The 72,089-nt window shown below is 36.0% G+C and overlaps 3 protein-coding genes and 2 pseudogenes across 5 annotated transcripts; 2 read left to right on the forward strand and 3 right to left on the reverse strand.

Moving 5' to 3' along the window:
• The first annotated feature begins 8,240 nt into the window (after positions 1–8,240).
• LOC147504187 (cysteine-rich receptor-like protein kinase 43) lies at positions 8,241–28,794 on the forward strand (annotated as a pseudogene). Its single transcript, XR_015220989.1, has 7 exons — positions 8,241–8,622; positions 8,706–8,904; positions 10,820–10,963; positions 27,346–27,404; positions 27,561–27,798; positions 27,900–28,049; positions 28,479–28,794. The product of XR_015220989.1 is annotated as a cysteine-rich receptor-like protein kinase 43 (transcript).
• Positions 28,795–33,017: 4,223 nt separating this feature from the next.
• LOC147504188 (uncharacterized) lies at positions 33,018–33,626 on the reverse strand. The gene has a single exon (XM_086605088.1). It carries the CDS (start codon positions 33,624–33,626, stop codon positions 33,018–33,020), a length of 609 nt encoding a protein of 202 aa, XP_086461214.1.
• A 750-nt stretch (positions 33,627–34,376) lies between these two features.
• Positions 34,377–44,624, reverse strand: LOC147504189 (glutamine--tRNA ligase, cytoplasmic-like; annotated as a pseudogene). The gene is made up of 14 exons (XR_015220990.1): positions 44,565–44,624; positions 44,245–44,316; positions 44,054–44,152; positions 43,856–43,951; positions 43,292–43,445; positions 43,157–43,212; positions 42,915–43,005; positions 42,751–42,837; positions 42,236–42,433; positions 40,849–40,980; positions 40,593–40,729; positions 40,239–40,338; positions 39,374–39,469; positions 34,377–38,557 (listed from the first exon to the last, which is right to left on the reverse strand). The product of XR_015220990.1 is annotated as a glutamine--tRNA ligase, cytoplasmic-like (transcript).
• On the reverse strand, positions 44,444–49,820 carry LOC147504190 (mannose-6-phosphate isomerase 1-like). The gene is made up of 7 exons (XM_086605089.1): positions 49,499–49,820; positions 49,055–49,324; positions 48,708–48,726; positions 47,960–48,145; positions 46,071–46,265; positions 45,045–45,311; positions 44,444–44,934 (listed from the first exon to the last, which is right to left on the reverse strand). The coding sequence occupies exons 2-7, from the start codon at positions 49,300–49,302 to the stop codon at positions 44,626–44,628; spliced, it is 1,224 nt and encodes a 407-aa protein (XP_086461215.1). The 5' UTR covers positions 49,303–49,324; positions 49,499–49,820; the 3' UTR covers positions 44,444–44,625.
• Positions 49,821–54,988: 5,168 nt separating this feature from the next.
• On the forward strand, positions 54,989–56,312 carry LOC147504191 (uncharacterized). The gene is made up of 3 exons (XM_086604035.1): positions 54,989–55,022; positions 55,432–55,955; positions 56,049–56,312. Exons 2-3 carry the CDS (start codon positions 55,434–55,436, stop codon positions 56,271–56,273), a joined length of 747 nt encoding a protein of 248 aa, XP_086460161.1. The 5' UTR covers positions 54,989–55,022; positions 55,432–55,433; the 3' UTR covers positions 56,274–56,312.
• Positions 56,313–72,089: the final 15,777 nt, after the last annotated feature.

Here is a 72,089-nt window from a genome sequence, read left to right on the forward strand (position 1 = left end):
ACGGTTGAAATAGCAAAGACAAAGTAAACCTCACCAACCTGTTGATTCAAGCATGAAGCCTACACCCAAAAGGAGAGTGAAAAAGTTGCCCGCAGTAGAATGGAAAAACTCAATCTGTAGCAGATTGCAAAGTGTATTGTAGGTCTTTTAGCTAATAAGTTTTGAGTAAATAGTATAACTCAAAACTTGATCTTTGATTTAGTAATGGATCTTAGTTAGTGAAATATTTTTGACAATGAATATGGGTGTTGAAATTGAGAAGTAGCCAGAGATTTTGAAGAAGAAAAAAGTACATTGGGTTTAGATTAATGTTTAGATTTAGAGGAAGGGCTTTTTCTTTTTCAATAAACAGAGGAAGGGTTTTAGAATAGACGAATTTAGTGTTTTGTGAAAGTTTGATTTCCTATTTAGTCTCCTGATTTCTCGGAATCCCATGGGATGGGAGAGGAAGAAAGACGAAGGGTTTTGGGAAGGAAGAGGTACGGTGGGTTATTTCTAAATGAAACTGTTTTTTACTTTCTATTTAGTTTTTTTCTCACAGTTCGTTTTTCTTTTTTCTCGTCAGTTTTTTTTCTCCTGAGTTTTGGTAATCCCCTGTTGACGTGGACACCCTCAGAGCTCTCAGGGACTGCTATTATATATACAAGGTTTTAGACTCGGCTGTATAGCCGGAATCATTTCTAAAATTCACATCCCTTAAATTTTTGTGAGGAATTCAATGACTGATAATTATTAACATAAGTTTTTGGAGTTGATTTAGTAATGTTTTCGTATTGGAGTCGTATAAAATTTCATTGTCAGATGTTGATTGACTTATTAGAATTAGAGGTGCCAACAGGTCGGTTTTGGGTCGGGTTTTAACGGTTTCGGTTTGGGTTTTACTACTTGCGATTCTATTAGTTTCGGTTCTCAACGGTTTTAGTATAAGAATTATAGAACCCAACCCAAACCCATCAAAACCCACGGTTTTTTTTATTAGTTTTGGTTCTAATTCGGGTCTTTATTATTTATTATGATTATTAAACAATTTCAATCATTTAAACACTAAAACTTGTTTTTCTTTTTCTTTTTCTTTTTTTCTTTTCCTCCATGATAATATTTTATATATAATTAGTGATGTATCAACAATTATATTTACATCAATCTATGAACATATATCAATCATACACGTTAAAACATTTACCATTCATGCATGTGATAATTTCAAGCTTTGATATAGAAATTAAAATAATCAAATATCTAACCCCAAAAATTTGATTTTTTTTTTACGTGCATACACATATATTTGTTTCCTCTCGATCGTGTACACGTGCAATTACATATATTTGTTACCTTGATAAATTTTATGTGCATACACATATATTAAATTTGTACACGCGTATTAACTCGCATTATATTTTAAATCAAACATGCGAGTATATGCGTCTTACAATTACATCTCATCACTAATTTTTAACATGAACACTACATATTGGTTTATAATAAGTGTGTGTACTACAATATATCAAGCATGTATATCATATTTAAATATACATGTACATAAGTTAATAAATATAAAATGTGGTTCTATCAGTTTCGGTTCTCAACGGTTTTAGTATGAGAATTATAGAACCCGACCCAAAACCATCAATTCACACGGTTTTTTATCGGTTTCGGTTCTAATTCGGGTCTTTATTATTTATTATGATTATTAAACAATTTCAATCATTTAAACACTAAAACTTATTTTTCTTTTTCTTTTTTTCTTTTCCTACATGATAATATTTTATGCATAATTAGTGATGTATCAACAATCATATTTACATCAATCTATGAACATATATCAATCATACATGTTAAAACATTTATCATTCATGCATGTGATAATTTCAAGCTTTGATATAGAAATTAAAATAATCAAATATCTAACCCCAAAAATTTGATTTTTTTTTTTACGTGCATACACATATATTTGTTTTCTTGTATTAACTCGATCGTGTACACATACAATCACATATATTTGTTATCTTGATATATTTTACGTGCATACACATATATTTGTACACACGTATTAACTCGCATTATATTTTAAATCGAACATGCAAGTACATGCGTCTTACAATTACATCTTATCACTAATTTTTAATATGAACACTACATATTGGTTTATAATAAGTGTGTGTACCCAATTAGTGATAAGATGTAATTGTAAGACGCATGTACTTGCATGTTCGATTTAAAATATAATGCGAGTTAATACGCGTGTACAAATATATGTGTATGCACGTAAAATATATCAAGATAACAAATATATGTGATTGTCTTGTACACGATCGAGTTAATACAAGAAAACAAATACATGTGCATAAGTTAATAAATATAAAATGCGGTTCTATTGGTTTCGATTCTCAACGGTTTTAGTATGAGAATTACATAACCCAACCCAAAACCATCAAAACCTACGATTTTTTATCGATTTCGGTTCTAATTCAGGTCTTTATTATTTATTATGATTATTAAACAATTTCAATCATTTAAATACTAAAACTTGTTTTTATTTTTATTTTTATTTTTTTCTTTTCCTACATGATAATATTTTATGTATAATTAGTGATGTATCAACAATCATATTTACATCAATCTATGAACATATATAAATTATACACGTTAAAACATTTACCATTCATGCATGTGATAATTTCAAGCTTTGATATAGAAATTAAAATAATCAAATATCTAACCCCAAAAATTTTTTTTTTTTTACGTGTATACACATATATTTATTTTCTTGTATTAACTCGATCGTGTACACATGCAATCACATATATTTGTTACCTTGATATATTTTACGTACATACACATATATTTGTACACGTGTATTAACTCACATTATATTTTAAATTGAACATGAGAGTAGATGCATCTTACAATTACATCTCATCACTAATTTTTAACATAAACACTACATATTGGTTTATAATAAGTGCGTGTAGAACAATATATCAAGCATGTGTATCGTATTTAAGTATACATGTGCATAAGTTAATAAATATAAAATGTATTAGTTAGTTCAGAATATACACGATGACATTATTATTAACATCTATGATACACTTGTTTAACGTACTGTTATAAAATGTATATTTAACAACACACATTCACTATTATGATATATATATTTAATAAACTTTTACACGTAAAAAATATATTTTATATTATAATGTATTAGTTTGATTATCTTAAATGTAATATAATACTAAATTTTATATATTGAAATCATACTAATCGGTTCCGGTTTTGGTTCGGGTAGCCACGGGTGTTTTACTATTCGGTTATTTATCGGTTCGGTTCTATTACCTGTTTTAAATGAGTCTAACTTTTTAAGACCCAGAACCCGAATATTCGGTTTCATTTTCGAGTAATCGGGTACCCATTGGCACTCCAAATTAGAGTTGTGTTGTATTAGGAAATTTCTTAAGATTAAGAGTTCATGTTGTATTAGGAAACTTCTTATGGTTAATTAAGAGTGTCCACGTGGCAGAACTCTCTATCAAGAATGTGCCACCTAGGAAAGAGATTTTCCACATAAGATGTACTCAGCTTTAATATAGGGAGAGGTGATATAAAGAAACAACCCAATTAAAATCGGCCACATCACTCAAAACTGTGAACTATCAAACCGGTTTCAATTAATAAAAAACCCAAACACAAAAATATTAAAAACCAATATAAATTCAATCTTCTATACCAAAAGGGAAAAGGTGAGGTGATAATATAATTTAAACAAGCGAAGATTGATTCAAATATCATTGTATCAGGTGGAAGGTGGATTAACATATTACCATTAGTCGAGACTCACTCTCCCCATTCTTAAATTTGAGATGGTTTTATCCAGGTGATGATTCAAAATTTTCAACTTAATTTTATAAACAATTGGAATCAAAAGTTTGTTCAGTAAATTATTCCTAACTATTCCAATCTGATTTCATCTTAATCCCGAATTTAACCAATATATAATTGAAAACCTTGATTTCATTAAATTCTAGAGCTGCTTCAATCAGATTTCTGTTGAAGTATGTAGTGTCGGTCTCACACATTCTATAAGTGTGAGACCGTACCTTATTTAGCTTGTTGCTATTTAGGTTATTCCATCTCTAGTATAAATATATGAATTATAGGTTAGGGTAAAGATACTCAAAACCCTACCTTCTTCTTGTGCTTCCATCCTTTCTTCTTCTTTTTCTGCACACTCAATCCCTTTAACCTAACAAGCTAACCACCATATGTATCTCCTAGCATAAATAACATGGTATTGGAGCCGACTCTGTTTAGAGAATGCTAGGAGAGAGATCCTCAGTTTCAAGGTTCCAGTGTTAGTATTAGTTGGTGTCTTAGTATTGTTTCGCTTCCACAATCTCGGTATTGATAAAGAGGCGAGACGTCTCATGAGTTTTGCAGCTTTGCGCCAGTATTCTTTTTCATCAAGTGAGTTTTTCTTCTCTTTACAATGACTGATGTTGTTCCAAAATCCGATGAATTCGGTAATACATCTGTTTTCTCTGTTGGTATGACCTCTATCAAATTGGAGGGTGTTGCCAATTACCTTCAATAGGCAGAGGCAGTTACTATTTATCTTACTGGAAAAGGTAAGGAAAATCATCTGACAGATCCCCCAGATGATAAAGGAAAGACAACCTGGACAAAAGATGACGCCTTGGTTAAGAATTTCCTGTGGAATACTATGGAGAAAGATGTTTGTAATACTGTGCGGTTTTTTAAAACCTCGAAGGAGATTTGGGAGTATCTACAAGAATCATACTCTCAATCTCAGAATACTTCTCGTATCTTTCAGTTGTATGAGAACATCTTTGATCTCACTCAAGGAGATATGTCTATCTCTGAATATTACAGTTCTCTTCGTAGCAAGTGGGAAGAACTGAATATATATCACCCACTTACTACAGACATAAATCAGTTGAAGAAACAAAGAGAGGAATTTTGAGTCTCCAAATTCCTATCTGGGCTACGTCCCAAGTTTTCTAATGTGAAAGCCCAAGTTCAAGGTGAATCTAAGCTCCCTACTATGTCTGAGGCTTACTCTCGTTTGTCTCGTATTACTGCACCTCCTCCAAGGCACAATGACAGTGCGGCTTTATTGATCCCTCTAAGCAGTAATAACAACCCCTCTTCTGGTCGTGGTAATGGCAGTAGAGGAGGTCGTGGCCGTGGGGGTGGTCGTACCTAAGGGAGTGGTCGTGGTCGTGGTATTGGCAGTTTTTAGCCTTGTGAGCATTGTGGGAGCACAAATCATAGTGCTGATTTTTGTTGGGATATAACAGGACGCCCACCTTTGCACAAAGCCAACAATGCCACAGTAGTTGATCAGAAAGTGACTAATTTTCAACGAGTTCAAGAAGACTTTGCAGCCCTGATGAAGCAGATACAAGCTATTCCCAGTTCATCGAGTTTGTCCGACTACCCCACTGCGACCCTAGCCGATTTAGGTAAAACATGTCTTCATACAAGTGGTAACAACTCTTGGGTTATTGACTCAGGAGCTTCTGATCATATGACAGGTAATCCCCAGTTGTTTTCTAGTCTTGTGTATACTCACACACCATCATATGTCACATTAGCAAATGGGGCTAAGGCTAGTATTCTTGGTCGGGGTACTATTCAGTTAACTCGTAATATATCACTTGTCTCAGTCTTGTTTATTCGAAATTTCCCCTTTAATCTATTGTCTATTCATCGTCTCACCCAATCTCTTCACTGTAATGTCATGTTTTCTTCCACTCATGTTGTGTTTTAGGATCTACATACAAAGACACTAGTTGGTGGGGGGTATGAGCACGGGGGCATCTATTACTTTCAAGATGATTATGGGCACTCTCACCAGAAGCAGGCTCTTACAGTCTCAGTCTCTCCTGTTCAATGGCATAGACGTCTTGGTCATCTTCCTCTGGCTAGTTTGCGAAGTTTAGTTCCCAGTATTTCTTCTAGTATTCAGTCTTTAGGTTGTGAGGTTTGTGAGTTAGCTAAACATCGTCGTGCTACTTACAAAAATAGGTTAAATAAGTGTTCTAGTGCTCCTTTTCAGTTAGTCCATTCAGATGTCTGGGGTCTTTGTAGAACCACTGGCCTTTTTGGAGCCAAGTATTTTATTACATTTATAGATGATTTTTCTCGTGTTTGTTGGGTCTATATTATGGAAAATCGTTCTTAAGTATTCTCTGTTTTTCAAAAATTCTATGCTGAGATTACTAATCGGTATTCTGCACACATGCATGTTTTTCGAACTGATAATGCCAAAGACTATACCTCTACAATATTCCAGAGTTTTTTAGATTACCATGGCATTACATATTTAAACATACTTAAATGATCAGTATTCTATGTCTAAGTATGTTTCCACTGATCATTTACCACCATCTGTCAAGTCTTTTGCTACGTCCTTATTGTCTATCTCTGTCCTGTCTAACTACAGGGATGCTCTATCTCATCCTGGCTGGAAGCAAGCAATGGACGAGGAGTTGAGTGCCTTGTATTCTAATGACACTTGGGTTCTTACAGATCTTCCTTCTCGGAAGAAAGCAGTTGCTTGTAAGTGGGTTTTCACTATTAAGCATAATCCGGATGGTACTATTTCTCGTTTAAAGGCTCGTCTGGTTGCAAAAGGCTTTACCCAGACATATGGTATTGATTACTCCGAGACATGTTCTTCGGTTGCAAAGCTCGCCTCTGTGCGTATTGTGATTTCTCTTGTTGTTCATCATCACTGGCCTTTGTTTCAGTTGGATGTGAAGAATGCCTTTTTACATGGCGATCTTCTGGAGGAAATCTATATGGTTCAATCTCCTCGTTTTGTTGCTCAAGGGGGGAAAGTCTATCGATTAAAGAAGTCTCTTTATGGGCTCAAGCAGTCTCCTAGAGCTTGGTTTGCGAAGTTTAGTCAGGTTTTGATGGCTAATGGAATGACTAGGTGTGAATATGATCATTACGTGTTTTACCGAAATACCCAACAAGGGATTATTGTCTTAGTTGTGTATGTTGATGATATCATTGTCACAGGGTCTGACAAACAGGGTATTGATCGACTTAAAGTCAATCTCTCAAGACAGATCCAGACCAAAGATCTAGCAGAACTGAAGTATTTCTTAGGCATTGAAGTTACCAGGTTCCCTGGTGAAATTCATCTCTCACATAGAAAGTATGTATTAGAGACCTTTCGATTGAGGGTAATTTTAGAGCTTCGCCCAATAGAGACTCCTATGGATTCGAACGACAAACTCTAGTCGGATGTTGGAGAGATGTATGCCGATATTGAGGGATACCGTAGATTGGTGGGAAAGGCGATCTATGCTACTATTACTGCATACGATATCTCCTTTGCAATCGGTGTAGTACCTCGGTATATATGCATGCATCATGGATTCCTCACTACCGGCGATTATTCGTGATTCGAGGTATTTGAAAGGTTCTCCGGTCGTGGATTGGTCTATCGTTCTAATGGAAATTTTGATGTTGTTGGATATTCGGATCTCGATTATGCGGGGATCGGTTTCAGATAGACGTTCCACCGGCGGGTATTGTACTTTCCTTTGTGGAAATTTGGTGACATGGAAGAGTAAAAAGCAAAAAGCGGTTGTGTCAAAGTCTAGTCAGAGGGTCGAGTATAGAGCTATGGCTCAAAGGGAATTTGAGTGAGTTAATGTGGATTAAGTAATCCGCTACATGAGTTAGGTTTCGAGGTACGACTCATCGATCCCTCTTCATTGTGACAATCGGTGACCATTCATATCGCGTCTAATCCAGTATTTCATGAGAGAACTAAGCACATAGAGGTAGATTGTCATTATGTCAGACATAAAGTTGAAACAAAGGAGATAAGTACTCCTTATGTGGCTTCTCGAGATCAGTTAGCTGATATCTTCACCAAACCAGTGATTCGTCCAATTCTGAGTTATATTGGTAACAAGCTAGGCATGAGCGATATCTATGCTCCAGCTTGAAGGGGGGGTGTTGAAGTATGTAGTGTCGGTCTCACACATTCTATAAGTGTGAGACCGTACTTTATTTAGCTTGTTGCTATTTAGGTTATTCCATCTCTAGTATAAATATATGAATTGTAGGTTAGTAAAGATACTCAAAACCCTACCTTCTTCTTGTGTCTCCATCCTTTCTTCTTCTTCTTCTACACACTCAATCCCTTTAACCTAACAAGCTAACCACCATATGTATCTCCTAGCATAAATAACAATTTCTATCGATTTTATTTTTAAAAAAAAATTGCCGAAATCGAAGAGAAGAAGAAAAAACAGAAAAACAAAGAAAAAAGAAGAAGAAGAAGGAAATACTTGGTGGTTTTTGGTTTTTCTTTGGTGAAGCGAAAAACCTGGGTAAAACTTTGTATATTGACCGTATTTAAAAAAAAAAAAAAACAACAACAAAACCGGAGAGCTGCTAAGCCTGATTTGTGGCACCCGCTCAGACTTGTATGTTTTTTCTTGATCGGATCGCGCAGATTAATCGAGGATTAATAGGCGCTTAAACTGCCCAGTTTTAGAGTGGCATAGATGTTGGTGTTACAATTTCATCCCTTCATTTCATAAACTAAAGACTGATGGGGCAGACAATAGACAGGTAGACAACAATAACAAACCTTTTTTTTTCTTCTTTCTTGTTCCTCAAGATTCTTGATCGTTAGTACATTGTTTTCTGTCTAGTTTATATGGATGCTTGAAACTGAAGAGAAAAGTAAATAAAGGTGCTGTTAAAGGTGAAGAGGAAGAGGAAGAGGAAGAGGAAGAGGAAGGATTCTCGACGTGGGATTTGTTTTTCGAGTTTAAAACTTTGCAAATTGCTACCAACTTTTTCTCTGAGTTGAATCAACTCAGACGGGGTGGGTTCGGACCTGTTTTTAAGGTTCTCATCTGCTTTATTATAACATTTTCTGCTGCGGTTCTGCGCTGTTTATCTTCCTGAAAATAGCTTATACTGTTGTTATACATCACTTTGGTAATAAAAACTTGAAAGTGACTATATGCACTTGTTTTTGTTAACAAATTCAATCCGCTAAATATTTGATGCTGAGCTTTGAAAATCGGCGTACGTATGTCCTGATATTTCAGGACATCATATATTTTACTACGTTGAACACTATGTGAGCACGGATTATGTTGAATGAGTAATAAAGTAACAATGGCACTTGTGATGGAGAAGTGTGTTTTATATCAATTCTCTACCAATGGCGGTGTTGGCAAAACGTGTACATATGTCATAAGTTTGGAGCATCCAACACAAAACCAATTGTTTTAGGGTGGGAATGCCCCAGAGTGACTTATCTTGTTTTATGTGGGACTATGTATATCCAAACACACCTTCATCATGTGTGGTATGACTTAAGGCATAGGCGTGGATTATATTTAGGGGTAGATGGCCGAAACGAAGTCTGTGTCCGCCATTTGACCCAGGAAATACAAAGTGTTGAAATCAAATGACGTGAGCGAGCAATGTTGTCTAGTGACAAAACGAGAGGGCAGGGGTACAGTATCTACTCCTTAAACTCAGACGATCCAACCTCAAAACTGACATTTCTACCAGTTTTGAGTTATAACTTATAAGTATAGGATATGTTTGGGTGAGAACTCACGCAAACACACTAATGATTTTGTTAGAGAGGTTGATATGAAGTGAGAGCTAGAGACTGTACCACCAATGGCTGCCTACGTATTCAAATCGTTCTCTGGAATCAAGTCTCAAAAATGCACGTAGTTCTTTGTTTGAAATGATTGTTGGGTATTTATAGAAAAATAAATATGTTACCCTTTCTTTAGTTGATGAGATATTTTTCTCTTTGTACGAAATTTTTCCAAAAGCTTTTATATGGAAAAAATCCCTTGACATATATCCGGACTTGCTATATATAACTTGGGTGCTATATATCCGGACTTGCACGCTCATGTTACCCTCATTGCTCCAAGCCTCCAATAGAGGGCATGCCAGCGGAAATGCCACAGTAACGGGCAAACAAGCATGCCTCACTAGTAGGCAAGCGGAAATGCTACAATAGTGGGCAAGCAAGCACGCATCACTAGTAGGCAAACGGAAATGCCACAGTAGCAGGCAAACAAGCACGCCTCATTAGTGAGTTGCTCTTATAGTAGTGCCCAATGATGATCGTTCGTGGGGGTACGAGTACACTGGTACATACAGAATATTTCCAATTCGAGGAACTAGTTTGTGCTAGACTCTGAAGATAGTAAAACACAACCATAACTTGCAAATAATAATATAAGGTAATAGTGTAATACAGTAATACACACAAGATAAAATTTTCGCGTGTTTGGGCATGCTGGCCTACGTCTATGGACATCGAGCATTCAAAAATATTTGACTATATGTTAGAAATGTGTACAAGATTAAATATTCTCACCTTACCTCTCTTTTAAGTCTCGCTCAATCTATGTTCTTTTCTTACGAACCCTTGGCTTATCAGCATGACTCTCTGTTCTCTCAATACTTGCATAATGAAAGAGAGACACGTAACTTTCATAATATACCATAGGAGTTAGAGCAACTGAATATATGCAAAATTCCAATAACACTGCGGTAGGAATATAAAAATTAAGCTCAATTGAGTAGTGCCAAACGTTGTCTTCCAGACTGTCTAACATCCTTTTGTGAGCCAAATTAAGACAACAAGCATCTGGTGTAGTGGTGTTTATGGATATAGCGCTATACATTAATACATATGTACTTCAATATTTCTTCCATTTTTGGATCTTGTCGAAACTCTGTTTTGTTAAGCAATTAAGCATTTTTTCCATTTCCCTTATAGGGACTTCTACCAAATGGTCAAGAAGTAAGTAGCAGTCAAGAAGCCATCTAATGTTTCAAAACAGGGGGTGAGAGAATTTACAAACGAGGTGAATAAGTTACAAAGGGTTCAGCACAGGAACTTGGTCACACTACTGGGATGCTGTGTTGTGTTGGTGTTATCTCTCACATGAGGAAGAAGGAAAAAACAGGTATTGTTCGTGTGAAGAAGTCAGAGCGCATGCACGCTCATATTGGTCGTGCCCAAAGCGCGCCCACGCCCTTGCCATGAAAAAAAAGATAGTTTTTTTTCAGCCTCTCACGAAACATGTCTACTGGAGTTTGGGAAACTTAAAATATAAGAGGGTGCGTGCGCGCTCAGATTGGCCTTGCCAAGAGCGTGTCCACGCTCATGCCTAAACATGCCAGGTTCTGATTTTTCTACAGTAAACACGAAATTTTACAGACGCGCTAAAATTTCAGATTACTATAAAAACAAAAGTGAGGTCCTGGAAAACCAAGTCTTAAATAGAAACCCAATTTAATGAGAAACCAAAATTAAGATGAACCTTGCAAAGAGAAAAAGCTTGTAAGGAGAGAGGAGTAATCTAGTAACTTTGGAGAGACTTGAAAGGAATGATTTTAATCTTCCTTCCCACACTTATAAAAGGATTTGCTCTTGTGAAAGTAGACATTATTGGCCGATCCACGTTATATCTTGTGTTGTGGTATGTTTTACTTTCTTTGCTTTATTATTACTGTTTGTGAGAGTTGTTGATTACTTAGGAAGTTGGGTTGGTTGTTGGTTATAGTGAAAGTTTAGATTTTGATTGGAGTAGGAGATTGTCCAAGTGCAAGCTATCGTAGTGGGGATCGATTGGTATCGTTTTTCCTAACAAGTGATATCAGAGTCGTGATTAGATTAATCACAAAGGAGGTTATCCATATCTTGCTCGGAAGGTGTTTGATAAAAATCCTGAGAGAAGGTTTGAGTTGAAATAGTTTGTTAAGATGGGTCATTCTATAAACACTCGCATGACTAGTCTGAATAGAGCTAACTATACTATTTGGAAAGCCAAGATGGAAGACTTACTTTATTGCAAAGACTTGGCACAACCTATTAGGTATAGAGGAGTAAAACCAGATACAATAGCCGCGCCTGAGTGGAGCAAGCTTAACAGAAAAACAATTGGGTATATTCGATAGTGGATTGACGATAGTGTCTTCCACCATGTATCCCAAGAGACTACCGCTTTTGGCTTGTGAAAGAAACTCAAAGACCTCTATGAGAGGAAGTCGGCCGGAAACAAGGTACATACTACTCATTAAGAAGTTTGCTAACACGAGGTACAAAAAAGGTTATTCAATGTCTGAGCATCTTAATGAAGTACAAAATACCATCAATCAGTCACTTCAAATATGAGTGTATAACACTGAAGAGGGATGAGAAGAATAATTGTGTACTTAAAGACATGGTAAAGAGGAACGGAAGCACAGGCCGAGATACTACCGCACTAGTAAACGATGGTCTAGTGGGAATTGTGTCAGATTGTGGTGAATGGTCTGTTAGTACCTCATGCCAGGATACAGAGTGGGTGATAGATACATGAGCGTCCTATTACGTCATTCCGCACAGGAATTTCTTCACTACATACAAATGTGGTAAATTTGGTGAAGTGAAGATAGGTAACAGTGGAGTCTCGAAGATTATAGGAATTGGGGATGTCCATATAGAAACCAATGTCGGCTACACCTTGACACTCAAGGATGTAAGACATGTCCCTGACATTCTGCTAAGCCTAATTTCTGCTGGAAAGTTAGATGATGATGGCTTTCAAAACTCGTTTGGTAACGGGGTATGGAAACTGAGCAGAGGTTCCATTGTAGTAGCCAAAGGGAAGAAAACTTGTTGGTTATACAAGACACAAGCTAGTTTGTGTAAAGCAAAGTTAAATGCAGCACAAGAAGAAGCTTTCTCCGAACTATGGCATAAGAGACTGTGTCATATGGGAGAAAAAGGCATGGAAGTTCTTGCCAAGTAAAAGGCCTTGCCAAACATAAAAGGTACGCATTTAAATAGATGTACTCATTGTTTGGTTGGAAAGCAACACAGGGTGTCTTTCCAAAGATTCCCCTCTCACAGAAAGGAAAATATCCTTGAGCTAGTACACACAAATTTATGTGGTCCTATGAAAGTGAAGTCCCACGGGGGAGCTTTGTACTTCTTGACTTTCATTGATGATGCGTCAAGAAAGATATGGGCATATAGTCTGAGGACCAAGGATTAAGTTCTTGGCATGTTCAATACTTTTCATAGCATGGTGGAAAAAGAGATAGGGAAGCCTTTAAAGTGTATTCACTCAGATAATAGGGGAGAGTACATTAGGTCGTTTGAAGAGTATTGCAAGACCGTTCCTAAGACACCGCAACACAATAGTATAGCCGAAAGGATGAACCGGACCATTGTAGAGAAGATGAGATGCATGTTGTCTCACTCTAAGTTATCAAGGAGGTACTGGGTAGAAGCAATGCGCACAGCCATACATGTGATCAACCTATCACCTTCGAAGCCTCTGAATAGTGATTATCCAGAGAGAGTATGATCAGGCAGAGATGTTGATTATGGATAGTTGAGGGCATTTGTTCATATTCTCAAGGATGAGAGATCCAAGCTTGATGACAAACTTTATGATCCGATCAACAAGAAGGTAATCCGAAGTCGAGATGTTGTGTTTTTGGAAGACGAAACAATATCAGACTTTGAGAATAGTAAGAAGCTAGAAGCTTTCATTAATGATCTTGTTGACTTAGAACCAGAAGTTTCTACTGTGGAACGTGCAGAAGGAATTGAGAATACAGAAAACTATGGGTTTGAGGCTTATGATGATGATCCTATTGCTCATGATGGGATAGAACCTATTGATATAGAAGATGCAGATGAAGTGCATGAACCACTACCTGAGCAAGCAGAGTGCATCCTCTTGAGCCACAAGAAGATGGAGTAAGGAGATCCGAGAGAGAAAGACAAGCTTCAACCAAGTATCCACCACATACGTATGTTTTATTATCTTATGGTGGAGAACCCATGTACTATCAAGAGGCTCTTGAATGTACAGATAAGGAGAAGTGGTTGAAGGTCATGCAAGATGAGATGGGTTATTTGCATAAGAATCATACTTATGACTTAGTTGAGAAACCGAAAAGAAGAAAAGTTCTCAAGAATAAGTGGATCTTCAAAGTCAAACATGAGGAGAATAATCCATATCCAAGGCACAAAGCTCGCATTGTTGTGAAGGAATCCGGTCAAAGGAAAGGTATTGACTTTGATGAAATTTTCTCTCCTGTAGTTAAGATGACTTCTATCAAGGTGGTATTGGGTCTGACCGCAAGTATGAACCTAGAAGTTGAGCAACTAGATGTCAAAATAGCTTTTCTTCATGGAGATCTTGAGGAAGATGTCTACATGAACTAGCCAAAGGGGTTTGAGGTCAAAGGCAAGGAGCACTTGGTATGCAAGCTGAGAAAAAGCTTGTATAGGTTGAAGCAAGCACCGAGACAGTGGTACATAAAGTTTGAGTCCTTTATGGTGAAGCATGGATACAAGAAGTCTGCTTCGGATCATTGTGTGTCTGTTCAAAAAAATTCAGATGGGGATTTCATAGTGCTCTTGTTGTATGTGGATGATATGTTGATAGTTGGCCAAAACATCAACAAGATATCCAAGTTGAAGAAAGACTTGAGTAAGTCCTTTGAGATGAAAGATTTCGGTTAAGCAAAGCAAATACTTGGGATGCGGATCACTCGTGACAGAAAGAGTGGGAAGTTGTGGCTTTCTCAAAAAAACTACATTGAGAAGGTGTTGAAGAGATTCAACATGGATTAAGCGAAGCCAGTCAGTTGTCTGCTTGGTGGCCAGTTCCTCGTGACCAAAGATATATGTCCAAAGGGTGAGCATGAGAAGAGTCAAATGAAAAAGATTCATTATGCATCCGTAGTGGGCAGTTTAATGTATGTAATGGTGTGTACAAGACCGAATATTGCTTTCGTCTTTGGTGTTATAAGCCGATTTCTGTCAAATCTGGATAAAGAGCATTGGGAAGGTGTGATAAGCACCCAAAATTGTAGTTTTGAACCCTTAATAGTATTCTATTTAGACCAATTATATTTATAATAAAGAAAAGTTAGTAATGTTTACGTGTTTTTGTGTATTTCAGGTCTTGAAGTTGTTTATGTGCTTAAAGACGTCATTTTGCATGAAAAACGAGTCAAGATGATTGTTGATGAAGTTTTATGTTTAAAGCCCAAGAATCATGAAGAAAAACCTTTTTCAAGCCCAGTCAAAGCTGGAAAGTCAAAGTCAATTCGGTAGAAAAATAACAAAAAAATCAATAGAAATTCAAATGCGTGTATCTTTGGACTCGGGCCTCAAAATTGGGCCTACTTTATGTCAAAACGACCGGCCCGGAATAAGCTTTCTAATGGACCTAGTATTGCCCCAATCAGAGCTATAAAAGTAGATGAAAAGGGTACTAAAATAAATGTTAGCAACTTTGGCCTATTTAGACTTAACCTAATGGACTTTGGGCTCACATTAGAGGCCCAAAGTCCCCATTTTTTGCCCATGCACAAAAATATAACCCTAACTCTCTCCTATATAAAAAGGGTTAAGGCTAAACAAAACTTAGGTCCTCCCTCATTATTTTAGTAGTAATTAGGGTTCTCTCTCTCCCTCCCTCCTTAGTTTAGTTAGGTTTAGTTAATTAAGTAGTTTGTAGTGTAGCCTCCATTAGAACCTATCAATAAAAAGTTTTAGTTTTATATATTCAATTCTTATCTATACATTATGTCTTTACATTATTGTCTTAGTTTAATTAATCCAATGATATTAGGTTAATCCCCCGCCATTAGAGGTGATCTCTACACTTTGTGGCAATAAGATTGATTCTCGATTCCGTTTGGTGTAGATTCAAGTCCTTACTCACATCTTCGTGTGTCTAATTCGAGAAAGGATTCAAACCAACCTAAATACTAAGACAGCGTACAACTTTATTGTGCTCTAAGTAGGGAACTAGTGAGTAAGATTCAATTTTAGATTGCTAACTAGGTTTAGTTATGTCATGTAAATCCTAACGAACATTTAAACACGCGGAATACAAAAGATGGTAAAAACTAAGATGTTTCCTAAGATATTCAAAGAGAAAGAAGGGGTGGAGAATCATGCTGCTCATGCAAGGTCATATTATCCTATCTTAGTATCGGATTATCACCATCTATAAGCTGTTTGGGGTTCATTATCAAACCCGAACCGGCTTGAGCGTCGATCCCTAGCGAAATGGACTCATCTCTAAGTCCATTTCCCTAGCTTAAGAAGTTGAACTAGGGTTTCATCTCTGAAATCCCATCTCAACTCCTGACTCATAGAACTTATTCCTGTCAAATCTAGAAACAAGAAGCTAACTAAGACCAGCGCGCGTGGCTAGCCCAGGCATAGAAAGGGAGGCGCACGCAAGTCTTCCTTCACTTCCAGGCCTCAAGTTTGGCCGGACACTACCATTTTGGGGTAGTGTGTTAGATGCGTCCTTAAGTCTAGGCAATGAATCCTACTACTAAGAAATCTATATAAACCCTCACGTGAGCATCATTAACCCTCCACCTTGGAGAGTTTTAGCTCATGATCCTTGGGATTAAGATGAAAATTACATAATAGATATATAAAAGAGAGAGAGAGAGAGAGAGAGAGAGAGAGAGAGAGAGAGAAGAGAGAGAAAAGATAAACAAGATATAACAACCTGTTTTTTTAACTAAGGAAGAAAGAAATTTTATTTCAAGACTAAGAAGGTGTTGTCCACCATTAACATATTACAATCTTTCTTTCTCTAAAACCAAAAACTAAAAAAACAAACTAAAAATTAAAGACTAAGTATTAAAATGGAACAAGAGTCAAGGGAGTTAATGTAGTGCATCCCCCCTTGTTTGTTTTCTTCTCCATTTGAGAGAAATCTCCTTTCCTCCCACGTAAAACAAAAAATCTCATTTACTTCCTTCTTACCCACACAATCCAAAAACTTGACACCTTACTTCCTTTTGATTATTAGCACCTAATCTCATTAATTACATGCAAGGTGTCACCTTGGCCCCAATTATTTGCATCTTTGTCTTGACTTGCATAATGACTCATCAACTCTCACGGGCCCGCATGATGGGTCTATGTGCTGTGTCTAGTGGTGTTCCGATCTTTTGGCATTTTTGCAACTTTCTGCCACTGCGTAGAGTTCGCCACACTGATTGTCTGAGCAGCTCACTTGTCGCATTCAGAGTCCTAGATCAAGAGATATGAGCTTCGGCAGTTTGATGCTTCTATGCACGTAATCCCGTTTCTGACTGGATTCTGTAATATTTGAGTCTTTGGGCTTTAGTCCGGATTTGTTGGGCTTCACATGGGCTTGATCGGAAGGCTTATGTATACTCCCTATTCCGTGCTTAAATGCTGGCTTTATCATCATTTTTACATTAGTTGCTCCAACCTACAAAGAGCACAAAGATGCGATTATTTCATGATTATTAAACACAAAATTGACCGAAATATTACGTCTCTACGGGGTTTTATAATATAGTTTTGGGTGCTTATCAAGAGGGAGTGATTATGAAGCCTAATGAGGAATAGATTGATAAGTAGAATTATTTAATTGTGTATGTGTTTTTAATGAGTTTGGTTTATTGTATGACTTCCAAAATAAGCATATAGTAAATTAAACTAGGGATTGTTATGATTAAGTCGAGAGATTTGGTTGTAATAATCCTACATGCTAGTAATAATGACTATAGAGATGTAGGTTATTGTTAGGGATGATAAAGTTTGAGGCTTTAGGTTGGATCATTGCGTGAAAACCTAAAGATGATATCTTTTCAATGAATAATTTGATTTGCATGAAACTAATCATTAGGTGAATTCATTACTTTCTCTATATCTTTCTCATCATTAATTCTACTGTTTCTTCATCTTCTCATTAATGTATTGGTTGTATATTTTTCTTAGTTATCAAATGGTGTCATTGTTATCTTGTTTTGTTACGTATAACAAAATTGTTTTCACTATTCACAAAACACCTAACATGTTTTACTGTTCGTATTTTTTCGAATTATTTCTGCTACTATTTAAGTGCATACGAGTTGTGATTCCAACTCCATGTATTCCCGTGACCTGACCCTATAAAAGCCAACCCTCGTTATTTACTTGAGAGCCCTCATTTTGCCCTTACATAGCGCGCCCCGCGCATTACACCCTAAGCGACCCGTGCCCAATTTGACCTATTCTAAAGCGCGCCCCGTGATCCTTTAAAAAAAAATACCAAAGTGCCACCCGCGCCCAATTTAGCCTATTTTTTAGTACGCCCGTGCCCTAGGTTAATTAGATTAAATTAATTTTTTTTATACTAACTGCAATATTACGTCACGTGTACAGTGCAGTACTCGTATGCCCAACCGCTCCAGTAATTGCATAAATTTTTTTTCATACTTTATGATGTCTAGAAAACTCAAAGAATTGAGGTTATCTAATTAAGGAACGTATGCACGGACAACCTCCCTCAATTCTTAAGTGAACTGGCTGTTTGTTTGAAAAGTTTTTAGTAAAGACGTGCTTCAGGGTTGTTGAAGGTGTTATTTATACGCGTAGCAAGGATGCTCCAAGTAACACCTCTATACATCCTCGAATCTACTGTTAAAGGATTCTATTTCTAGTAATAATCAGGCTAATTTTTGCATGCTCATTAGGAATTGCCTATTAAACTTAAAACTTGCATGAGATTAAGATCTAGAACGTATAAACCTGCCATATTAGTTTGTCGTAGACGCAAAAATAATCGCCTATCTAGAAATTTTATAGTTATAATTTTTGTATATTAATTAACATAAAATATATCTTTAAAACCAATATGGCTTATCAATATGTAGACCAACAATCATGTGGTTATTATGCAAACCCTTCACCATGTTCATGCTGTGGTAGTCCTTACCAGTGGGCTTCTCAATGCCCATCATACCAAGAGTTTGGGCCTACTATAGGATATAATTATAATTATGAGCCTCAATGTTCAAACTTTCATAGTAACCCATACAATCAAGAGTTTTCTAGTCATCCAAACTATTCATGGAGTTCCACCACAAACAATCAACCAACCATTCAGCCTCAACCTAACCCAACACAATACGAAATCAACCAGAGTCACTCAAACGCCAATAACTATACTATGACTATCAAACACCATACCAACTATAACCACACCACCAAGCTTCCCCTCCGCTAACAACATTTGAGAAAATCATGGCCCAAAACAAAATAATACTTCAGAACCTAGAACGGACAAGATTGATGGTAACCTCACCTACGCTAGACCTTTCCACCATGCCAAAAATCAACCACCCATCTAGTTCGCCACCCTTTCCAGACCAAATTTAATTTCCCAACTAGTAGCCGACTCAACAAACATATTTAGGGAACAAAAGACTGACTCAGAACAAACATTTAATGAACAAATAGCCGACTCAATTAAGGAACAAAATGTCATTAATTATCCAAACTATGCTTCAGAACATAGAACAGATGATTTCCATGATCCCCTCACCTAACACAGAACTTTCAACCTTGCCAAAGATCGACACACAAGTAGAACAACCTATTCCCATAACCAAACCATTCGACCTAGTTGAGACCTACCCTAAATTTCATGAACTATTACCTTCCAATGACCCTCCCATTAACCATTGTATTGACTCCACACCATACCTGGATGAGGAAATTCTTGAAGATGACTCTTTAGGATTTGTTTTGGATGACCACTCAATAAATTCGAATGATACTATTGAGGACACTCTTGAAGTTCTAGATGAAGAGAACAAAGAAATAAACAAGATAGAACTTGATGAAACTATGATAGAGGAAGAATTTCTCAACCTATTTTGTGATGCAAATGCTCAATCTTCTGAACCACCAACCGACCACCATCCACCTGTTACCACCTCCTAAAATCCAACCATCTACCACTATTGCTCCACTCCATCATCCATTTCAACGAAACCTTAAATTTGCACTTGAGCCTTTTGCCTCAGAGATCCTCTATAATTTTTTCAACCTTCACGGTGAAGATTTTTTGCCTAGCACACAATCCCATGAGTATACCATTCCTATAATTGAGAGCCAAGCTTTGACTGAGTGTCGTGAGAAACCTAGTTTGTCTTATTTTTCATCATTTGAGCCTCATAAAAGACATCAGGATCCATACTTTATTCCTTTCTCACCTAAAGTATCACTAGTTCATCTTTTGGGTCATTCTAACTCTTTAAAATAGCTACAACATGATGGTCTACATATGTTCTTTGATGGGTTGTATAAGTTTTCATTCATTCTTCTACATGATTACTTCTGATCTAGTTATACCACTTCATTCTGTTTGGGGGTGCATTTAGTATCATGCTTTTTATGGCTCGACCCCCAACTCTTTTCGACTATTAGTTTATAGTTGACCCGCATCATCTATATTGTGTCACCCCGGTTTCTTGCTTGTTTGAGGGGTGTGCAGTCTTGGGGAATTTAACTTAAAACGACCCCACATTAAGTCTAGGGAATCTAACATTAAAAGACACATATAATTTTTTGTAACATACCACCTTAATGGAGTATAGGCCACAAATTTTTTTCTAACTTAAAAAAAGTTTTCAAATTTTGTTTGGGGATAACATATTTTGGTCTTTTATTTCAAAACTTTTTGCCACCCTTTGCCTTTTATGTTTACTCCAGTCGAGTCTATTAAATTATGCTATCGAATTCTAGGTTAGTTAGTTACGTAATTTAATTGTGTTTTTGAATTACTTTATGAACCCCCTTCTCCCAAATTGTTTGGGGGTGGTATATTTAATTTTAGCACATTGTACGTTCACGTATTAAAATTGCATGTATAAATATTAAAATATAGAAACTATGGGACTTGTTGATTTAATAATGTAATTAGGCACCTTAATTTCATGAAATTCTACTATTTCGCCGAATTTCATAAGCTAATCCTATAGGAGCCACGATATGCGCATGCTAGATTTGTGAATGTATGATATTATTTTATTTCTGTTAGAGTCCGTTGATGTCCCAAGCGCTATTTATTATTTCATGTTATCCCCATAACGGGTGGAACTCATATAGGAGTTTTGTATGTTTTTATTTCTTGATATTATTATATATTAACCTTCTTTTTCATGTGCTCCCATTTATAAGCATGTTTATATGGTACTTTTTATCCTTTATTTTCATTCCATACTTCGGGGAAAAAGCATGATTCTGTTTGGAGGTGGTATAGAAACGTGTTGCAAATGTTTAAGCACATATTAGGTTGTGCATTACGTATTATTTGTCGTATAAAAAGTATTAAAAAATTATAAATAGTTTATACTATGCACTTAGTGATAATAGTATTGTTCCCTTCTCCATGATGATATTAGTCTAGAAATCTCAAATAGTACTTGAATTAGGATTTTATTTTTGAAACTTAGATTAATATGTAGGTAATAGTCATTGCATCTTTTCATGAATATCTTGCATGAGCATCTATGATTGTACTTGGCAGTATTTTTCTGAGACCTAGGTTAGAGTACTTAATATATATCCTGTTAGCAAATAGCCTAAAAGCATCATAAGAGTGAAATATCTGAGTGATCACACAAGGGAGAAGTCAAATCCGAGTAGAGAAGTCACACATCCACTTGCTTTATCATCATACCATATCCTAAGCAAGAATTTAGGCTCTCTATGGATTGATATAGCCAGAAATTTTAACCTAAGTATATTTTCCACTACTCGCCCCACTGAGCCTTTTCATTAGTATTTTCACAAACCACATATCTTTTACCCAATAAAACAAAATAAAAAATAAAATCAGCCTACCTATCTGGATAAGTCTGAGAAATAGGATGAGTGAAGAAAAGATAAGAGAAAAACATGTGTAAACAAAAATTAGTTAGTTGCTTCGAAAAAAAAAAAATAAAATAAGTTTTCATCCGAAGAAAAGAAAAAGAAAATAGAAATAGAAATAAAATTTGCACTTGAGCCTTTTGCCTCAGAGATCCTCTATAATTTTTTCAACCTTCACGGTGAAGATTTTTTGCCTAGCACACAATCCCATGAGTATACCATTCTTATAATTGAGAGCCAAGCTTTGACTGAGTGTCGTGAGAAACCTAGTTTGTCTTATTTTTCATCATTTGAGCCTCATAAAAGACATCAGGATCCATACTTTATTCCTTTCTCACCTAAAGTATCACTAGTTCATCTTTTGGGTCATTCTAACTCTTTAAAACAGCTACAACATGATGGTTTGCATATGTTCTTTGATGGGTTGTATAAGTTTTCATTCATTCTTCTACATGATTACTTCTGATCTAGTTATACCACTTCATTCTGTTTGGGGGTGCATTTAGTATCATGCTTTTATGGCTCGACCCCCAACTCTTTCGACTATTAGTTTATAGTTGACCACGCATCATCTATATTGTGTCACCCCAGTTTCTTGCTTGTTTGAGGGTGTGCACAGTCTTGGGGAATTTAACTTAAAACGACCCCACATTAAGTCTAGGGAATCTGACTTTAAAAGACACATATAATTTTTTGTAACATACCACCTTAATGGAGTATAGGCCACAAATTTTTTTCTAACTTAAAAAAAGTTTTCAAATTTTGTTTGGGGGTAACATATTTTGGTCTTTTATTTCAAAACTTTTTGCCACCCTTTGCCTTTTATGTTTACTCCAGTCGAGTCTATTAAATTATGCTATCGAATTCTAGGTTAGTTAGTTACGTAATTTAATTGTGTTTTTGAATTACTTTATGAACCCCCTTCTCCCAAATTGTTTGGGGGTGTTATATTTAATTTTAGCACATTGTACGTTCACGTATTAAAATTGCATGTATAAATATTGAAATATAGAAACTATGGGACTTGTTGATTTAATAATGTAATTAGGCACCTTAATTTCATGAAATTCTACTATTTCACCGAATTTCATAAGCTAATCCTATAGGAGCCACGATATGCGCATGATAGATTTGTGAACGTATGATATTATTTTATTTCTGTTAGAGTCCGTTGATGTCCCAAGCGTTATTTATTATTTCATGTTATCCCCATAACGGGTGGAACTCATATAGGAGTTCTGTATGTTTTTATTTCTTGATATTAGTATATATTAACCTTCTTTTTCAGGTGCTCCCATTTATAAGCATGTTTATATGGTACTTTTTATCCTTTATTTTCATTCCATACTTCGGGGAAAAAACATGATTCTGTTTGGGGGTGGTATAGAAACGTGTTGCAAATGTTTAAGCACATATTAGGTTGTGCATTACGTATTATTTGTCGTATAAAAAGTATTAAAAAATTATAAATAGTTTATACTATGCACTTAGTGATAATAGTATTGTTCCCTTCTCCATGATGATATTAGTCTAGAAATCTCAAATAGTACTTGAATTAGGATTTTATTTTTGAAACTTAGATTAATATGTAGGTAATAGTCATTGCATCTTTTCATGAATATCTTGCATGAGCATCTATGATTGTACTTGGCAGTATTTTTCTGATACCTAGGTTAGAGTACTTAATATATATCCTGTTAGCAAATAGCCTAAAAGCATCATAAAAGTGAAATATCTGAGTGATCACACAAGGGAGAAGTCAAATCCGAGTAGAGAAGTCACACATCCACTTGCTTTATCATCATACCATATCCTAAGCAAGAATTTAGGCTCTCTATGGATCGATATAGCCAGAAATTTTAACCTAAGTATATTTTCCACTACTACTACCTTAATCGAGCCTTTTCATTAGTATTTTCACAAACCACATATCTTTTACCCAATAAAACAAAATAAAAAATAAAATCAGCCTACCTATCTGGATAAGTCTGAGAAATAGGATGAGTGAAGAAAAGAGAAGAGAAAAACATGTGTAAACAAAAATTAGTTAGTTGCTTCGAGAAAAAAAAAATAAAATAAGTTTTCATCCGAAGAAAAGAAAAAGAAAATAGAATAGAAATAAAATAAAAAGTTAGAACTCCAAAAAATAGAACAAATGAGTCAAAAGCCAAAACAAAAGGGCTAAAGATGGAAACAAAGTGTGGAAGCAAAGTAAGAACAATATTTTCTCTAGTTACATATTTTGAAGACCCTATTATCTCATACTTGTCTTTTTGAATATCCATTTCCTTTCTTCTTTAACCAACACCTACGCCCCGTTTCACCTAATAAAGACTTCTAGCTCAATTAGGATTAATTCGATATGATAATAAGTGGTAGATGTGTTTGATCGACCTCAACTCCTTTGGACATCATTGAGATTGTAAGGAAACGTGTGCCCACTACACACTGGAGTTAGTAAACTTGAGTGGAAAAATCAGATTGTTATGTGTCTTAACACATTCCTTGTGAGAACCTACTTAAGGCACGCTACCCAAAAGTTTCAGAAAAAACATGTCATTGCATTTCATAGCATAGTTCATTGTATAGTTGTTTATCTTAAGATGATTTGATTATTATGCATGTAATAATTTAGGAGTTAGATTGATGATCCTTGTTTAACTGCTAGTGAGATGTACAGATTCTGAGATAAAATTAGGGAACATTTACTTTTATTTCTTAGTCGTTGTAGTATAAATGAAGTTTGTGATCAAATATCTTCTCGGAAAACTCTCACGAAGCTATAACTCGTCAACTAGGGAATTTCTAGTGGTTTAAGGCTTTATTGCATATGGTCAATGCAATCACACTCTGCGAAACGAGATTAGTTAGGACCACATTTTTTGCCATTTATCTGTTTTTATTTCTCATCTTTGCTTGAGGACAAGCAAAATGTTGTTTGGGGGTGGTGTGATAAGCACCCAAAATAGTATTCTATTTAGGCCAATTATGTTTATAATAAATAAGAGTTAGTAATGTTTACGTGTTTTTGTGTATTTGGTCTTGAAGTTGTTTATGTGCTTAAAGGCGCCATTTTGCATGGAAAATGAGTCAAGATGATTGCTGAGGAAGTTTTATATTTAAAGCCCAAGAATCATGAAGAAAAACCTTTTTCAAGCCTAGTCAAAATTGGAAAGTCAAAGTCAATACGGGTACGGTAGAAAAAGAACAGAAAAATTAATAGAACTTCAAATGGGTGTATCTTTGGAATTGGGCCTACTTTATGTAAAACTACCGGCTCGGAATAAGCTTTCCAATGGACCCAACCTTGCCCCAATCAAAATTGTAAAAGTGGACGAAAATGGCACTGAAGTAATTTTCAGCAACTGTGGTCTCTTTAGACTTAACCTAATGGAATTTAGGCTCACATTAGAGGCCCAAAGTCCCCATTTTTGGCTCATGCACGAAAATATAACCCTAACCCTCTCCTATATAAAGAGGGTTAAGGATAAACAAAACTTGGCTCCTCCCTGTTAGTTTAGTAGTAATTAAGGTTCTCTCTCTCTCTCCCTCTTTAGTTTAGTTAGGTTTAGTTAATTAAGTAGTTTGTAGTGTAGCCTTCATTAGAACCTATCAATAAAAAACTTTAGTTTTATATTCAATTCTTATCTTTACATTATGTATTTACATTATTGTCTTAGTTTAATTAATCCAATGATATTAGGCTAATCCCCAATTAGAGGGAGTGATTATGAAGCCTAATGAGGAATAGATTGATAAGTAGAATTATTTAACTGTGTATGTGTTTTCATTGAGTTTGGTCTATTGTATGACTTCCAAAATAAGCATATAATAAATTAAACTAGGGATTGTTATAATTAAGTCGAGAGATTTGGTTGTAATAATCATACATACTAGTAATAATGACTATAAATATGTAAGTTGTTGCTATGTATGATAAAGTTTGAGGCTTTAGGTTTAATCATTGCGTGAAAACCTAAAGATGATCTCTTTTCAATAAATAATTCGATTTGCATAAAACTAATCATTAGGTGGATTCATTACTCTTCTTTATTATCTTTCTCATAATTTAAATCACTGTTTTAGCATCTTAGTTTACTGTTTTCATATTATACAATTACTCTCTCATTAGTGGATTAGTTTAATTAGTCTAGATTTGTTTTAAGTACGTGCAAGCAAGAGTGGAGAATACGATTGCTCCTATATATCAACATGTTTAGAGAGTATTATATTAACTTGATAGCATGATTTTAGTATTGTAGAAATACTGTTTTTACACTATCAAATCTTACGTATCAAGGTGTTAAGTAGATATTGAGATATCTCAAGGGCACTTCCAAGGCATGTTTATGTTTTGGTAGAAGTAAGACCTTGCTTGAAGGCTACACAGATGCAGACATGGCATGTGATGTTGACTCGATGAAGTCCACTTCCGGTTACCTGTTTACTTTTGTAGGGGGAGCAGTTTCTTGGCAATCTAAGTTGGAAAAATGTGTTGCCATCTCCACTACAGAAGCCAAGTATGGATGAAGAGGTTCTTCGTTGAACTAGGGCTAAAGCAGAAACAATTTGTAGTTCTATGTGACAGTCAGAGCGCCATCCATTTGAGCAAGAATCTGAGTTTTCAATCTAGATCCAAGCACATACATGTGCGATATCATTGGATTAGAGAAGTTCTCGAAGACAAGAAATTGTGCATTGAGAAGATCCATACTGAAAAGAACGGGTCGGATATGATGACCAAAGTTTTACCGAAAGGTAAGTTGATGTTTGTTGTGCTACCGCCGGAATGGTAGCACACTCCTCCTGTTGATTTGGGAATGGATGGAGGTATCCCCCCTCATTGCTCGGGAGGGGGAGATTGTTGGTGTTATCCCTCACATGAGAAAAAAGGAAAAAATAGGTATTGTTCATGTGAAGAAGTCAGAGCACGCGCGCGCTCATATTGGTCATGCCCAAGGCGCGCCCGCACCCTTGCCGTGAAAAAGAAAATAGTTTTTTTTTCAATCTCTCACGAAACATGTCTACTAGAGTTTGGGAAACTTGAAATATAAGAGGGAGCGCGCACACTCCGATTGCCTTTGCCAAGAGCGCGCCGCACTCATGGCTAAACATGCCAGGTTCTGATTTTTCTACAGTAAACATGAAATTTCGCAGACACGCCAAAATTTCAGATGACTATAAAAACAAAAGTAAGGTTTTGGAAAACCAAGTCTTGAATAGAAACTCAATTTTGTGAGCAACCAAAATTGAGAGGAAACCCTTGCAAATAGAAAAATGTTGTAAGGAGAGAGGGGTGATCTAGTAAGTATAGAGAGACTTGAGAGGAGTGATTGTAATCTTCCTTCCCACACTTATAAAAGGATTTGCTCTTGTGAAAGTAGACATCATTGGCCGAACCACGTTACATCTTGTGTTGTGGTATGTTTTACTTTATTTGCTTTATTATTACTGTTTGTGATAGTTATAGATTGCTTAGGAAGTTGGGTTGGTTGTTGGTTGTAGTGAAAGTTTAGATTTTGATTGGAGTTATAGATTGTCTAAATGCAAGCTATCGTAGTGGGGATCGATTGGTATCGTTTTTCCCAACATGTTGAAGGCCCTGAGAAGATGCTTGTCTATGAATATCTGCCTAACAAGAGCCTTGACAGTAAACAACTTCCTCCTTGGTATTCATTTATTTTCTTTCCAATTCTAAGAGTCTTTTAAAACTAGTTAAAAGGTATACATCAAGATAGGAACAAGAAACAGAACATGCAGGAATGTTGAAGCTTATATGGAAGTTGTTGTGTGGAATTATGGTCAGTTACAGACAAGTCGGCCTCCTTGGATTGGTCAAGGCGTTTCACGATAATTACTGGGATTGCCAGAGGTCTCCTCTACCTGCATGAAGAAGCCCCAGAGCGGATCATTCATAGAGACATCAAAGCAAGTAACATACTATTTGATGAACAGTTGAATCCAAAGATCTCAGATTTTGGCCTTGCTAGGCTTTTTCCAGGGGATGACACCCATTTTAATGCTCTTTAGATAACTGGTACTCGGTATGTAATTCCTTTTCTTCTTTGCAAATGTACCTTTCCTTGCCGTGCCTCATTCCTAAACAATAAAGCAGTATTCTACTTACTGAATTTGGATTGTACAGTGGCTACATTGCTCCCGGGTATGTCATGCATGGCATCGTGTCAGTGAAAACCGATGTTTTCAGCTATGGAGTATTGGTGTTAGAGATTGTTAGTGGGAAAAAGAACCTTGATTCAAAACTTGACAACAGAAGGCAGATCTCTTAAACTTTGTAACTTTGTAAGTCAGTTATTTCAAATAGCGATTACGTTTTCTATTTCAAATTAGTTCCTTGTTTAAGGTTTGTTTGTTCTTCGGTTGAATTGTTTATGACACTCTTGGAAATTGGATTGAAACCCACAAACACTCATTTTTGCACCAAATCAAAACAGAGTCATTCAGTCTCTTATTTTTGTTGCTTTACTGGAGGGTAGCCGATTGATAGTTTAGATTTATGGGCATGTGCACCAAAATGGATGAGAAACCACCTTTCTCTTTAAAGTTGTTTGAATCAGTTAAGGAGTCTTAGTAAACCCCTGAAGTCATCCTATTCTGACACTTGTAAAGATATGATGTCTTTTTAAATTTGGATGGGAATTGTTTTGACTTGCAAATGTTCAACCATGATCATTTCCTAAACTCAACCTTTCTTATCCGGTAGGCATGGAATCTTTCACAAGGAGGGAACACACTAGACTTGGTCGATCCTAATTTGCAGAAGTTCAACAGGGATGAAGCAGCAATGTGCATTCCGCCTGGGTTACTATGTTGTCAAGCAAATGTTGCTGACAGGCCCGACATGAACTCTGTTCATCTAATGCTCTTGAGTCTTGAGTGACTCGTTTACTTTACCTGTACCTGGAAAACCCGGATCTCAAGGCTGCACACGACGACGTACACAAACTTCAACATTTCCCACAATTACAGGTACTACTAGTAATACTAGTTGTGCTACTAAAACTTCTGTTAGTACGTAGTGGCTCAGATTGTTCTCGAAATTGAATCTCATTGTCCTTAATTGATGAAGGAAGATGATCTATAAGTATTCTCTGTACATTCATTCTTTTTAGTTGGAAAAGTATAGTTACTCATTCCATTAAATGATGTTAAAATTTGTTGTAGATAAGCAATTAAGCATATACAACAATTTTAAGCGTCAAAATTTCCTGATATTTACATTCCTAAAAATTCTAATACACGTACTATATAACTTTTAGTAAAATTTGCTGGGTAGATGCGCAGAATCAGTTATGACCTCGCTCACTTGTCAGGGAGTTAGGATATCTCTTGAGTTTGGTGTTGGACATAGACGCGTCTTTGTTGATTCTATATTACCTTTAGACTCTTAGGTCTTTGTTGAACTATTACCTTTGAAAATCTAAGTTTTCGTTTTTCATTATTGATGTACAGTGTCCTTTATATGCAGTTATGTATCTTAGGTTGTTGATTGCCATCTTTGAACCTTCCAAAGCCTCATCCACTGCATTTCAGGATGTTGTACTGTTGTTCTATTCAACTCCAATTGTTCAATGCATTCTTTCAAACCAACACTACTACATGGTTGAAGTAGGCTTCAGTAAAGGACCAAAGCAGCCCAACACAAACAATCATCGTCAACGTCTGTTGGGATACCTACGTCAAGTCATCAATCATACTAACGGAACCTCAACTAACAAAACCCCCGTCATGCATAACAGCGCGCATGAGGAAGCTATGGACTTGGCAAATACTTTTCACCACCACTGCTTCATCCCTCCGAAGCTCTCCCCAGCATTCATTATGCAACAGCTTAGGAATTGATTATTTGAAGAGACAGGTATATTATGTATTAGGACCATTATCCAAACTGGGCCCATGATTGTTACTCTTCGGACTTGCAGCCGTTGCAGGCGAGTGTTCATTTATGCTGATAATCTTGTGATCTTGTCAACTGTGTGGTTGTGTTGGGCTAATGAGTTTGAGATCACTCCTTATAGTTGCCATATGTAGACAACTGTGAAATAGACCTCACATACCCAAAAAGTCCATTAGTTGACTCTAATCTATCAGCTTTATAGAGATCGGATTACCCAAAAAAACCTCTATATAGATGCAATCTCTACAACAAACCACAAGAATCCACATTTCGGGTCACACATGGCATGATGGTGATGTCATATATATGGCGTAAAAATGTGATCTCTTGTGGTGTACAAGTGTATTGAGGTGATTGTACAGATTGGGTGGTCAGTCATCAGTCATTGCTTAAATTTGCATGTGTCTCATTACGAGGATCAGTATTGGATCCAATTAATAGTTTAATACTACTAGCATGAGGCGCATGAATTACGTATGGAGGTGTACACAACTGCAACTGGACTCGAGTAGAAGTGTTGAACTAGTGAAGGTCTTGTTCTCTATGGTGTAATAGGCTAGTAGCTAGTGAGAGTACAAAAATTCAGAATATATTTATGAAGGCGACAAGATGCTTTGGTGCTCAAACAACTCAACTCCAAGGCATGTACCAACTTTACCTAATACCGACTGTTGATAGCAACACTTGATGTTATGGTAATAGCATCTTCAATGCATACACTTCCTTTAGAGTTCAAAGTTTCAAAGTGATGTCATCAAGTTAAAAGATTATGTTAGTTGAAGTCTTGAAAATTATCCACACCAACCCACACACTACATTATTGTTTTTATAATGAAATTTATTTTATAGACCCATTGAACACTTATACTAAAATATTTTTACCACTCTTAGCTTGCTAATACAAAAATATTAAAATTAGTTGTTTGTACATGTGGCAAGTTGGGGCAGCATGGGTAGTTAGTATGGAATGTCATTTGATAAAGCAAATCAAACTCTATATTTGACCCCCAAAATAGAGTGTGGTTAGTTGTCCACTTGATATAGAGCATAGGTTGGTGTGAAAAATTTGAGCTGCCTATTCGACATGTAGAACTATAAAGTAGCATTGAAGATGCTCTCCAAGGACAATAGAAGAAAATCAATAAACTATTTAGTTTCCATCTATATAAGAGCAAGTCCAATGGAGGGCTACTATAATGGGCTGCTAAAAGGTGCCACATAGTCATTTTAGGAGGCCTAACTAAATTTGGCAGCCCAACCTCCAAAAACCATTCCAACAGCACTTTTTAGTAGTTGTTAAGTTCGAGAGACGGATGGCTGAAACTCTGTCGTCCGTATGTTAAGTTGTAACGGACGGCAGAAACTCTGCCGTCTGTCTAGTCCAGACATCCCAACAGCTAAAAACGAAACGACTAGTTTTTTTGAAATTGCAAATTTATAGCAACTACTTCACACAACTCTCTCATCATTTGCTCCCAATTCTCATAAAATTTCTATCTACTCCAACTACAACAATCACTACTCTAAGTACAACAATGGATTCAAATGAATATGTAACCACATCAAAAGGAAAGAAATCTACATGGTCCACCAATTTTTCAATTCAAGATGACGATACTCTTTGCAAAGCGTGGATATATGTTAATGAAGATCCAATTGTTGGTGCGGGGCAACGAGTCACACACTATTGGGAGAGAATATTAGAGAAATTTCGAGAGAGAGTTGGCGAAAACAACAAGAGAAGCAAAGATTCAGTGTCCACTCGATTTGGACACATCCAAAAAGCTTGCAACCGGTGGGCGGGAATTATCTCCTCTTCGGAGAGGACAGCAAGAAGTGGCACAACAATCTAAGATCGGTTGGCCAAAGCAAAAACAACATATATGTTGGCTCATAACACACACTTTCAATTTGAGCATTGTTGGGTCTTCCTCAAGAATAGCCCAAAATGGAATTAAGAATTGGAGAGCCGGTTCACAACTACATCGAGGAGACGAACCAACGTCATTCTCGATGTAGATGACGAAGTCATGCCTTCAACACCCACAACACCGTCAATAACTCTTGGTGGCGTTCCAATTGATCCATTTTCTATACAAGTTGGGGATGGAAGTGGAGGTGAAGGTGGAGGTGGAAGTGGAAGTGGAAATGTAAGTGGAAGTGGAAATGCAAGTGGAAGTGGAACCAAGAAAAAACGACTACCGGGAACAAGGGGTGAAAAAAAAAGGATGAAGAAAGGATGAGAGAATTACAAGATAATGGAGAAGTATTTGGCACAAATGACGAATGCCGCCGCCGATAAGGTAAAGATGATAGAGCTCAAGAAGTAGAAAGAAGACAATAAAATATTAGCACAAGATACTTCTACTCTTGAGCCGGAAGTTGCCGAATACTTCAAGACGATGAACATGGAGATAATTCGCCAAATGAGAGAGAGTGGAACGTTTGGAACTCGAAGTGGTGCTTATAGTGGTGGTGGTGTTTCTACTACTTAGATTAATTTCAATGTTGTTTTCGTTCTTTCATTTCCATTGTTGTTGTCAGTTCATTTCCAATTTTGTAATTTCAATTTTAATTTGAATTATCTTGAAACAACATAAAGTCAAACATAGATAATACTCAAACTACAAACATAGAAATACTCATACTCGTATTCCTTGATCCGCATGAAATTGCCAAAGGTGATTGATGAGGTCAACTCTTAGTTAAACATTAATTAGTTTCTCTACTCTGAATGTGACGAAGTGTGTTGAGTCTTTTTGCAATTTTCTCATTTCGATTCCCGACAACATGTAATGCGACTGGTGGCTCCCAATCCATGTCAATTTGCCAATCTTCGATATCAATCTCTCGTTCATCCTCAACAATCATATTATTTAAAATTATACACGTCTTCATTATCCGATTAATGTCATCCCTACTCCACATTCGCGTCGGCTTCTTAATTATCCCCCACCTAGCTTGTAAGACATCAAATGCACGCTCCATATCTTTATGACACGCTTTTTACATCTTAGTAAAGAATCCCTCTATTTGAGTTGTTGGGTGAGGGATTGTCTGTACAAGTGTAGCCCATTTAGGATAAATCTCATCGGCTAGATAGTAACCCATTTTGTATTAGCGACCATTTACGGTGTAATTGCAACGAGGAGCATCACCACGCATAAGATTGTCAAAGAGGTGAAAACGTTGAAACACGTTGACGTCGTTGTTTGAACCCGCCATACAAAAAAAAACGTGCCAAATCCACAAGTCTTGATCGGCAACGGTTTTCAAAATGATTGTAGGTTTCTTCTTATGTCCTACATGTGTACATTGTCATGCCGTAGGACACATTTTTCATTATCAATGCATACAATCCAAACTTCCAAGCATACCCGGGAAGCCACGATTTTCACCTTGTGCAAATAGACGTTGAATATCTTCTTCGTTTGGAGCCCTCAAATATTCTTCCTCGAAGACCACCAACACGGCATCACAAAAATGCCTCAAGCTTTCGAAAAGGGTGCTCTTTGCGATTTGAACATATTCATCCCACGCATCCGCACCACAACCATATGCAAGCAAACGAATACAAACAACCACCTTTTGCATACCTGTCAAACATGCCTTTCCAATGCCATCAACCTTGTATGTGAAGTATTTGTCATGGTCGGAGACAGCTTTCAAGATTCGGAGGAAGAGATGGCGTTGCATCCTAAACCTCCTACAGAAGATATCAAGGGGATAATTCGGGTTTTGCACGAAGTAATCCCTCATAATCCTATTGTGAGTGTCGATTCGATCACGATAAATACACTTTCTACCGGAGACCGAGCCTCGATGATCACGAGTAGCTTCGTGCATGTCTTGCAACAACAAGAAAATAGGTACGAATATGTTCTCATCGTCATTCACCATGTTCTCATCTTCGGATGAGGAGTTTGATTCAACATAACGAGAAGAAAAAGTCATTTTGAATGTGAGAAGAAAGGTTGCAAAGTTGAGAATAAATGCGAGAAGAAGGTTGCAAAGTTGAGAATAGTAATACAAAAAATGTGAATGAAGGCAAAGTTGAGAAATTTGTGGTCTATAAAGTTGACACAAGAAATGAGGTTGGTGGTTGAAGAGTTGATGGTTGAAGAGTTGAGGATTGAGATTTTGATGACAAGTAAGTACATGTGAGTGAAAAATTGGTTGAATTTGGCTAAGTCAAAATCGTGTGAGTGTCTGAAAGGTACGGACAGCATAATGTCTGCCGTCCGTCCATTTAATTAAAACGGGAGACAGACGGCATAATTTCTGCCGTCTGTATATAAATAACCAACAGACGACAGAAACTATGTCGTCCAAATCCCGGAACATATTATGGCAGCTGCAAACGAAAATCTTAAGTTTGGCTGGGTTTTTGACTCCTTCCAAATTTAAGACCCTTTTAGCAGCCCCATTGGAATGACATTTTTGTGGTTCGGGTGCTATATTTGCCTTAAGCAGCCTATATAGCCCCCCCACCCCCCCACCCCCCCCATTGGACTTGCTCTGAAGCAGTGTTCAAACACTTGAAATAATGGATCGGTCAATCATAGACAAAAATACTCTTTAATTCCGTTGAAAATATACATAGGAATTGTTCTAGTCCAATTATTTGAATAAAGACCAAACCAATTTGTCAAACTTGCGTTATTATTAGATTATATATATTGTTTTTAATTTTCTAATCGACCTGCAGAATCCACTTTTTCACCGATCACACAATGCTTAATCCTATCTTTGTTCTCTTCTTCCTCTCGTTGCTCCAACTGAACTTCAGGTACGAAGAAGCCCAATTTAAGCATTGCAGTACCACCAGCAGCACCAGATATACAGCTAACTCAACCTTCTTAAAGAACCTCAATGAAGCCTGTATCATACTCAGGAACAACACTGCCCTTACCAACTTCAATGCCACGACCATATTAGGTGATGGGACAGAACCAGTCACTACCCTTGCTCTGTGTCACGGGGACGTAACTCCATCAGAATGCCAGCCATGCATCAAAGCAGCTACCACAGACATATTTTAGCTGTGTCCCAATCAACCTACTGATTCAGAACTCTGGTACAGTTTTTGCATGACCAGGTACTCAAGAGAGAATTTCCTCACTAGACCAGATGATAATGTTCTGATCCTAATATGGGATGATCGTGCCGCTCCACAACCGGATATTTACAATGAAAAGGTCCAAGAAGTTGCACAGAATCTATCAGTATCTGCAGGGGCGTCCAAGGAAAGATATGCACTAGGAAGGACTAGCTTGTCAAGTACTGAAAAACTCGATGGCTACCAAGAATGCACTAGAAACCTTAGTAGCAGTATTGCACTAATTGTTTGATAAATGCAAAGAACGCTATACAGACTTGCTGTTTAGGAAAATGGGCAGGATGGATTGCAACACCAAGTTGTGCCATTAGATTCAATATTGATCCCATATACAATGAAAGTATTGTTTCTGCACCACAAATTGTTGGAAAATCTAAGTGTGTGAATAGAAAGTAGTCCCATATATGAAAGATAATGTATTTGAACAACTTTAAGAAGTTGGTCTAGTGGTACACATTTTGGAATCCAAGTTGGATGTGTAGGGTTCAAACCCACTCCCCAACAAAATAGACATAGGAATATATTGAATATTATATGGTCTATGATTGGGCCTTGGGGGTTTTGGATTTGTATGGTTGGGACTTAGTTTTTATTTTCAGATTTCATAGCCAGATATCAAGAAGTTACTAAGTTACTGACATTTACTTTTTAGATTACTGTTATTCTATTTTTTTCTCTGTTATAAAACTCTTTAAATATTGTCTTGGAAAGACATATTTGAAGAGACAAAGTGACTCTTGGAACAGATATGGTGGCCGTTTGAAGAGACACTTTCGTTTTATTTAAACCCTTGTCTTGTTCATTCAAAGAATGCTTAAAAAGATTTTTCGAATTCTCTAGGTAGATAAATAACTTTTGAGTGACTAAAACGTCCATATCTTTTCTCCTTGCTAATTTCTGAAGTTTCATTGAGTACAAAAATCCATTAAAAGGTTCGCTAGGGCTTCGAAGTTGTGGTGCTATGATTTCGAAGTAACTGATTGTTGTATCCTGGGAAGACAACACTTGAAAAACTGTGAGCACTCTGACAGGGGTGAAATTCATCTTTAGGGCATTGCATTTGCAATCCTCAATCATCAAGAGTAATTTCTTTTATTGTTATTTGTTTTATTCTATAAAACATCATCTTTTTTGTTTATACTGTTATCTATAAAATTTTGCTTTGTTCAATTATTCTATATTGGTGAAGTGTGGTTCCAACAATCTAAAGACGAATTTTTTTTTGTAGAATGGAACCAAATACTGGAAAATTGAATGCTGCCTATGAAAAGCCAGAGAAGTTCAATGGAAACGACTTCAAGCGTTGGCAACAGAAAATGTTTTTCTACTTGACAACATTGAATTTGGCTTGTTTCCTTAGAGAGGATGTTCCTACTGCTAAGGAAAATCCGCCTACCAAAGAAATGGTTATGGCAATTGATGCATGGAAACACTCTGACTTCCTATGCCGAAACTATGTTTTGAATGGGCTGGATGACACACTCTATAATGTGTATTCCCCAATGCAAACTGCTAAGGCACTGTGGGAATCACTTGATAAGAAATACAGGACTGCGGATGCCGGAATAAAGAAATTTGTTGTCGGCAAATTCCTGGATTTTAAGATGAGTGATGCCAAGGACGTTGTTAACCAAGTGGAAGATCTCCAAATCATTCTTTATGAAATACAGGCTGAAAGTATGATTGTCAATGAATCTTTTCAAGTGGCTTCAATTATTGAAAAGTTGCCTCCATCTTAGAAGGAATTCAAGAATTACTTTAAGCATAAACGTAAGGAAATGAATATGGAAGATCTGATTGCTCGTCTCCGAATTGAAGAGGATAACAAAAAGGGTGAAAAGAAGAATGGAGGCATATCTGATGCCAATGCCAACTTTGTTGAGGGAGAATCCTCTAAACCAAAGTCCAATTCCCAAATGAGAAACAAAAAGAAGAAAGGTGGGAAGAATTCCAACTTGGGTCCAAAGACCAAGACTTTCAAAAAGATGAAAGGCAATTGCTGGGTGTGTGGGAAACCAGGACACAAAGCAAAGGATTGTTGTTTCAGAAAGCAAAATCAGAATTCAAACCATGGGAACAAAGGAAATGAAGTGAATCTTGTTGACAGTTCTGCCCTTGTTGTTGTCATTTCTGAAACAAACATTGTCTGTGACACTAAAGGACTGGTGGATTGATACTGGTGTCACTACGCACATCTGTGGTGACAAAAATATATTCTCAACATATCAGCAAGTTCATACTGGTGAACAACTCTACATGGGAAATGCATCAGCATCTAATGTTGAAGCCAAAGGTAGAGTTACTCTAAAGTTCACTTTTGGAAAGGAAGTCACCCTCCTTGATGTACTCCATGTTCCTGAAATTCGAAAGAATTTGGTGTCGGGCTCACTCTTGAGCAAGAAAGGATTCAAGCTTTGTTTCGAATCTCATAAGTTTGTTCTCACTAAGGGAGGAATATTTGTGGGAAAAGGATATTAGTGTGATGGGTTGTTCAAAATCAAGTTGACTCTTTTATCTTTAATAAAGATGTTTCTACTTATATAGTTGAGTTATCTATGAAAGATGTTTCTACTATGAAAGAATAATTATGACTAATATTATAAAAAAAAGTTAAAACAAGAAGGATTGCTAGAGTCGCTATTAGTGGCGTAACTTTTGAAGATATACGACTGCAATTTCACTGATCTTATATTTTCAAGACTAGCTTCAATTTGCTGCAATACCAACGTGAAAAACCAAAAAACCAAAAAAGGATACACAGAGGTATGTAAAGATTCACAAAGTTCACCCTCAAGGCCTCAGATGGACTGAAGTAACACATGTGAACTGATACAAGTTTGGGATAAGTCTTTTGTTAAATTTTAGAAAGCACGATGTCCTGAAGCAAGATGTTGTCAGTTTCAGAAATACATAGAGTAAACTGCATGTCCTGTGAACTCTTAGGACAAAATCACTCATACCCCAAATGTCTCAAAAGATTATACAGCCATGCTAACTGCGACTACATATAGATATGTGCACTATAAAAATAACTACCCGGTACTTTTGTTACCCGATTCTATTTCTGAGTGATCTATTTTGGCAGAAGAGAATATGGTACGCTAACCTTTTACCCCTGGCTCAATGCCATACCCATATAGCTTACTACTAGCTAATGACACTAATGAAGCCCGAGTCGTTGAATATAGGTCGACACTGCAGCTCAAATACTTTGTTATTATTCAATATGTGCCAGCGCCACTCGCACCAAAAATAAAAAGCTCACATGTAGTCAATATCTCATTACAAGAAGGTTCGTACTATTTAGAGATGTTGTGCATGTGAAATGTGGTACGCCTCCATCCTAACATATGTGGATTAATTACATTAAACTTTGAATGCTCTATACTTTAATCAATAGTCATCTGAATTGTACTCACCAGACGATTTTTTTAGCAGAGCCCATAAAAATTTATCATATAGGTTTGATTGCATAAGCATATCATTTTGGTCATGTACGAATATGTGAAATCCTAAAGGAGTGCCAACATGAATTTAGATGCACACCTCAACAAGACCGATTTACTGGAAGCAAGGCCATAGTAGTCTTTGGAGTCCTTTGTTCGAAAATCAGAACGTTCAATGTACACAACATTTGAAAAAGGTACCAATTGTAAAACAGCAGATAAAAAAATTACTTGGAGGTCAATTAGTGCACACTCTATTAGAGATGTACTGCAATTGAAATGAACCACTTCAAATATAACACTGGTACAGCCGTACAGTTCTGTTAAGCAAAATAGAGCAAGTTAGTCATTTACACGGTTGATTGGTACACTATTGTTTAGAATCCAGACATAATGACAGGTGTGAAATGAGGTTATTCGAGTACATCCTGTTATGTTCTTGTGCATGAATGCAAGGGATACGGAACTTGTTGGACAAATAGCAAATGTGTCTTCAGACTTCATCTTGACCTAAACAATGGTTCGCCAATTCACACCTAATCTTTCCTAAGGACGCAAAGTGCAAAACCTTTAAGGAGGTAGCTAAAAAATAGAAAAATTTTGAAGATTCCAAGGCAGAAATTCCTATTTTTAGATTTCAAAACAAAGATATCCACAAAAGTCTCGTACTTTTGAGGGGTGGCTCCAAACTACCACCTTAGAGGGGTCCCCTAAAGATTTTTTGATTTAAGGCAAGTTGATACCAACTTTTAACTTGAGACTTTGAGTAGACTTGTTAAGAATGCAATGGAATTCCAGTGCAAGATGACTTTTTCAGTAAATTACGACGGACTTGCAAATTGCAATCACTTACGATTTTGTTTTAATTTCACCTCAAATAATTTTGTGAAATGACCATATTCAATTTCACGTAGTGAGCTGTGTTTAAAGATAAAAAATTACAAATGTCCCTATGATCTTAGCTCAGAGAAAAGTGAGGCATCCTTTTAGGTGCACGAGTTAGTTTTAGGGAGGATGTTTGTAAATGTGCATTCTATGCTTGACGAATTAGAAAATTTGAATAACAGACAATATCAAATTTTGTGCACTGACCTACTTAAAGCTTGAGTGTTGAGTTCAATAAATTCCACACTTACCTTGTAAATTGAAGATGCATCATCTGTTTGAGCATCGGGCCATTTCTTTGCATCGAGATCCATAATCAGATTGTCTTCTAGGTTTGTTATAACAACCTGAAAAAACAGAGTCAGTCAGCGCTCCTTGTCGATCAATTTCATTAAAGATCATAACAAAATCTTGTGTGGTCAACAAAAACACCTAACACTGGGTTAATTAGACTAAACCCCCCAAAGTAAGTACCAGTTTAGATTAACCCCTATTGTTTAAGTCTAATGATTTAAACAATAGGGGGTTTAGTCTAAACCAGTATATAGTTTGGGAGATTTTGTCTAATTAACCATTTATTTTATTCGGTGTTCTGGATAGATGCTTAATCTATTAATAACTCTTTCGTTCAGTGTATTTTCATCGAAATTTGGTAAGATAGTAAGATACTTGTAATTCCATTATAAACGTTAGAGAATCTCTTTTAAGTATGGTATTTGATCATCCTTGGTTGTGCTTTACAGTTTTTCAGTGTCCAGAGGCTTCAACTGTGAAGGAAGCTAATTTCCAGTAGGGTGCTTTGGCATGGCTAGGCAATCTGTAGCATAGTAAGATAGATCGTCTAGGCATTGGTAATAACAAAGCTAATATTGGCAAGTTTACTTGACTGTAAATTTTCTCCAGAGACTCTATCATGCCAAAAAGTAAAAAAACACTGCTTTCAGATTTCAGGTGCAACTTTTTTTTACCTTTCAGATGATGAGAACATACTTTGGTCTGAAATTTTACTCATATGATAAGATCCTTACTCTAAAAATTCTTCCATTTTCTAGGTTTCAATCTTTTCTAATAACCATCATTTATCAAAATTAAATTAAGAAGAAAAAAGAAATATACCTTCAGAGGATGCAACACTACCATTGCTCAATCTGCTGTTCTGTTTAGCTATTCCCTTATGTGATATTCAAGGTGATCCAAGCGGATCAAACTATTGTCACTGTGAAAGAAGATTTTATCATCAGTATCATGGATAAGGATGGATTAATAATGTTTGCAAATAAATATTGACCCATGACTTCATCTACAAACAGACGCAAACAAGCACACCAGCAGCTTTGGAACGTCCAATAACCTAAACAAGAACATCTCTTTACTATGACAGCTGCAACATTAAATCTAATGTTTCCCTTGCCCCTCAAGTCCTAAACCTCCATGCAAATAAATCATGTCAACATGCGGTAAACACACAACCTTCTAGTGATTCCAATTCCTCGAACGAAAGCATTAATTGAAGTTGATGTCACTCCTCTGCGCCTTAAACCAGCCAATGTCATTAGACGAGGATCGTCCCAACCGTCAACCCACTTGTCTGTCACAAGATGATTCAGCTACATTGAAAAAATTAAAATTAGGCAATTTTCCTGGTATAATCTTGATGCGCATCGCAGAACATTACATATTAGATTCAAGCTTTATGTAACCTATTTTATGAAACAAATGGGTGTACCTTCCACTTTGACATCACCATGTTAGTCACATTTAAACATGAATACTCCCAGACATATGGTTGGTATAGATCCAGTGCGTCTAACAACCAGTAGTATGAAGCACGTCGAGTCTTGAATTCAAGTGTACACAACTGTAACAAAGAATCAAACGAGCATTATCAACCATGCAGATGACATTGTGCTTAAAGAACTAATAAAATTATTTCTCTTTAAGACGTCCGAGCAAATGACATTGTGCTTAAAGAACTAATAAAATTATTTCTCTTTAAGACGTCCATACAGCCAAATGGCAAAGTAGATGCCTATACATAAGCAGATACATGCATATAAACATATTAACTGAGTATACTTTATACGTACAGAATATCAGCAATTTATAATTTGATTGTTTCATAATATGGTTAGCATTCATCTTAAGCAATAAGTCCTGGCAATGAACGTCTTTCATATCATTTTATTATTTCACTCCAAATTAACAAAAGCTAAATAAGAATGATGGTACCGTGGCAAGTGTTTCAGTGTCCGACATGGGCAAAAAGGTGTCCGACATGATGAGTTCAAAGTACATTACGAGAAAAATGTAAGCATCATCAAAAATAGAAAATAATGAAACTTTATTATTGATGCATTATAAACACAGGGCTAGGAACATTTATGCACAACAAATGTACAATCAAGATGGAATCTACAGCTGTTCATGCAGATCTGCACCAATCTGACTGCAGTTTTCAAATATATAGGTCAAGATCATGAATTTTAACACATCACTCATGTGTCAACTTCACCCCTCCGAACCAGCGAAATGTGACACTAATAAACAAAAATAAAAGGAATGGAGCTAGCAGTCGATATAATCAAACACCAAGGCAAGGCTTGCGCTACAAACTGAAGCCTTATGCCATCCGAATGGTAGCACAAATCAGCATCTCACTAGACTGTGTGCAAGGCTGCAGAGAGGAGCATTGTCACTAGGCCTTCAAAAGTTCAACTCTAGGCTAGATTTCTGAGGAGAAACGCTCAAAAACGTAACTCAACAAAAACTGAATATGATAAACATATTTCAGGAAAAAATAAATAAATAAACAATCATAATAATAATAATCTGCCAAAATTCTATCATAAACCGGCGTAGAAACTCAAGGTAAGATGGTCCAAACTAGTGAAACAAAAAACAAAATAAAATAATGCTATTAGTGAGGTAACATTCCGAATGTGTGACATTTTCAAGAGAATCCACAATGCAATGAGCAAAATCATAACTAGGATAGATACACCATTTGTCCCCTGCATGTGGATTGGGGACTAAACTGGATAAAAGTATGACAAACCAAAAATAAGAAACCTTTTAAATTTGAACAATAGAAAAAATTTCATAACTACACTTGCCTTTATGCGAGATGCTATGAGATCATACATGTTACAATTATCACTCTGCATATCTTGCTTCATTCTAAGTGTCGCTTTGCCTTCTTCAATCAGTCCTTGTCTCATATCATTAAAAAGCTTCAGAGATTCTTCCTTGGGTCTGTCTCTCCAAGGGCTATTCACCTTTTTCTCCCTGTACTCCTTAACCTCCTCAGGATTCTACAACAATATTAAACAGTAAAAGTATATTAACAAAAATACCAAAAAAACAAATCTCCAGCTAAGAAGTCTCAGTCCCTTACTGATTGCCCTACTTTTTTTCAAAAAACAATATAATTAAACATTATACACCTTCAGAGCAAGATAAAGCTACAAAACTAATCAGTTTACAAGGTCAGCCTTGCTATTGCCAGTAAATAGACAGTTTTATATTTGTCATAGATTCAGTCAACACATCAAATTGTAAATAAAACTATAACATGTTACTAGCTTCAGACTGTTCAGACGTTATTGAGAATGATTAGTAGTTCAACAACCTGGTGATCCACATAGGCATAACCCCTCCGTATCAGCTCTACAGCTAGATCATGCAATTCTTGGAAATAATCACTAGTGTAAGTGATCTGCATTTAAGACAAAGTGTCGAAGGTTTTTCAAAGCACTTGTAAAAGTCAATCTTTCCATAAATAATGAGACATACCTTGAAAGGTTCCCAACCCATCCATTGGACAATTTCTTTTATGTGATCAATATATTCTTTCTTTTCAGCCTCAGGGTTCGTATCATCAAACCTAAAGGCCCAAGTAACAAGGTCAAAAAATTAAACAAACTGGGAGTTCGAATAGGTAGGGGGGGAGGATTACAGTGTTCTAGATAAATGTTTTTTGTCAAGTCATAAGCATTATTCCATAAGCGAAAAAGGAAATCTTAGAGGGACCTTACCGCAAGTAACAACATCCATCTCTCTCTTTTGCCAGGCAAAAGCTAACAAACATAGCCTGTAAAACTACTAGTAATTGATCAATTATTCCCAAAGAAAATAAAAATCTCAAGAAACTCACTGAAAGAAGATATTACCTTAGCATGACCTATATGTAGGTATCCATTCAGTTCTGGGGGGGAAACGAGAAAAAACTCTGCCTCCTGTTGCTTTCAAGTGCTTATCAAGCATTTCCTTTGTATTACAAACCCTTAGCACAGGGCGGTCGCTGAAAAATACTTCAGTATGCACCTGAAATGTACAACAAGAAACATCTGAGCAAATCAATTCTACAGAAACAAACAATAATAAAGAAAACACAATTTTCAACATTTCTATATAAAATACTATTGTACTCTTGCCAAAATTTCAAAATTAAATGAAGCATGAGTCATGGATCATGGATCATGCCATCACGGAAAATCCACTGTGGCACGGAAGGAGTACATGGACAGCAAGGGTCACGTTAGAACAACAATAAACAGCATTATAAAAACGAAATTGTTATGAGCTAAATGCGTCCACAAGGTTATACAGCTCACTCTTAGAACAACATTAAACAGCATTCTAATACAATATTGTTATGAGCTAATGTGTGCACGAGGTTATACAGCTCACTGGGAAAATGAAAAACATAATACCGAAACTGTTCCATTACATACCTTCAGATTTTCCTCCGGTTTAGGGAATATTAGAAAAGGATTAAGTTCTTCTTCAGAGGGAACTGCTGTAGGCACATCCACTACTTTAGCTTGAACCTAAAAAATTTGCCCAATAGGAAAAAAAAATTAACAAACGAAAAGCTCAGGAAATTGATATAAACTCAAAATCAAGTGCATGGCAGACAGAATTGCTCACACCTCTGCTTTAGCAAGCTTCTTTTTCTGTTTTATAGGTTTTTCATCATCTGCTGCAGTCCTCTCACCCACCAGCTCGTACAGCTTCCTAAGAATCTCTTCCTATTATAAAGAAGTATATAACCAGAATAAATTAGAATAACAAAGCATGGAAACAAGTAATACTATGCAATAACAGGTTCTTAGTGTGTCACCTTAACAGTCTTTGTATCAACCCAAGGAAGTATTTTTCGCACAATATTATTAAAGCCATATGTGTTGAGTTCCTATAATTAAACACACTAATGAGCATGTTTGAGTCGAACCTCGGTGAGTTGCTCGCGAGTTACTCGGCTTGATGACCAGCCCTACTTGAGAGAAGATCTAATGAATAGAAGATATCACTACAAGACAAGTATGAAACTCTTTCGATGTAATCTTTATTCTTAGTACTATGGTATTTGGCGTAAAATGCGCTTTTCTAGTAGTATATATGATTGGTGCTTTTACAAGGTGATACACAAGAGGTAGATACAGAGAGAGTAAGAAACAACACCAACTCCATAAGATACAAAACTAAAATGGTGCTTCTCATTTCACAAGAACTTGCTATTCACGCCAGCCCTATACAACTGTAGGTCAGATATACAAGCTATGGTTATCTGGGTGTCAGCTGGAACAAAGATAACACTGCCCTCTTTTAATTCTTCGTTGTTGGATGATTCCATTTGCATTGTCCCTTGTCCACACATTACGATGAAAATGGAGGGTCCTGAAATTGCAGGAAATACTGTTGTTGCACGTTGAGGTAGAACACAACAGTCAACCTCAAACTCGTCAAAAGGTGGTGAGTATCTTTTAGTGTATGGGTCCAACGGAATTCCTTGCAGAATCTCTGGATGCCCCTGCAAAATATTTACAACTTTTAGCAATACTAGTAAGAAAACAACACTATATTTTTTAGCCGTATTGCAAAGGAACTACCCATTTCAGGATGAATATGAAAGCAACCTACCTGTTTGTACGTGAGCATGGAACAGAGAGTTGGAACGTCCCGGAGTTTGGGGGTGAGGCCAGCACGCACGACATTATCTGAAGTTGCCATACATTCCATGCATTCTCCACTGAGATATGCATGGGGTTCGTTTGCTCCTAGATACAATGCTTCACCAGGATTGAGTATCACGTAATTCAAAAAGAACGTTGCAGCAACACCAATATCATTTGGATATTGCTTCTCTAGACGTAACACCAGTTCTTCTTTGTCCGTCAACTGTCTAACCTGGTGTGAAGGGCCAATGAAGTATCAACGTTTGGTCAAGGAAAGAAAATGAACGAGTTCCTACAGAATATATAACCATAGACCGAAGGGCAATTGCAGAGTTTGAATAAATGAAGCGCAATCACACAACAATTTTAAAGTTCCCAAGAAATCACCACTACTTAGCAGAACATTGTAAATAATAGTAATGGGAAAAAAAACTCAAAGAGATCACCAATACTCGGCACCAAGTTGAAGAATAGTCGTGGTGTAACTAATTTACTAATTTACAGGAAAGAAATAAAAGCCGTCGGGCCAAGGTCTAGTTACAAGCAATTATGCACACGAGGTACAAATATATATTTTGGAACCTAATTCATAAATCCATGTCGATCTTAGGGTTTGAAAACTTTGTTCTTTGACCAATAACACAATTCACCCAATGAATTCTCATAGAACACCTTTCCCTCAACGTGCCTACTTTCATTTGTCAAACATACGGTAATATATGAGTATAGGACTACATCTCACTTTATATACTAAAATAACTTCGGAAATAGAACCATAACACAATTCTAACAAAAATGTAAACATAAAATTTGTAATTAGAAGGGGGGAACCACCTCAAAGTAGAAATTGCATAAAGAACCTAAAAATATTAATAAACTAATTTGGGGCGTAATCTCTAGAATGCATCATGCAACTTACTGAAATGTGAAAGAGAAATAAAGGATCTAATAAGTTTACCACAAAAAGGAATCAAGCATCTCAAACCAGTACCTTCTTTTCCATGCTAGAGACCACTTCAGAAACTATATCTTTTTCTACTGACATAAGTTGGGTGAAAATTGACCTAAGAACAGTTTTTACTCTCTCCACTCCTGCATGCTTATCTAAATGTGTCACTTGGTCAGCGTTTACATTACCAACCAATTCTACAATCTCAGGAACACCACATATCACATCCTTCAACTCCTGCCCAGACATAATGAAACCACATATTAAAAATAGCTAGGATCAACTTCCAAAACCTTAAGCAAAAAGAACAAACAAGAGACTTACAGGATGTTCCCACAAAATGTGCAGTTAGTAGCTAAGGTCCAGAGACTCGGCCAAGTTTCATTTCGTATTTTTACTTGTGATTGTTGCAACACAACAACTGATTTTTCTATATTCTCTACATAGTCTTCTCAACATACCAGCCTATTATCATTTACTTATTTACACATCATCACCACAAAATACTAGCCTCTTTTTATTTACTTAATTATATATCATTTACGCATAATACCAGTCTATTCAACATTTCAGTCACCCTACAAGATTCAGCTAAATTTTAAAAGAACTTTGATGGGTTAGATAAAACAAATTTGGCTAATTTTTTAGAAATTACATGATTAGTAGACCATTCCATTGTCAAACAAAATTTTGTAGGCGCATCAAATCATCATGAATGAGGGCAGGCCTGCCCTTGGCACAACCTTAAGGTTGCCCATTCTGACCTGGAGGTCCCAGGTTTGAATTGCGGAAAGAGCCTCTTGCTTGTGATGTAAGGCTGCGGTCAAACAACAGGTGTTTCAAAACAAAAACATCCCAAGGAAAAATAATCACCAAGATTCTAGACACCATTCCTAAATTTTCCTTTTTCTAACCTTTGCTCCGAACTCTACTTTGGTAGATGTGACAAGACTAAGATGATTCATTTGTAGCGTACGACTTGGTCATCTGATATACAACCTCGAGGAATTTTTGGTGATGAGATGCATTATAACCGATGAGCGATTATGTTTAATGTGAAATCTAATTTTACATATTCGTCCTTCCAACAATCTAAACTTTTTCTATTAGTATCTGCTATGTATATATCTTAGTAAAAAGTGAAACAGAAAGTCACCGCTGATAGATGATAATACCAATTAAGTCAAAAGGTTCTTGTGATGCTGTAACTCTTAACTGTGAACTGTCAAACTTTCACAGATTTCAGATTTGAACATACGTTTTTTAATAATTAGAAAGCCAGTGGCATGCACCTAGGATTTTATTTTTTATGTTTTTGACACTTAAGAGTGATTGCAGCTAGGGCAGGGAATTGAACCCAACCCGAACCTGAATATGTTGGGTTCGGATACATTTTTCTAACCGTAATTAAATTCAGGTCGGATACAGTTATTGATAATTCGGGTTCAGATACATGTTTTCGATAACTTTTTACACTTTTAGTGTTACCCGACCAGGTTTGGGGTTCGGATTCGGGTGAAATATTTGCAAAAAATTCGGATTTGGGTTCGAGTTCGTATATAGGCATATCCGACTTGAACCCGACCCGTTCCCTGCCCTAATTGCAGCCTCACAAGGTTCAACCTCTGTATTATATATATATCTCCCCTTCTCCTACCACCCCTCAAGTTTCAAGCTTACACCAAGTTCCATCTAATGGTAAAACCAAAAAGGAAACACCATGCCATTTATGGTAAACTTGCGACAGAAAATAGGCAGAGCCAAAGGCACAGTAGTAGTAGAAAACAGGTAGGAAATTAAAAATCATTCGTATTCACCCATCATAAATAAACAATACCAAACGAGGTTCAATAAAGAGTCAAAATGGAAAACATAAGAACACTAGAACAACGAATATGCATTTTATCAATTAGTTAAAACAGGTCTATTACCTGGAGACTGACAAACCCACATAAGGCCTCAAACTCTGTAAGTGCCAAAGCCATCTCAGGTTTGTGATTACCATCTTTGTATATGCTCGGATGTGAATCATGCAATGTCCTCACCAATTCCTTGTCTGGATGAGCCTGTATTGATAAAGCCTTTGCAACAGAAAGCACCTGAGCACAACGAGAGAATTTTCAATAAAAAATTATTAATAAACCCAAGCAACCAAGAAACAAACAAATCTATTAACAATCTGAACACCTCAAAATCAGATCAAACTACATCCAAAAGCCATAAAATGTCAACGCGTTGAGCAAGATACTAATAATTTCCATATAACCATCTGCTCGCAAGTCGCAACAGACCACTAGAGATGGAATGACTGATTATAATGCCTATACTACATCGTTTCAAGCCCATTAAAAGCCATATACTCATGTTTTACATTAAAGTTTGGGTAGATCAAGAAGATGGTCATCGGATCAGTCACATTTTTTCAAAGCTTCTTCAGCAGACAAGTTGCAGAACTTCTTTAAGATTACTCTGATCACGGAGGGGTTCTTCAACATCATGGAATAGACACGAACTCTAGGAGGGATAAGCACAGTAGTGTTATATATTAGCAATATATTATTGCACAAATATGTTGAGGAAATTTGATGCCCATGGTGAGACATTCTTTTAGTATTTTTACTGTTTTAGAAATTATCTACTGTATATCTCCATTTCAATTCTCTATCTCAACTTGTGGACCAATTTAATTATATCTAGGCTGTAATCAATCATTACAACCATCACAACATAAACCATATTTTCAATAAAGAAAAACAAAACCAAAATCATATATTAAAATTTAATTTCTACTTTTCTACCCAAACAAAAAACCTACCGGTTTTGTGAAGGTAACTAGGTAACCTTATTGATTTTTATAAAAAGGGAACATTATTATTACCCAATTTCAATTAAATTGATTGGTGGTTTATTTTAATTGTTTAAAGCTATGCTAAAGTATTTGATCAAAGAAAACCCCAACCAAGTAGTAAAACACGATCATGTTGTTAGTGTTGAAGTAGGATCGAAAACCTTCTTTCCAAGAACACTAGGATTTTCCGAAATCCATGAACTCAACTGTCCACCCGTTAAACGAAGGCCCGGAATCATGTGTTCCCATCCAAATCTCTGCGTATGGTTTATCAACTACAACTACGATATCCAACCCAGAATTCAAAGAAAACAGCCTTGCAACTTGAGATTCTTTTCCCACTTTCCCCCAATCATAGTTTTGCACTGAACATCTCAATCTTTGAGGTAACAACTTCTTCTTACTTTCAACTACCTTTTCTCCCATGTTCTTCCTTCAATACATTTCTCTGAATACAAACATCAAACACATGCAGTAACCTTTAATACCAACCAAATAATATAAAATAAATATATATAAAGTAATTATTCAAAAAAGGAGTTGAAAGCTTCTCACACAAACTCCACAAAGGGTCTGTTTGAAAGTGGGTAATAATTTATGGGCTCAAGTGGAAAAAAGTTACCATACAGTTGTTGAAGTTGTAGAGAAATGGCAGCAGCTAGTTTCTTATTTCTTCTTGTTCCTTTTGTTAGGTTTCTTATAGTAATGGAAAGTGCATGAAAACAGAAGTTGCCAAATTGGAGATTGTTGGGAGTTGAGTTGTGAAAATGTTATATCTGTTTAAACGTTGTCAATTTCTGGTGAAGTTCGGTTTCAAAATTAACCTGTCTAGCCGCATTCGTAGAAGCAAATTTAGGATTTCGGATGCGGAATACCACGCATCAGCGGTCCTGTCCCAGGCCGAGTTTTTTTTTTTTTTTTTTTTTTTTTTTGGAATGGTTGTGCAGCACTCTTACTGTCGCGCCCCACGAAGGATACCCCAATTTTTGAAGGGTATCCAATTGAAAGCTGCATTAGAACTTTCCATTTGCTTCGATAAGAAAAAATAATTTTACAAGCTAATTATAACTAAGTGATCTCCTGTACGTCTCCCTAACTAACTACCGTTAATTTGTTTGCGTGCTCAATCGGGGAATATTCCATGGTATTAAATTTTTTTAGGGTGCTGTATTGGGCGCCACCAGAATTACATTGGGCAGCCTCCGCCCAAGCCCAAATCGCAAAGCCCAATACACCCTCCACTTCCATCGCCAAACCGGAAAAATCTCTCTTAACCGGTCATCTTTCTCGCGCAAACCCTTCGAACCCTAACAAAAAAAACCCAAAAACAATCCAATATTATTGAACCAATCCAATCATGATTTAATCTAATCGCGAAACAATCCAATTCTGCTGAAATTTAATCCAATTGCGACCCAATCAAATCCAACATTCGAGCTTTTGCAATTTCGCCATTGAAGCTTTTGCAAGTTGGGAGAGCGGTGAAAGCTTGAAATTTCGTCATTTCAGTTGTTTGATTCTTGCATTGTACTCTTTGATTCATTTCCAGTCTGAAGGTATGAACTGAAATTTATTGGATTGTGTTTTTAATGACCCATCTCGATTTGTGTTATGAAGTTTAATTGCATTGGCTATATACTATTTTGGAAACATCACATGTGCTTGAGGTGTTTGGTTTTGTCGTTGGTGTTCCTTTGTGTGTTTGAGATGTTGTGTCTTCGCAGTTGGTGCTCCTTTGTATGTTTAGCCATGAAACTGTACCTTTTGGTTGTACATTGCTTTTTTGTTACACAATATGATTGTCACTATTGAAGGATATCGACCCTTCAAATCTGAATTTATAAATAACCCAACCGTAATTTTTTTTTAAACTAGTGTTTTGAGAGAGTTTATAAGCAAGGAGGCATTCAATATTGAATGACTATCGTAGGCTCGTAGCCATGACTGTAACACAACATAGGCGCACCAAACGGTAAGCACCCCTACTATCTTAACTGGTCGAGGGACCCTTCCTGCTAGGGTTATGAGAGATACATAGCCACGGTAAGGCTTACCGTTAGAGATGATACATTTTTGAAGTATTTGGTGATGTTAGATATTCGGTGATGTTAGATATATGTTGTATGTACACTGGTGATGTTAGATGCATAGCCCACCTTGTGTGGCATGTTCGTTAAGGTCAGACCAACTTTGATGTTTCAAGATGCAAGCTATCCTACCTCTTTATGGTTGTTGTAATTTGAGAGCATGTATTAGTATCCTTAGGGTTGTACAGTGTCTTATGATGTGGGGCTTAAGGATATGGTTAGAACGAACATTGATGGCGGATGACGAAGTCAATGAGCAAACGGGCCAAAACCCCACTAAGAACAGGTAATACAGATGCAAGTGTCCTTGTGTTTAAACCGAGTGTTTGATTTGGTTCGGCTTATCATTTTGATTTACTTGTGTTTGAACCGAAAGTGTTAAACTAGTGTTGTTATTTTTAGATAAAGTTTGTGATGAATCTTATTATATTGGATGGCTATCGTTTTGGTAAAAGTTTTTTACCACATTTCTTTTAGTTAACTATTTTTAATATATGTTTACTAGATTATTGGTAGTTTGGGTAGCAGCTTCCGTTAGCTACTGTCAAGGATGGTAGTGAAGCCATAATGGTTTAAGTGATTCATATTAGCTATTTCCATTGCCCATAAGTTAAGTTGTAAGAGTGAATTATATGGCTCTGAAACTTGATATGTTGTTGCATTTCGTGGTCATCTACAAATTTCTTTGAAAGTTATGACCCATGTTAACTAGAATGAAGATTAGGAAGAACTGAGCAGTTCAACTTTAGACTTAAGTGTGTTCATTTATTAATTTCTTAGAGTGGTTTGAGTGTTTAGTAATGAACCCTATTCTGTAAGTGTTGTGAATTGTGTTTCCCGGGATGGTGATTTAGGAAGAACGGAAAGCATCCAACTTGAGAGATAAGGTCGATAGACCTCGGCGGGTGTTCATTTAGAAAAATTTTTAGTGTGTTTGAAAGTGTTTACTATTTTATTTTGTGAGGGCTCATTGAGATGAAATTTTATTTACAATAGTTATGGCAAGAGGACCTTGAGCTTGTGTGTGCAAGGATAAATTTGCCCTGTTATTATGGTTTCACTGATAAATTTGTCTTTTGCATTGGTTCTTTACGAAGAGGAGAAGTGGTGGATTATTTCTTTGGTGATTAAACTAGATTTAGGGTAGTGGGGGGAAACGATTATCTTCTGTGCAAAATAAGGAAAGAATAAATTGAGTCCCTTCATTGTACTTCACCATATGTCCACTTAAGAGAAAAAAAAAAGTTTTTTCTCTTGGATGTTAAGAGCCTAACTGTGAACTCGCCAAGTTTTGTCAGTAGTTCATATGTTTTGGTATAAGACTCAACTTGGTTCTTATCATCGTGTCCTCCACTCGCGGAACACAAAGAACTTTCCTAATGTGTGCATGGTCATCTTGATTAAGAAAATGAAAAAGTGAGAACAGCTGACAAAACTTTAATTTGATGAGTTATGGGAATGTGATGTTTGTCTTGTTCATCTTTATATAGTATGAGAAAATGAGCTCGAATTTCCTATATATTTTCTTCGAGAGAAACTGAAAAAGAGAATCAATGCATTGAAAGTGAACAACAAAAGATTTTTTTTTAAGGGTACAAAGTGTACTAAGTGTCGATTGTGTGAACTAAAGTGAACTAAAGTGTACTAGGTTTTAGTTCCATAGATATCAGTCTCTCTGTAAAATTGTCGATTCGAGAGGGTGTACAAAGTGTCTTGGTAACCAATAATGGAACATCGATAAAACACAGATTTATCTGCAGTGACTACAAGAGCGATCGCTTGACCCTTAGATGGACCGGCGGTATTGACAAAGGATATGTCTCGAAAGCAATAAAGCCATCACCGCCAAAGACACCTAAGTAGAACATATACACAATAAGCTAGTTAACAATGTGGAAAATTAATACTAAACCAAAACAATATTGTAAAAACAAATACAGTAAACATGTATATTTGATCATATACAAGAGCGACCGGTTTTAACAGCCCGCTTTTCTCCTTTATGATATGGTACTTTATCTAACTTGTGAGTTCAATCCACTGTCCGCCTATGAATCCATATTATAATTGGATACTGTTGAATTTTGGTGTTTATTAGTTATAAGCCCATTCATATCATGTCATGTGGGATGGGCAACAAAAATGCTGCTCATTCCTTAGTCAGTTGACATAAAAAAAAATATATAGTAGTTCTAGTATTTGAGAATCTTTATATTGTAATATGTGTTTATATTATAGTGTAGGTATCAAGCTTTCTCTTAAATGGACATGTTCGTCGAAAACTTATATAATATCTTCATAAGCTTACACAGTGTAGTCTCAAAACCTTTTAGTTTACAGTCTTATTAATTTGTTTAACGAACGACACTATATAAGCTAATAATCAAATACACTAAATAAGTTTCCGATGGACCGTCCGTTTAAGAGAAAGTTTGGTGTAGGTATTGGGCAAACAACATCTGCTTTTGAGCTCCGAGCATGCCATTGCAGAAGAGATTGAAAGAAAAAAAATTACAAATAAAAATAAAAGAATTATTGCAGTATTATACAAGCATGTGTTTGTATGACCTGTACGACCTTATGTAAGAAAGTCAAACGTTAGATGATCTGGTTCGGTGTTGATGTTACCTATAGATCGAATGGGATGCCTATAATGAAACGTTCACATATACTATATGTTTATTTTTTTTTGGTAATTAAAGATATATTTATGTACGGATGTACATTCATACCTTTAACTTTAACTTATTCAATGGTTATTTTAAACAGATGTCACTGACATGGATGTGTGGTTTGTTTAAAAAATACCATTGAATAAGTTAAGACCAGCTAATTTGATGTCTTAGATAGATTCTTTCATTGATAAGATAGGATTAGCTAGTCTTCAGAATATTAACTTGTCACATAAAGAATAGCCTAAAGTTATATCACCATGAAATTTGCTTTAGAGTTTTCAGTAGCTAGATAAAGTTTTATGTACTAGTTCCTTACCAAAAGATGCGATCGAGATCGGTGGTAGTGGAACCACCACCCAGACTTTTAGAACCTGTAATAATTGTTATGCCCTTTCCATCTCCAACCAACATTACGTTACTCTGCTTGGCAGAAACCATAATATTGTTTTCATTATAAGTCCCAAAGATTCGTGAATTATCGTTTCCGCCACCGCCCCTACCAAAGAAGCAAATGCAAGTGCTTCACTAATGGTCCTATGTGTACCTATTCCATCCATAGCAACTACAACATTGACCTCAATGTCCTTAATAGAAGATTCTAGAAGCTTTTCGTTCTCCGGTTGATACCCAAGTCGGAAAATCATCCGACAATAGTCTCCGCCCGCAAGATCTTGACTTTCAACGTCTTATTTGAAACTATTGATTTGTGTATGACTAGTGAGTTACTAACATGTTGAATATTGCTTTGTAAAGTAGCGTGAATAAGTTCTTTTTCTTTAAAAAACTTGTGAGTTTGAAGACCATCTAAACATGTAGTTTGATGAGTGATCGCAGTGCTTAGCCATGTTTGGGTATCATCTGGACTTGGGGTTGTTGTTTTACTATCTAGGATGCTATTAAGTTGGTCTATAGTATGATCGAGTAAATGACACGAGGAGTCATATTGCATAAGCTGAAGACTTGAAGCTACTTTTGTTAGATATTATTTTACATTCTATAAAGTTCTCCATTTTAGTAATAATACGCTTAGAGAAATACTAGCGATGCTACCCCTTAGAGGGGGTAGCATGGTGATACCCCCAAACATGTGATTTAGAGCCCCGTTTGAAAATTAAAAAATGAGTTGCTTTACATCTTGTTGCTAAACTTTCATAGTGCTCATCTTTCATACCTAGTATTTTCCTTTAGGGCTTGATGTTATAAGAGAAGATACTTTTACCATTTTATGATTAGTGTCTCGTACATTCATTTACTCACCTTTTATATTGCTTATGTTCTTGAGTCTTGACTAATGAGTAATAACCTTGATTACATGCAGCTTTTACAGTACTTGCTTAAGGTCCGGATCTGAGGGGAACAAAACTGAAGCGGTAAAGCATTATAGGTGAGAAGCTTTTTCTTTGGTTATCAAATTCTTGAATGTACAATCAAGGTGGTTTTTGGGTGGTTTCCCTATGCTTGACGAGGGACAGAAATTGTATTGTGGGTTGAATATTTTATAGGGTGTTATGTACATATGGTTGTTGGAAGGATGTCATTATTGATTTCAGGTTATACGACAGTTTAAGCATATCTGAAATGTTGACTAAACAAAGGAAACTCTGCCCAAAAATTCGATAGAATTTGGATAGTGTAACTCATTCTATTTCTTCATATATACTTGGAGTTATCATAGCAAGCTTATAAGTATATTAGTTTTTTAATTTGGGATGATCTCTTTTTTCTAGTGGTTTTCTTTGTACATTGTTTATTTAAAAATGGTTTACTAATACTTATTTTATTTTTCTTTGTAGCGATGGGTCCTCGATCAAAGAATGTGAAGAATGTAGCAAAAACTACATTCAAGGGTGTTAAGAAATTGTTTGGTGGCGGTTCCTCTAGCGGTGATGCAGTTGGAAGAAAAAGACATAGGGCAGACGGCTTAACGGCATCAGCGCGTAGAGGGGACCATTTGGAAAAAGAGGTTTCTGAGGTTGATTCGTTTAGTGAAGATAGTGTAGATAGTGTAGATAGTGATACTAATGTAGGTTTAGATGTAGGTTTAGACAAAGGGAAGAGTATAGTAGAAGAGGAGAGTGAGAGTGAGGAGGAGAGTGAGGAGGAGAGTGAGGAGGAGGATGAGCAGGATGATGATGTTGAAGAATATGTGGTAGAAGACGTACCACCAGTGGAAGAAGCACCTCCGGTATTGGATTTCGTAAGAAAATCCAATGATGATTTGGAGTTTCAAAGAGGTGTGTATGGGGGAGGCCCGTATGAGTCAGAGTTGTTGTATGACTATGCGGTGCATGTCGCTCGCGATGTTTGGGAGAGAAGGGTAATATTTTGTTTTTCTTGTGTACTTTGATTTTCTTTTACAAAATCTTTTGTTTCTGTTCATATATATCTAATGCGTGCTCGGTTGTTTCAGGAGGATCGCGAAGCGTTGAAGTGTGTTTCACACTTAGCAAAGTTATCCCAATGGAATTTCAAAAATGAATGTGAAAGGTCTCCGAGATTTGCCGTGCAGTTGAGAAGGACTGGGTTGTTTGATCTCGTGGAAGGTTATCACGAGCATATGGATCCACCATTGATCTCTGCGTTTGTGGAGAGATGGCATCCGGAGACCAACACCTTCCATATGCCAGTTGGGTAGATGACTGTGACTTTGGACGATGTTGTCCAAATCTGTGGAGTCACATTAGAGGAAGAAAGGTGCAAGGGGACGATGAAATTTGAACTTACAACAATCGATAAATCTCTTTACATCTTGGTGGGGCTCCCCTATTGATTTGATTAGTATGGAGATGGAAGCTAGCAAGTTCACTTCAAAAGTAAGGCTAGAATTCATCCAGGAAGCATTTTTGCGAACAAGATTCATGATAGCCCCTATATGTGATTTCTTTGGGAATGTGGTAGAGAAGGCCTCGAAGTTTTCGGGATGTTCAACGGACCGTTAGAGCTTTTATTTCATTTTTTCTTTGGATGTGCGCTTTTTATCGACAAGTCCGGATTTGGAGTGCCTATATGTTATCCGAGGCCGTTGTTGAAATTCAGATGAGATAAAAGAGTATGCATGGGGTGCGGCAATTTTGGCATTTTTTATATAGAGGTCTCGGCCGCCACATGTGCGAAGGTGAAAGGGGTTACGTGCTATATGACTCTTCTAGGTAAAACTTGAGTATTTTAGAGTTTATTTTTTTTAATGTTAATTTTATTACTCTATCAATATGTTAACTATTTGTGTATATCTAGGTATGGATCTATGAGTATTTTTCGGTATTCATGAAATCCCAAATTCAACTATATCTCATCTCAGCCGCGTGCTCACAGACACATCCCGCTCCACACTATTACGAATAGCGTATGCATTGCAGTTTTATCGAGCGATAATTGATAATTTGAATGAGTTCAATGTAAGTATTAAATTCAATGACAATTTGGTATTTAAGTTTCTTTATATTTATTTTTTAGTAATTGATCATTAGAGTTGTTAATGACACATTTGATTTTGTTTCAGGTTGTTTGGCATCCCTACAAAAATATCGAGATACAAACCCGATCGATGACATTGCATTTTTTGAGGGATTGTTATGTTTTTCAACATTGTCGAGCTTTACTGGCTGTGCGCAAGTGGTGGCGTCGGTTGGGTCGCGTGCAACTTGTACCTAAAGATCCTCCAATGCCAAATTGGAGAACAAGAACTGTGGCAGGACGCGGGTATGAGGTGAGCTGGACCAATATTGTGCCACTTTACTGGGAGTCATGGCAGAACCACGTGATTCAACTCTGCAACCGAGGACCTATTTCGTCTTATCCATGGGAGTGTCATCAAAACTACATGACTTGGTATGCGAGGAATTCTCATGTAGTTTTGGTGAACCCTGAGCTTCTTCCTATTCATCCTTCCCTGGAGACACTGCCTAACTGTTCACCGATTGTAAGTATTGTGATTTTTAATTGAGTTTTCTCTAATTGTGATTTTTTGCATTCGATTGGTAACTTATCTTGATTTTTCTTTTTTAAATGAGCGGCGTCATCGATGAAACCAGTCGTTTGCTAGAGAGAGGTCTGCAATTGGCTGGGAATGATCTGCCAGAGGAAGCAAGGTCCTCCTTCGAACAGGCGTACAACTTGACTAGGTGCAAGTACATGGTGGGGTATTTATAGTTGATTTGTTTAGTTTAGGGTTTGTAATTTGTAATTTTTTGATGGATGTAATTTGTTTCAGTTTAGGGTTTGTAATTTTGTTAACTTCGAATGAATTGATGGATATGATGTTTGCATGAATGTTTGAATGGAATTTAATGTTTAGGGTTTAGGGTTTAATGTTTGAATGGAATTTTATGTATGGATGAATTTGATAAATGAGAGTGTTTGATATCTGATGTTTGAATGAAAAAGTGGAATTTGATGAATGAGAATGTTTGATATTTGATGTTTGAATGGAAAAGTGGAATTTGATGAATATGAAAGTGTTGTAAAACAAAACGAATTTTGAAAAAAATTTCTTCCAAACGACCCAGCCGCATCGTTTGGCATAAAGGCCAAACGACCTCAGCAGATCGTTTTTCCTTTATACCAAATGACCACGGCAGATCGTTCGCTTTTAATCTCAAACGACCCAGCCAGATCGTTTGGTCTAAAGGCAAAATGACATGGACACATCGTTTGGTATAAAGGCCAAACGACATGAGCACATCGTTTGGTCTAAAGGCCAAACGACATGACCACATCGTTTGGCCTTTAGACCAAACGATCTGGCTGGGTTGTTTTGTATTAAAGCCAAACAACTTCACCGTATAGTTTCGGTCATTATTGACAACATACGAACATTATTTCAAATCACTCGATTGCGGTCCGAATCAACTAGTCGATCACTCGATTGCCATCCGAATCAACTTAGTCGATCATTCGATTTCAAAATCACTTTCGATTGACGTCCGAATCAACTTAGTCGACGCTCTATTTCCAAATCACTTTCGATTGCCGTCGAATCAACTTAATCGATCACTTTCGATTTCCAAATCAAATCAAATAAAAGCCCTAACATTATTTCCAAATAACAAAAAATAAAATAAAATTACATTTGCTCCAAATTACATCAAAATATCAAATTACATCAATATATCACTTAGTCGTCATTTCGATTTCAAAATCACTTTCGATTGCCGTCCGAATCAACTTAGTCGATTACTTTCGATTTCCAAATCAAATAAAATAAAATCCCTAACATTGATAACATAAAAATCAAATCAAATTACACTTGTTCCAAATTACATCAAAATAAATTACATCAAAATAACATACAAAACAAACAACTTAGTCGATAACATGTATTTGGTCTTCAACAAGCTCCTTTTCCCATATTAAATTGGGAATGTTCAATGCCATAAATTGCAATTGCCTTTTGTCGCCAAGGCCAAATTCCAACTTTCAGCAATATCATATCGAGCTCTAAGCCATTGGCGACATCTTTGGAGGAACCGGACAATCTTCAACAAGTTCAACATTGACAAAATGATTTCCACCAACATGTGCGCTTACCCAACACTTGGGTCACTCTCTCGGGATTTGCTTGGGTTCTTAGCGGCATGAGAAGGAAGCAGCCGACGAGCTCCTAAATGCATAAGGATAACATTAAATCTTGAAGCAAATAAGTATCCACAAAAGGCATGCTCATCCACTTATTTAAGGGTCGCGTAACCTTATTCATGTAGGATTTCCTTCATCGAATAAAAACCTCACTTTGATTGTACAAAGTACAATAAAGGGGGAGGTTGTCAGTAAGCTCTTCGTACAACTCCCTTCTCATCTGTGGCCATTCTTCTTGACTTCTTCCTAATGCAATGCAGAAAGCTCTATAACCGCAGTTGCCATCGCCAACAGGGTCATGGACTCTAACAATGTATTTATGCATTTCTTCAGGAATATCCAACCCGTAATCCTTAGGACCCCTCGTCTTTCCAAAGTCTAAGCCATCTCTCACATTTCGTGGTGTGACTGTTTTTGGAGAAGGCTTATTTCGTGGTGTGGTTGTTTTTGGTGTTTTGGGAGAAGGTTTATTTCTTGGTGTGGTTGTTTTTGGAGAAGGCTTATTTGTTGGTGTGGTGTGGATGTTTTGGGTTGGTAGTTTTGGAGAAGACTTCTTTCTTGGTGTAGTGTGGGTGTTTTGGGTGTGCGTAATGTTTGGTTGTGGACGAGACCCACTCTTCATGGTCACGTTGAGAATGTTCAAAATGAGATGGATCTCGCTTTGAAGAGTTATCATCTCGGTTTGAAGCTTTTCTGCTGCAGCTACCTTTCGGCCGACCTTTGGTTTTTGCTTCCTCACAAGGCGGTACTAGCCATGTACTTTCTGGTACGGCAATCTCCATAAGCTTCCTAATCATAACCCTCTGCTCTTCTTCAGAAACCATTGCAAACCTATTCATGAACAAGTCCATCGAAGGTGCAACATCGGGACCAACACCTACTGACACATTGGGAGAAGCAGACAATGTTTTCCAAAAGGGGTCGATAGCAGTCAAAGGGATGGACCGCTCTTGCTCTTCAAACTCAATTAATTCATGAGCACATGGCAGTCCATGGCTCGTGCGCAAATAGCACCAACACCTTATCTCTCCATTTTTAACACATTTTACGCGGGTATCTATTTCTTCAAATAACAAGTCTAACACTTGCATGAGATAAGGCCTCTGAGTTCACGAAACAAAGGAATCCGGTGGTGGTGCTGAGTTACAATCATACTTCTCTCGAAGGTAGCTCTAATCTCGGACATCTGGATCTCTAGAATCGGGTGGATTAAGCTAAACATACTCAAAAAATCATGACAGTTTCCATTTCCTAGTACACGCTTCACCTGAGCATGAGACCCTTCAACTCTATTGGTCGTTGTACTCCCAAAGTGAATGTGTTGGTGGGTCCAACAACATACTGAATCGATCCCGTGAGGGAAACCAAGTCTCGCCAAATAACAAACAAAATTGGAGTACTCAACCACGTAATATTTTTCCAAATCATCCCATCTGTTTGGAAAATAACCTCGTCTTCGATTTGACTCTGGTGTTCCACGAGACTGGGCCTTCTACAAGTTCTGTAGTTGGAAAAATATCGTAACATTTTGAAAGGACGCACGTAGCGATATGCCATCTACATAGATGCTTGTGTGCGTTAGGAAAAACTCTGTCAGCGGCACTCATCAGGGCTAAGTCCCTGTCAGACACGATCACAGATGGGCTTATGTCACCAAGCAAGCCACTAAAATGATACAGGGCCCACTCATAGTCGATTTGTTGTTTTGAAGCAAAGACGACACCACGGTGAAAGATTTCCACGTTGAAGTCACCCCAACAAACCTTTACGAAAGGCCATCGATACCTGTTAGTTTTGTAGGTAGCGTCTAACATGAAAACTGTTGGAAAAGTCCGAGCCAACTTAACACCTTCTGGATGGGCCCATAACAATCCGTTATCTCCTCGGTATTCTCATCCTGTCTCAACTCCTCAAAATAATGTTCTTTTGCTAACAACTCACGCAATCTCGTAATTGTGTGAGACCGTTCATATCGATTTCACCTTACGCGCTTGCGGTGTAGACTTGGGATATACTAGAGATGTTATCATGATACCTATTCTTGATGGAATCCAATATTTGTTTAGGTTTTATTCCACACTTACTCATCTATGACAAATACTCAAACTCTGGAACGGTTAGTCGAGTAGCAAATGCATGTCCTTCAAGGGTCTTCGCCAATGGATGGTTGTGAACACTATTAAGAACGACAATTTTCCAACTATCGCATGCCGCGTTGGAAAACACCTTTTAACTTAAATGGACATCCCGATTTCTTGGTTCCGACCTTCTCTTATTAGCCTTCTCTTAGCCTTCCTTCTTGTGTGACCGATACACACCGAGCACACTCGCAAGCCAAATTCATCTTCTTGCTTTCGGTTTCCTTTGGCACACTCCGACTTTTCAATGATCACAACAACATTAACTTGTCTTCCTCTAGCGGTTGCCCAATCGATTGCCTCGCTTCGTGTATGAAAGACCTAAACACATAAAAAACAACAACTATTATTAATACACTAATAAAATTATATTTAGAAAATTAAAAAAAAAAATGAAATCAATGCCTACTCAATCATACCTCTTCCGTAGTAAAAATTTCTGTTGTATCACTTAAAATCGGTTGACAATCCACATCATTCGAGTTTGCAGAAGATCGGTTTCCGGATAGCGGCAAAGAATTCTACATATAGAAGAATAAAACAAGAGTCTCAAACAATTTGCATTTAGTTTCAAACGACCCAACCATGTAGTTTCATCAAGAGTCCAAACGACCCGGCCATGTAGTTCTATAGTGTAATGAAACGACCTGGTCATGTAGTGCTATAGTGTAATGAAACGACCCAGCCATGTCGTTCTGTAGTGTTCTCAAACTACACCGCCATGTCGTTCCGTAGTGTTCTCAAACCACAGGCCCATGTCGTTTGATAGTGTTCCCAAACCGACCCGGCCCATGTCGTTTGGGCTCGGGTTTTGCATTCATTCATTTTGCATCCATTCATTCATTCATTCAATCAATCAAGTGTTTTGTATTCATTTTAATCAAGTGTTACCTCATTATTTAGGTTTGCATTTTGTCATCGACGATTTCTCGGAATTTCATTTGCTCGACTTGTCGCATCTTCAAATTCTTCACCTTGACCTTCAACATTTTGTTCCACTTCTTCACTTTCAACATATCTTCTATTTTCTCCTTCTCTAATTTGTTGTTGTACCTCAAACATTACCTCAAATACTTCTTCTTCATCTTGATGTTCCATTTAGAGAAACTTGAGTGTGTAGAGAAACTTGAGTATGTAGAGAAACTTGAGTATTCTATGTAAACCCTAAACTCTAAACTGAGTGAATGAGTATTCTATATATATATTTGAAATTTTGATATATTTCGAATAATTGAGTGAAATATATTTGTAAACCCCCCAAACTAGTTTATTATTTACAATTGAATAAAAAAAATGGAAAATAACAAGTTTAGATATAAAACAAATTATTATTTTAGATTTGGATAATTTAGTGAAATATGTTTGAAATTTTTTTTTATGTCGGTACGAAATTTATAAACCCTAAACCCTAAACCCAAACCCCCAAACTAGTTTATGATTCAAAATTTGAAAAAGAAAATAAAAAATAATAAGTTTATAAATAAAACAAATTATTATTTTGAATAATTAAGTAAAATTTGTTAGCACGAAATTTGTAAACAACTCTAAACCCTAAACCCTAAATCTCAACCTAGTTTATGATTCACAATTTTAAAAATAAAATAAAAAATAACAAGTTTAGATATAAAACAAATTATTATTTCAAATAATTAAGTGAAATATGTTGGTCATGCGAAATTTCTAAACCTTGAACTCACGAACTCTAAACCCCAAACTAGTTTATGATTCACAATTGAAAAAATAATAATAATAACAAGTTTAGATATAAAACAAATTATTATTTTTAGATTTTATAGCATGTTTGATTACATGTAGCATGTTTGATTACATGTTTTAACTTGGTTATAAAGATACTATGTCATAACAGATAAAGAGTGTAGAGTGCATGTAGTTTTATTGATGTAATTGTGTTGTTTATAACCCAATTTTTTAAATCGGATTTAATTTTTTCTAATTCAATTGAAATCGTTTGAGTGCATTTGGAATCGTTTGAGTGCGTATCCATGTCGTTTGAGTGTACACTCAAACACGTGACCAAGTCGTTTGAGTGTATACTCAAATTACATGTCCAAGTCGTTTGAGTGTATACTCAAAACTACATGGACAAGTCGTTTGAGAGTTGTTCACACTAACACTAACACACAAACCACTGTGCCATATCGTTCGGCGGCCATGTCGTTTGAGTGTACACTCAAACCACGCCGCCATGTAGTTTGAGTGTACACTCAAAACCGGCCGCGTTTGAGTGCCATGTCGTCGTTTGAGTGTTACTCACTCAAACTCAAAACGGCCATGTCGTTTGAGTGTATACTCAAAATGCGGTCATGAACCCGTCGTTTGAGTGTTACTCACACTAACACTCAAACACTCAAACGCCATGTCGTTTGAGTGTTAGTGTGAGTAACATCGAAACCACGTGCCATGTCGTTATTTACGACTTGGTCATGTAGTTTGAGTGCACACTCAAACGACATGGCAGCGTAGTTTCAGTGTACACTCAAACGACATGGCAGCGTGTAGTTTGAGTGTAAACTCAAACGACATGGACACGTAGTTTCAGATGTTAGTGTGAGTAACACTCAAACGACTTGTCCATATCGTTTGAGTATACACTCAAACGACTTGGCCATGTAGTTTGAGTGTAACTCAAACTCAAAAACACTAACGACTCGCAACGACATGGTCGGTGTCGTTTGAGTGTAAACGTAAAACGACGGGAGGGTTCGTTTTTGGCGATACCCGGTTGAATTGGTTGCTGGGCTTGGGCTTTGATGGCAAACTTGTAATATGGCAAATTTGTAAAATTTCTTTTTTAGGGGTTGCCCAATCCAATTTGATGAGTGCCCAATGGAATCACCTTTTTTTATGACAATTGTCAGAAGTTTAGATTACTTTTGTGGGCATTAAGGAGGTGTTATTCCCAGGGCTGGTGAAATAAAATAAGAGGTAGTTGAGTTCATAACTGTAATTGCTTAAAATTGCTGATGAATCGTTTTAAAATTGTATGAATATCCTCTTGCCAACCCAATACAGTTAAGTATGCACCTAGAAAGGATAATGCCAGTTTTAACTGTTACCGGACAAAGAATACCGAGTGGCTTTGGAAGTAGCACAAAATTTCAGTGAATCCGGGCATATGTCTGGGATCTATGAAATATTTTGTGTGTTGAAAAGGCTTTACAAAATGTCTCACACAAATTTTCGAATCATAATATATTTTTATTGAAAATAAACCGAAATACGTTAATGGCCAACAATTATGGTGTATAATTAAGTATTTGGAAACTAAGAGATCAAATTAAGATAACCTATTCACTTTGTGGTTTAGGATATTAATCCGTAATTTTCAAATAGAATTATCTTAAACTCGATCTAGCTTGTATAATAGTTTTCTTAGATTTATGATGATTTAGCGGCAAATTTTCGAATCATAATATATTTTTATTGAAAATAAACCGAAATACGTTAATGAGCAACGATTATGGTGCATAAGTACTTGGAAACTAAGTGAACAAATTGATATAGCTTATTCACTTTGTGGTTTATGATATTAATCCGTAATTTTTAAATAGAATTATCTTAAACTTGATCTAACTTGTATAATAGTTTTCTTAGATTTATAGTGATTTAGCGACAAATTTTCGAATCGAAATATATTTTTATTGAAAATAAACCGAAATACGTTAATGAGCAGTGATTATGGTACATAAGTACTTGAAAACTAAGGGATCAAATTGAGATAGCCTCTTCACTTTGTGGTTTAGAATATTAATCCGTAATTTTCAAATGGAATTATCTTAAACTAGATCTAGCTTGTATAATAGTTTTATTAGATTTATAGTGATTTAACGGTAAATCATCACCGTTCGGCTTACGTACTAATATGTACAAATCACTAAACTTTGTGGGAGTAGTGTATTATCAAAGAATACACTACTTCCACTTGAAAAAATTTATCACATGAATGTGTTCTACGAATGGGTGCCGTTATATTAAATTAATTATTCTAAAAAATATTAGCAACTATGCATAGCTATGAGATATGAAAATTATATTAATTACTCATTTAAATTTTTTGCACCACTCTCTATAAAAAGAAAGCACCAAACCTTGATAAAACTCATCGACTTTTTTATTGTTAGGTTTAATAATAGAAGTTTGATTGAAATTTTGTGAGAATGTCCAATGTGACGAAGATAATATTGAGGCTACTTAAATAGCAAGACATTCTCAATCACAATAAAAGAATTATAATAAACACTACTTAAAATGCAAAACTATATTTGTCGAGACATTTATTCTCCATACATATAATACAAATATGTTTTAGGGTTACTAGTTCAATGCATTTGCATCAAGTTTCTGATTTTTCATTAATTATTCTTTGAGGTTAGTTTAATGTAGTACGTTGCATCCAGTTTCCAAATTCTCATTAATTATTCTTTGAGGTTAGTTCAATGCAGTTGCATCAAGTTTCCGATTTCCCGTTAATTATTATTTGAGGTTAGCTCAGTGCAATTGCATCCACTTTATGATTTTCCATTAGTTATTAATTAAGGTTAATTCAGTATAGTTGCATCTAGTTTCCGATGTTTCGTTAATTAGTCTTTGAGATTAGTTCATTGCATTTGCATCTAGGTTCCAATCTCCCATTAATTACTCTTTGAGGTTAGTTTAATACATCTACATCCAGTTTATGATTTTCCATTAATTATTTTTCTAGGTTAGTTCGATAGTTTTTAATTTCTATACAGTTTGCATACATGTAAGAGTTTGTTTTTATAAACTCACTTTCATTTTGGGTTCTTAATTACTCATATGAGAAGGCTAAAAAAGGGGACATTTATGCTTTGAGGTCAATGCAATGCAGTTACATCCAACTTCCGATTTCTAGTTAACTATTTTTTGAAGTTATTTCAATGCATTTGCATCCAATTTCTGATTTTCCGTTAGTTAATATCTGATTTTAGTTTAATGCAGTTGCATCCAGTTTTTTGTTTTCCGTTAATTATTCTTTGAGGTTAGTTCAATGCAATTGCATCCAATTTACGATTTTATGTTAATTGTTCTTTGAGGTTAGTTCAATGCATTTGCATCAAGTTTTCAATTTTCCGTTAATTATTTTTTGAGGTTAGTTCAATGCAGTTAAATTAAATTTATAATTTCACGTTAATTATTCATTTAGGTTAGTTCAGTACAGTTTCATCCATTTTTCAATGTTTCGTTAATTAGTCTTTGAGATTAGTTCATTGCATTTGGATCAAGTTTCCGATTTCCCGTTAATAACTCTTTAAGGTTAGTTCAATATATCTGCATCTAGTTTATTATTATTTATGTTTTGAGGTTAGTTCGGTACAATTATATATGGTTTCTGAATTCTCGTTAATTATTCTTTGAGGTTATTTTAATGCATTTGCATTTAGTTTTCGATTTCCCACCAATTATTCTATGAGGTTAATTCAATGCAGTTGCATTCAGTTTTTTATTTTCTGTTAATTATTTTTTGAGTTAAGTTTAATGCATTTGCATCCAGTTTCCGATTTTTCATTAATTATTATTTAAGGTTTGTCTGATGTATTTGCATACCGTTTTCGATTTTTCGTTAAATATTTTTCAAATATTTGCATCCAATTTATAATTTTCCGTTAGTTATTATCTGTCGTTAGTTTAATGCAATTTGCATAAAGTTTACAATTTCCCGTTAATTACTCTTTGAGCTCAGTTATGTATTTGAATCCAGTTTCCGATTCCTTCTAATTATCCAATGTGATGTGTAATACCAACTTCTACTGATCCATCTATAGTGTCCTTGCAAACATGACATAAAAAGTAAATTATGCTTAATTTACTATGTAGGATCATCGAAGATTATCTAGTTCCCGATTTCCCGTTAATTATTCTTTAAATTATACATGGTTCACTATGTGGAATCTTCAAAGATTATCTACGAACGGGTGTTGTTATATTAATTATTCTAAAAATTATTTGTAAATATGCAAAACTATTATATATTAATATTATATTAATCACTCAACCAAATTTCTTATAACGTGAAAACCTCACTCTCCATTAAAGAAAAATAACTCACATTTGATAAAACCCTCCAACTTCATTTTGTTGTTTAATAATAGAAGTTTGATTGAAGTTTTGTGAGACTGCCTAATAAGGTGAAGTTCATATATATTGAAGTTACTTGAATATCAAAGAGTTCCCAATCATACGGAAAGAGATAAGATAAACACCATTTTAATTGCAAAACTATACTTATCGAGACATTCCCACAACATATAACCCAACTATATTTTGAGGTTAGTTCAATGCATTTGCATCCAGTTTCTGATTTTTCGTTATTTATATTTTGAGGTTAATTCAATGCAGTTGCATCCAATTTCCAATTCCTGTGATTTATTTTTTGAGATCAGTTCAATACAGTTGCATCCAATTTCTGATTTCTCGTTAATTATTCTTTTTAGTTAGTTCAATACATTTGCATCTAATTTCTAATTTCATGTTAATTGTTCTTCAAGGTTAGTTCAATGCATTTACATCCAGTTTCTGATTTCCCGTTAATTATTCTGTGAGATTAGTTTAATACATTTGCATCTAGTTTTCGATTTCTCGTTTATTATTTGATAAAGTTGCATTTGCATCTAGTTTCTGATTTCTCGTTAATTATTGTTTGAGGTTAGTTCAATGAATTTGCAACCAGTTTTCGATTTCCCGTTAATTATTTCTTGAGGTTTTGCATCTAGTGTATTTTTTTAGATTAGTTCAGTGCAGTTGTATCCGGTTTCCGATTTTCTGTTAATTATTTTTTAAGATTAGTTCCACGCATTTGCATTATATTTCTAATTTATAATTAATTTTTCTTTGAGGTTAGTTCAATGCAGTTGCATCCAGTTTCCGATTTCCCGTTAATTTAATCTTTGAGGGTTAGCTCAATGCATTTGCATCCAGTTTCTGATTTTCCGACAATTATTTTTTTTATGTTAGTTTGATGTATTTGCATCCAAGTTTTGATTTTCCGTTAATTATTCTTTGAGGTTAGTTTAATGCAGTTGTATCCCTATTCTGATTTTCTATTAATTACTTTTTAAGATTGGTTTAATGCTTGCATTTGCATCCAATTTCCGATTTCATGTTAAATATTATTTGAGGTTAGTTCGATACATTTGCATCCAGTTTTCGGTTCTCCATTGATTGTTTTTTGACGTTAGTTTCAATTAGTATTATACATATTTTAAAATATTTGTCATTATTGCTTTGCTGTTATTTTATTTTTTTCATTTTCTATTATATATTTTGTGATGTTATTTTTTGTATAATTGTTTTTAACTATGTTTTGAAGGACGTGCTAAGGATATATTCAAAATAATTCGGTGTTTTATCATCTATTATCTATATACTAAAGCAGAGACTTCCAATGGAGAATTTTCTCTCTCCTAAGTTGCACTCTAATATGAGAGTTATTTTTTTTTCTCTCCTATGTGGCACTCTAATATGAAAGATAATCTTTTATAATAGCCTACAATTCCACGTACATGGAACCTCTTTGGAGAGTTTGAGTATATTTCTAATTCTTATATTTGGAAGTGTATTTCCAATTCTTATATATTTGATCAAATAAAAAAAATTGCTAAAAAATAGATGATCTGTAGAAAGTAATTTCCTATTAGGAATCAAACACTTTTAGTGTTCCAATTCTTATATATTTGATCATATCAAATAAAAAAAATTGTTAAAAAATAGGTGATTTGTAGAAGCTAACTCCCTATTAGAAATCATACACTTTTAGTGTCTATGATAAATCACCGACTTCTTTCACTAAAGCAGAGACCTCCAACGGAGGATTTTCACTCTCTTATATGGCACTATAATATGAGAGTTAGCATTTTTCTCTCTCCTATGTCGCACTATAATATAAAAGATAGTCTTTTCTAATAACCTATAATCTCACATACATGGAACCTCTTTAGAGAGTTTGAGTGTATTTCTAATTCTTATATTTTAAGAGTTTGAGCGTATTTTCAATTCTTATATATTTGATCAAATAAAAAAAATTACTAAAAAATAGGTGATTTGTAGAAGGTTCCTATTATGAATCAAACACTTCCAATTCTTATATATTTAATCAAATAAAAAAAATTGCTAAAAAAATAGGTGATTTGTATAAACTAATTCCCCATTACAAATCATACACTTTTAGTGTTTATGATAAAACACCGACTTATTTCGAATATATCATTAACGCAGCCTCAAAAACACTACATATTTTTCAGTTAATAACTTATTATAGGGTGTAAAATTAGCTTCCGACGGTTCCCCACATTCTCTAAGGATTATGTGAGATATACCAAATTAGAACACTCAAAATGTTATTCGCATAACCCTTTCATATACCTAGAATTTGCATTTGTTGTTAGTTATTAACTTCTTAAAAAGTAGACTAATATACTTCCTGAGTAACTGCCCGAATACCGATCACGTACTCTCACATTTTTAACATATGCACTTTTCATCCTTTTCGTTTTTTTTTTGGATCTCATTCTGATTTTCAAACACATATGCAGGCTACAATATGATAATACATATTGAAAATGTAAATATGTAAAAACAACACCGACTTAATTATTATGAAGGGGTGCTTTTATTTGCACATTTGGTTTATGCTTCTTTGTATGACATTGTTTCGTTAGACAATCTAATAATATATCTAATAATCATCCAAACACAACCTCTCACATACATACACTCGAACACTCGATTCAGAAAATGTCAAAGTTAACACGAGATCAAATGCCAAGGTGCAAACTCTCCCAAGTTCTTTCTCATTAATGTAGAGAACTGTGTTTCTATCGGTTTAAGAACACTATGAAAGGATCGGACAATCACCGATAGTCATATTTGGAAGACAGATAGATGTAATGCACGGTTATGCATGTAATGTTTTTCTATTCAATGTATATAGAGCAATAGAGTACGTTTACATGTAAATCCATAGAGCTTTTTTCATCACAATAAGAGCTTATTATAACAATCTAGATTTTGTATTCGGATATCATTAGGAAACACAAATGAACTCAAAAGCAAAATTGTATTTGACACTTGGGACGATTTCCTTTAGGGCCCAAATGGCAAGCAAAATCTTAAGTATATGTACTTAACTAATTTTATTTATAAACAATACATTGGTTTTCTTTGAACTGAATATATACAACCTTCTTACATTTTATTTTAGCTCCTGGAATAGAAATTGGAACTGACTCTTATAACAAATACAAGATACGGTGAGTGAAATCACTTCATTTAGGAGCGAGGATTAAATTAACTGATCAAGGTGGCTGGCTTTGGTTTCCTAAGTTTTGTTCTTTTTTTTTTCTGAGTACAGGAAGATGGGATAGTGATAAAAATAAATTTTCAAAATTTGTGCTCATTATGAGTGTAGGAAGATGTGATAGTGCTAAAAGATATAGGTCAGGATGATTATAGAATGTTCATATCATAGAGTAGGATTCTGCCAAGTATGTTTCACCTCTCTAACTTCATAAATGGGTGTGGATCGGATGCTTATAGAATGTCCATATCATCATGGAGTAAGATCTTGCCAAGTTTGTTTTTTTTTTTTTTTTTTCCACAACTAAGGGTTAAGGAGACCTCAACCTTTTATTAATGACAAAATCTCAAGTACAACTTTCCTTCTTTATCCCCCTTGATCAATTCACTAAGTTTTTGATCCATGGGGGGGAGAAAGTACATGCATTGGTTACTACATTCTGTACTATGAGTACTGCAATTACTACTAACTCTTGATAGGTAATCCGCAACTTGATTTCCTTCTCTGAACACATGTTGGAATTTAACCTCTGCAAATCTTGCTTGTGCACACCCAATCTGAGCCACCAGGTTCTTACAATACCAAGGTGGGGCTTCCCTCTTTTCCAAGATCTTGCCAAGTTGCATAATAATATGATGTCCTATATGACCTACTCTTAGTATTGCATAAGAAAGCTATTATTGAATTTGCATTGTGATGAGCATTTGAAAGCGATGGAACTACAGTTAAACTTACAATAACTCAACAACCTTTAGAGCATTTGCAATGCAAGTGAATATAATCCCCCCTTATCACCGCCACCTCAGCACTTATTCACCCTCTTTTCACCAAAACGGTGAAAAAAAGCGGTGAAAAACAAGGTGAAGTTAATGCAATGCAAAGGTGAATAAAATATCTCAATATGGACGGGATGTTAGATTCGTCGAGCCCGCCGATTTTTTGGGTTTTGAGGTATTTTTATTGAGACGAGAATGTAACATCAAACCCTAACCCGGTATTTTATAGTAAAACCGAGGCGGAAATAAAAAAATATTAAATCCATATCATTTTCGGGTTATTAGTCAATATGAAAAAACCTCTTTTAATCGCGAACATGCTCCATTTTCACTTTCTTCCCAAAAAGTAGACCAAAGCCTCCATTGCGGTTTTTTCTAGCCTCCATTAACAACTTTTTTTTTTCACAAACTTCAATTCCTAATGAGGTTTTCCAAATTTTTCCCCCAATGCATCCCCACCAACCTCACCACATGAAGAGCATTCCAAAAAGTAAATAGAAATGGTTTGGATAAAAATGTCAAAATATGGGAAAAAAAAGGGACAAAAGGATCATCGTCAAGAACCCTTTTAACGGGGTTTAAAATGTGGGCAAGGAGGACAAAAAATTGAACTTGGGTTCAATTTTGGA

This window comes from Coptis chinensis, chromosome 4 (genome assembly GCF_015680905.1).
Source record: "Coptis chinensis isolate HL-2020 chromosome 4, ASM1568090v1, whole genome shotgun sequence".
NCBI classification, from domain to species: Eukaryota; Viridiplantae; Streptophyta; class Magnoliopsida; order Ranunculales; family Ranunculaceae; genus Coptis; species Coptis chinensis.

Coding starts and splice junctions, on each gene's coding strand:
- LOC147504190 (XM_086605089.1), bottom strand. CDS start 49,302: ATGGGAGAAAAGGTAGTTGAAAGTAAGAAGAAGTTGTTACCTCAAAGA. Junction 46,266..47,959: donor GTGGGTTTGTCAGTCTCCAG/GTAATAGACCTG, acceptor ATGTCTGGGCAG/GAGTTGAAGGATGTGATATG. Junction 45,312..46,070: donor TCTCTAGCATGGAAAAGAAG/GTACTGGTTTGA, acceptor CCTTCACACCAG/GTTAGACAGTTGACGGACAA.
- LOC147504191 (XM_086604035.1), top strand. CDS start 55,434: ATGGGTCCTCGATCAAAGAATGTGAAGAATGTAGCAAAAACTACATTC. Junction 55,956..56,048: donor GCGATGTTTGGGAGAGAAGG/GTAATATTTTGT, acceptor CGGTTGTTTCAG/GAGGATCGCGAAGCGTTGAA.
- LOC147504188 (XM_086605088.1), bottom strand. CDS start 33,626: ATGACTTTTTCTTCTCGTTATGTTGAATCAAACTCCTCATCCGAAGAT.